At 42.0% G+C, this 72,089-nt stretch overlaps 1 protein-coding gene and 1 non-coding gene across 2 annotated transcripts; both read left to right on the top strand.

Annotated features, from left to right (window-relative positions):
• Positions 1-17,351: 17,351 nt before the first annotated feature.
• Positions 17,352-17,459, top strand: LOC130937668 (small nucleolar RNA R71). Its single transcript, XR_009068875.1, has one exon. It is a non-coding gene; the product is annotated as a small nucleolar RNA R71 (small nucleolar RNA).
• A 28,177-nt stretch (positions 17,460-45,636) lies between these two features.
• On the top strand, positions 45,637-46,035 carry LOC130934011 (uncharacterized). The gene has a single exon (XM_057863601.1). It carries the CDS (start codon positions 45,637-45,639, stop codon positions 46,033-46,035), a length of 399 nt encoding a protein of 132 aa, XP_057719584.1.
• Positions 46,036-72,089: the final 26,054 nt, after the last annotated feature.

Genomic DNA, 72,089 nt, shown 5'->3' with positions numbered 1-72,089 from the left:
TTCAGTTGAAGCAAGTTAGGAGTGACTCTTTGTGACGTTGACATAGGCGTTAGTTCAGTAACGTTCACACTTGCATGGGTGCCATTTTGAATTGAAGTTGGTGCAGGTGTTGGTGACCAACGTTTGTGCAATAATGGTGGTACAAATGTTGCATGCAAAAAGCCTCTTTGGGTATTGCGACTAACGTTGGGCTCAACGTTGGTGCACCAACGTTCGTCTGGTCACGCGTGCGCGTCACCCACGCGCACGCGTCAAAGCTATATTTTTGCCATTTTGCGTGTGTGCGTCGCCCATGCGTGCGCGAGACTTGATAATTTTCCACTATCACGCATATACGTCATTCTTGTGTACGCCTCACATCAAATTTTTCCAGCTCGAACTTCAGATTTTATCAAAGACATTGTGTGCAACATTTGTGGCAACATTTGCACACCAACGTTGGCATATACTTAGCTTGCAACGTTGCCAGCAACGTTGGTGAGCCACCCTTGGGCCACCAACATTACTTGTTAAGCCTTGGAACGTTGGAGGGCAACGTTGGTGAGCCAACCTTGGCCACCAACGTTGCACCTCACTTGCTAGCAACGTTGTTAGCAACGTTGGTGAGCTACTTTAGGCCACCAACATTGCTCTTCATGCTTGGAACGTTTGTGGCAATGTTGGTGGACTAACTTTGGCCACCAACGTTGCCTTATCTATCTAATGCCAACATTTGTGGCAACGTTGGTGAGCCAACTTGGCCACCAATGTTGCTCACCCTTCCTTGAGCCAGCGTTTGTGGCAACGTTGGTGAGCCAACTTGGCCACCAACGTTGCTTTCTTCTCCACAAGCAACGTTCATGGCAATGTTGGTGAGCCAACTTTGGCCACCAACGTTGCCTCCTCTGCTTCTTCCTTGCCCTTCTCTTACTTCTTCTTACCTATCATCAACCAAACAAAATGCATCAAAGTATTGCCATAATCATAAGATAATACATCATTCATTGCATCAAGTAAATCTTGCATAAATCTCATAAAAATGTACATATTTAACAATATTTGATTGAGTCAAGAAATACATACATTTCTCATCGAAATGCTTACGTATTGCCTAAGAAAGTGCATAAAACCAAATGAAAACTAATGAAACAGGCTTGTGAAACTAGCCTAAGATGCCTAGGCATCATAATACCAAACTTAAATATTTCTTGTCCCCAAGCAAGCAGTAAAACATAAGAAGAATGAATGAAAACAGAAAGGAGTACAAGTCCTTACTGGAGGATAATTGATCTTGGTTCATGGGGTTTCATGCAGGATATCTTTGAAGCTCAACATTTATTGATTTCCAGGCCACAACATCCCTTAAGCACTAACTCTGGTGCTTCTATGAAACCTCTTTATTCTTTGATCCCTGGTGCTTTTCTTTTTTCTTAGAAAGTTATTTGGTGCACGAAATTGGAAATCACAATTCTTCACAACTTCGCACAACTAACCAGCAAGTGCACTAGGTCGTCCAAGTAATACCTTATGTGAGTAAGGGTCGATCCCACGGAGATTGTTGGCTTGAAGCAAGTTATGGTTATCTTGTAACTCTTAGTCAGGATATCAATTATAATTATCAGTTGACTTGCAAATGAGCAAAAGAGCATGAAATAAATACTTGTTATGCAGTAATGGAGAATATGTTGGAGTTTTGGAGATGCTTTGTCTTCTGAATCTCTGCTTTCTTCCTGTCTTCGTCTTCACGCACGCAAGTCCCCTTCAATGGCAAGCTGTATGTTTGGTGGGTCACCATTGTGAATGGCTACCATCCATCCTCTCAGTGAAAATGGTCTAGTTACACTGTCACCGCATGGCTAATCATCTGTCGGTTCTTACACATGTTGGAATAGGATCCATCGATCCTTTTACGTCTGTCACACGCCCAATACTTATGAGTTTGAAGCTCGTCACAGTCATCCATTCCCGGATCCTACTCGGAATACCACAGACAAGGTTTAGACTTTCCGGATCTCAAGGATGCTACCCATGGGTTCTAGCTTATACCACGAAGACTCTGGTCTTACGGATCTGAATGCTCTGTTGTCAAGAGAGGCAATCAGACTTGTGAGCCAGGAACCTAATAGATACTTATTCAATCTAAGGTAGAATGGAAGTGGTTGTCAGGCACGCATTCATAGGTTGAGAATGGTGATAAGTGTCACGGATCATCACATTCATCATGGTTAAGTATGAATAAATATCTTAGATAGAAACAAGCGTGTTTGAATGCAAAAAAGAAGTAATTGCATTAATTCATCGAGACACAACAGAGCTCCGCACCCACAACAATGGGATTTAGAGACTCATGCTGTCAGAAATACAAAGTTCGGATGTAAAATGTCATCAGGTACAGAATAAATCTCTAAAAGTTGTTTAAATACTAAACTAGTAACCTAGGTTTACAGAAAATGAATAAACTAAGACAGATAGTGCAGAAATCCACTTTCGGGGCCCATTTGGTGTGTGCTGGGGCTGAAACTTGAGCTTTCCACATGCCTAGGCTATTTCTGGAGTTAAACGCCAGGTTGTAACCTATTTCTGGTGTTTTACTCCAACTCGTAACGTGTTTCTGGCGTTTTATGCCAGAATCGGACATGAAACTGGCGTTGAACGCCAGTTTATGTCATCTATCTTTGAGCAAAGTATGGACTATTATATATTGCTGGAAAGCCTGGATGTCTAATTTCCACCGCAATTAAGAGCGCGCCAATTGGACTCCTGTAGCTCCAGAAAATCCATTTCGAGTGCAGGGAGGTCAGAATCCAACAGCATCAGCAGCCCTTTTTCAGCCTGAATCATATTTTTGCTCAGATCCTTCAATTTCAGCCAGAAAATACCTGAAATCATAGAAAAAACACAAACTCATAGTAAAGTCCAGAAATATGAATTTTGCCTAAAAACTAATAGAAATATACTAAAAACTAACTAAAACATACTAAAAACTACATGAAATTACCCCCAAAAAGCGTATAAAATATCTGCTCATCACAACACCAAACTTAAAATGTTGTTTGTCCTCAAGCAACTAGATAAATAAAATAGGATAGAAAGAAAATCAAGAGGCAAAATCATCTCAGAGTTTTTGTATGAAGCATAAATTCTAATTAGATGAGCAGGACTGGTAGCTTTTTGCTCCTGAACAGTTTTGGCATCTCAATTTATTCTTTGAAGTTTAGAATGATTGGTATCTATGGGAACATAGAATTTGGATAGTGTACGAGGGTTACCTAAAACTGTAGGTCAATCTCGGATGAGATCTTTTGTGCTGGTCGGAGATGACGTGTCCGGCTTGTTGGACTTGGCGGTGCTGCTGATCCTTTGTCCCCGGAGGGTGGGGAGTACCTGCAAGGGACTCCGATGCTTAAGTTAGCAAGGGTATTAAGTAGGTATTGAGTAGAATCAGAGTATGAGTTATACCTGGGTGCTCCAGTATATTTATAGTGATGATGCACGACCTTTTTAGATAAGATAAATTAGTTATCTTATCTTATCTTACCTTCTAGGTAAGGTCAGCTTATCTTCGTGGGAACCGCCCTTCTCTCTATAGGCTTGGGCTGCCTTAGGAATTGGGGCGTGTTCCTCTATTTGGGCCCTTCATTGGGCTTTTCTGGTGACTTGGTCGAGCTCTTTGGAAAGAGGTCGGGTTGTCCTGACCTGAAGTGGTCGGTTGCTTTGTCTGTAGAACATCCCGAGTCGGATAGCTTGACCCAGGGTATGAACAGTGCCCCTACTCGAGCTCGGTCTTTATCTGGAGGTCGAGTCTTGGTCTTCGAGCCTGCTTGGGTAAAGCCGAACACGAGCATTTTGTCACTTTATCTTTGTAGAGCTCCTTTTTGGAAAGCTTGAATCTTTTCATATTGCCATGCTTGACTGCCGCTGTAATGTACGTGTTTTGGTCATCTTTTTGCCCTTCCGTTTAGTGTCTCTATGGTTTTGCATGTTGTCGTTGCTTGAAAAAAGGTTGCTCCTTTAGTGGGTTTATGTTCTGTTGGTAGTTTCTCTTTTGATGAAGACGATGTTTTCTTGATGATTTCTGCTTCGGTTGTTGTTTCTGGTTTGAAAGGGAAGGATTGTTGCTGGGGTGTGAATCTTATAAATCCTCTTGGGTTCTTGTTCTGTGGCTGCCTCCAAAGGATGCCCCAGGATAGCCCCAGGATGTAAGTCCTGGGGTCTCCTTTTTGTTGCTTGTATTGTGCTAGGTTGTGTAGCCGAGTTGTTTTGCTGTTATCCGAGATGTGTTTTAGTAATCCAATATTTTATTTCTTTATTGTAGTACTAGTTGGTCTTATGGCTTCTCGCAAGAATATTGTTGAGACGTCTTCCCAAGTCCCTAAGGGCATGGCCGATTGGGTGGATTCCATGGTTCTTCTGTGTCTTTTGGTGGTGGATTCCGAATTCTGTAGAGAGCTGCGAAAACATCATAGGGTTTGTGGTAGTGGTGCCCAGGAAGGGAATTATGAGCTGGTAGCGCCTGATTCCCATGAGAGAGTTTGTTTTCCTACTTCAATCGAGGGGGAGCGTCCTTATTTTTATGCTTATGAATACTTCTTTAGTCTGTTGGACATTACTTTTCCTTTTTCCACTTTTGAGACCGACTTCTTGTGGTCGTGTAACATTGCTCCATCCTAGCTTCATCCCAATTCGTGGGGTTTTATAAAAATCTTTCAGCTGCTGTGTCGAGAGTTAGGCATCAAGCCTTCTCTGACTATTTTCCTCTATCTCTTTGTCTCGGCCAAGCCTGGCACTTCTTCAAAAAAGAAAGCTTCTTGGGTTTCCTTTAGACCTGCTCAAGGGCACAAAGTCTTTGCTATGTATGACGAGTCCTTTAAGGACTTTAAAAACTATTTCTTTAAAGTTCGAGCTGTTGAAGGGGTCCGCCCCTTTTTTCTTGACGAAAATGATGAACCTACTTTTCTTCTTGAGTGGCAAAAGAATGTAATGGTGTCTCGATATACTTGGGAGCTGTTGGACGAGGTCGAATAGGCCTTTGTGAGTGTCTTGGAAGATATTTGGGGGGAGCCTCCGCATCTGGATACTAAGAAGTTCCTGGGGGACCCATCTTTGGTCCGAGATGTGTTAGGTACTGACTAACATGTTTTCACTTTTATTCTATTTTACCTTTGTGATCCATGACTTTTGTTGTTGATTCTATCTTTTCTGTTTTTCAGAAATGTCAAAAAACAACGAATCCATGAAGGCTTTCAAAAAAGACAGGAAGGCAGCTGTTGCACCAAACATATCAGTCAAGGCGGCTGGAGAGGGGTCTTCTCAAACCATCATGAAACTGCCCGTGCCGAGTTCCCCTGGGCCGAGGAGGGTAATCCCTACTCCTCGGGTTCGCCTGGCCGATCTTCCACAAACTTCTACTGCTACTTCTGGTGCTCCTCCCTCGAAAAAGCAGAAAACATCTGAGCCCTTTAACCTGGATGCCCCGGATTTTGATGCTGTCGAGTTTGTCAACCAGCAAATTGCCCCTTATGGTGCACTTTCCATGGATGATGTGTCCCTTCTTCAGCACCTAGAATTCATCACTAGAAATAGTGTGAAGATGGCACATATGGGTGTGGCTATTTTCCGAACTGCTCAGGATATCCCGATTCATGCTACGAAATCCTTTATGGAGGAGGCTAAATCGGAGTTTGATCAGATCAAGGGTCTGAAGGAGGAGTTGGAGGTGAAGTTGGCGAAGGTAGAAAAGGAATTGGAGGGTGAGAAGGCTAGCTCTGTCGCCTTGGTGGCTTCCTTGAAGTTGGCTGAGGACATGGCATTGAAGCACAATGATAGCTATGTCTCAGCTTTTAGGGAGTTGGTACGTCTCCGAGATGACTTGGAAACTGCTCAGGTTGATTATGCCGAGCTCCAGGGTCACCTTGTAGGCAGCGTGACTGCTGCTCATGAGAACCTGAGGGAGCAGGTCCGGATTCTTGCCCCTGATGCTGACTTAACTCTCTTTAGCCTTGACAATGTGGTAAAGGATGGCAAGATTGTCCCGGATGACCCTGATGATGATGACGTTGAGCCTCTTCCTGCGCCTTCTCTTAAAGCTTCTGCTATGCCGATCTCTTCAGCCCCCTTGATTGTAGTTGAGCCAAATCCTGATTGTCAGATCTTGAATCGGGGCGACGGGACGGTGGATGTAATGCCTCTCCAAACTCGTCCTCCTTCACCTCATGTTGATGCCACCACTGAGGGTCCTCCAAACTCTCTTTAATTATCCTTGGTATATTGTGGTATAGCCCAACCTATGGGCTTTTGAACTTTTTATGTTTGTAAAATATGCTTCTGACTCTGATACTTTTTAGTTGCTTTGCTTAGCAACTTTTATTTTCATTAAACAAAGTAGTCTCCGAGCACTTGGGGCTGACCCTGATAGCTTCTTGAGTTCGTTTATTACTGCAACTTGTGATTTTTACGACATATTTGTCTGCTACTTTCTTTGTCTGACCTTTTTGGACCTCTTTGCTTTATGCTGGTAGCCCGACTTCTTTTGAGGCTGAGTTCAACTTGTGCGTCAGTCTTTTTTCCTTGTTGAAGTTATCTTTAGTAATCCGTTTCAGTTGAGCCGACTTCGTCATGTCGGGCTCTTCTAAGTTATTTCTGTAATTTTCTTTCTTAGACCTTGTTCAGGTCTCTTTCCAGGATTACTTTATAACTCTTTGTCGATTAAGCCGACTTCGTCATGTCGGGCTTTTCTGAGTTATTTCTGTAATCCTCTTTCTTGGACCTTGTTCAGGTCTCTTTCAGGGATTACTTTATAACTCTTTGTCGATTGGGCTGACTTCGTCATGTCGGGCTCTTCTGAGTTATTTCTGTAATCCTCTTTTTTGGACCTTGTTCAGGTCTCTTTCAGGGATTACTTTATAACTCTTTGTTGATTGGGCCGACTTTGTCATGTCGGGCTCTTCTGAGTTATTTCTGTAATCCTCTTTCTTGGACCATGTTCAGGTCTCTTTCAGGAATTACTTTATAACTCTTTGTCAATTGGGCCGACTTTGTCATGTCGGGCTCTTCTGAGTTATTTCTGTAATCCTCTTTCTTGGACCTTGTTCAGGTCTCTTTCAGGGATTACTTTATAACTCTTTGTCGTGGGCCGACCTCGTCATGTTGGGCCCTTCTAAGTTATAGTAATCCTCTTTTATAGGGTTGGCCAGACCTCTTTCCAGGGATTTACTGATAAATTTTAGTCAACACGATTGGTCCGACTTTTATGTCGGTCCGTCTTTAAGTTATTTTGTAGCAATCCATTTTTTTAAGACCTCGTCAGGTCCTTTCTACGGATCACTTTCGATAACTTCTTGCATTATTCTGTTTTCATCTTTGCCGATTTTTGTAGAAATTGGGTTTTAATCCTCGCGTGTTTGACCTCCGATGAATTTGGTTTTCATCTCTGTGGGTCTTCTGTCGTGATCGTGCAGTGAATTCGATTTTCACTTTTGCCGATCTGTAGGTTTATAATCGGACGATGAATGTTTCAAATTAATGCGGCTTGAGGACATGTAGAAAATCTGAACAAAATTTATTCAACAGAAAATGCAAATATATACATATATGAGTTTTTCATTGAGTTAGGTGGCTAGCAGGCCTTGGCTTGGCGCCTCATTAAAAAACCTTTTCAGGAAAAAGAGTGCGCCTTGTCCTAAGAGACTTTATCACCCCTAACTATAATACCTTCTTAGGTTGCAGGCATGCCATGACCTGGGAAACTCTCGTCCGTCGAGTTCGGACAGTCTGTAGTAGCCTTTCCCGAGTACCTCGGTGACCCGGTTAGGTCCTTTCCAGTTTGCTGCCAGCTTTCCTTCTCCAGGTCGAGTTGTTCCAATGTCATTTCGGATTAGGATGAGGTCATTTTCAATAAAAGCCCGATGTATCACCTTTTAATTGTACCTCGAAGCCATTCGTCGTTTTAGTGCCTCTTCCCTGATCCGAGCTCTTTCTTGAACTTCTGGAAGTAGGTCGAGTTTTCCTGTTGAAGTTGGGGGTTGGCTTCCTCATTATAGTGGATTACTCGGTGCGACCTTTCTTCAATATCTACTGGGATAATCGCTTCCATTCCGTATGCTAATCGGAAGGGTGATTCCTTTGTGGTGGAGTGTGGTGTCGTTCGGTATGCCCATAGGACTTGTGGGAGCTCTTCAGCCCAGGCTCCCTTTGTGTCTTGTAATCTCCGTTTCAACCCGGCCAATATGACTTTGTTAGCTGCTTCGGCTTGTCCATTGGCTTAAGGATGTTCTACGAAAGTGAATTGTTGTTTTATATTGAAGTCGGCTACTAATTTTTTGAAGCCTGCGTCAGTGAATTGAGTGCCATTGTCTGTAGTTATGGAGTAGGGGATCCCAAATCTTGTGATGATGTTCCTATACAGGAATTTTCGACTTCTTTGAGCCGTGGCATTAGCTAGAGGTTCTACCTTGATCTATTTTGTAAAATAGTCCACCCCTACTATGAGGAACTTAACCTGTCCTGACCCCTGAGGGAAGGGTCCAAGAAGGTCGAGTCCCCATTTTGCGAACGGCCAGGGTGAGGTCACGCTGATGAGTTCCTCTGGTGGGGCGATGTGAAAGTTAGTGTGCTTTTGACATGGTGAACATGTTTTTACGAATTTGGTGGCTTCCTTTTGTAGAGTTGGCCAATAAAATCCTGTTCGAAGTACTTTTTTGGTAAGTGCTTGTGCTCCGAGATGATTGCCACAAGTGCCGCTGTGTACTTCTTCTAGGACTTCCTTTGTGTTGGAAGTTGGTACGCATTTTAGTAATGGTGTTGAAATCTCTTTTTTGTACAGATTGTTGTTTATGATGGTGTAGTGTTGTGCCTCCCGTTTGAGCCTCTTTGCCTCCTTTTTTGCTGCGGGGAGTGTTCCTGCTTTGAGGTAGTTGATTTTGGGAGATATCCATCCTTGATCCTGACTTGTTATAGCCAGGATATTTTCTTTTTCCGAGATTGATAGGTCCTGCAGGATTTCTTGGATGAGGCTTCTGTTGTTGCCCTCTGGTTTGGTGCTGGCTAATTTTGAGAGCGCGTCTGCTCGGGCATTTTGTTTCCGGGGTATGTGTCGAACTTCATATTCTCCGAATTATCCGAGTTGCTCCTTAGTTTTATCCAAGTACTTTTTCATGGTGGGGTCTTTAGCTTGGTAGCTCCCTGTTATTTGTGAAGTGACTACTTGTGAGTCACTGAAGTTGATAAGTTTTTGAGCTCCAACCTCCCCAGCCAGCTTTAAACTAGCTAGTAGTGCCTCGTATTCTGCTTGGTTGTTTGAGGCTGGGAACCTGAATTAGAAGGAGAGTTCAATTTGAGTTCCCTGGTTGCTTTCAATTATCACACCCGTACCGCTTCCAGTTTTGTTAGAGGAGCCGTCAACGTAGAGATTCTATTCTATGGGGCTTTCAGGTGTGTCTGTAAATTTTGCAATGAAGTCGGCCAGGTATTGTGACTTGATGGCTGTCCGAGGTTCGTATTAAAAGTTGAATTTAGACAACTCGACTGCCCATTGCAGGATTCTGCCTACTAGGTCTGTTTTCTGTAGGATCCCTTTTATGGGCTGGTTGGTCCGAACCCTAATGGTGTGAGCTTGAAAGTATGGTCGAAGTCATCGAGATTTCAGAATGAGAGCATAGGCAAACTTCTCTATTTTTTGATAGTTCAGCTCGGATCCCTGTAGTGCCTTATTGATGAAATATATGGGTTGTTGTCTGCTGTCATCTTCACAAACTATCGTTGAGGCTATTGCTCGATTTTCTACCTCGAGGTACAATATGGGTGATTCCCCTTTTCGAGGTCGAGTCAGGATAGGTGGTTGTCCCCGGAATTTCTTGAAAACCTGAAAGGCTTGTTCGCACTCCTTTGTCCATTCAAACTTCTGTCCCTTCCTCATGGTAGTGTAGAAAGGTAGAGACCTTATGGCCGATCCAGCTAGAAATCTGGACAAGGCTGCCAATCTCTTGTTTAGTTGTTGTACCTCTTTGACACAAGCCGGACTTTTCATGTTGAGTATGGCCCGGCATTTATCCGGATTTGCCTCGATTCCTCTTTGTGTGAGCATAAAACCCAGGAATTTACCGGCTTCTATGGCGAAGGTGCATTTCGCGGGATTGAGTCGCATGCCGTGCTTCCTTATAGTGTCGAATACTTTGGTTAGGTCGGACAGTAGTGTTTCTTCATTTTGTGTCTTTATGAACATGTCGTCTACGTAGACTTCCATAATTTTTCCAATGTGACCTGAAAAGACTTTATTCATCAGTCTTTGATATGTAGCTCCTGCGTTTTTGAGACCAAAAGGCATGACGATGTAGCAGTAGTTTGCTTCTGGGGTTAAGAAGGAAGTTTTCTCCTGGTCAGGCGGATACATTGGGATTTGATTGTATCCTGAATACGCGTCCATAAACGAGAGGTATTTATATCCGGAGGAGGCATCTACCAGAGCGTCAATACGTGGGAGTGGATAAGGATCCTTTGGGCAAGCTTTGTTAAGGTCGGTGTAGTCGGTGCACATTCGCCACTTCCCGTTTGACTTCTTCACCAAGACGATGTTGGCTAGCCATAGCGGGTATTTAACTTCTCTTATGAACCCTGCCTCCAGTAGAGCTTGTATCTGCTCTTCCACAGCTTGGGACCGTTCTGGTCCGAGCTTTCTTCGTCTCTGTTGTACTAGCCGAGCTCCCGGGTAGACTACTAGCTTGTGGCACATTAGCGTGGGATCTATGCCTGGCATGTCTGCGGCCTTCCATGCAAAGAGGTCGGTGTTGTCGCGTAGAAACTGTATGAGTGATTCTTTGATGTCTCCTTTTAGGAGTGTGCCGATATTAGTTGTTTGGTTTGGGGTATCCCCGATATGGATTTTCTCTATTTCTCCTTCAGGTTGTGGGCGAAGCTCTTCCCGCTTTTGAACTCCACCGAGCTCAATTGTGTGGAATTCTTCTTCTCTACCTCTGAGGTTTAGACTTTTGTTGTAACAGAGGCACGCCGTTCTCTGATCTGCTTTTATCGTAGCTATTCCTCCTGCAGTTGGGAACTTCATGCATAGATGCGGAGTTGAGACTATTGTGCTGAGCTGATTTAACGTTGTCCGACCTATTAGGGCATTGTAGGCTGAACTTATGTTGACCACAATGTAGTCTATCTTGAGTGTTCTTGACTGATTTCCTTTTCCGAAGGTTGTATGCAGCGAGATGTATCCAAGTGGTTGAACCGGGGTATCTCCCAGTCCGAATAGGCTGTTCGGGTATGCTTTGACCTCTTTTTCTTCCAAGCCGAGCTTGTCGAAGGCAGTTTTGAACAAGATGTCGGCGGAGCTCCCTTGGTCTATCAGTGTGCGGTGGAGATTTGCATTTGCTAGTATAATAGTGATGACCATGGGATCGTCGTGTCTCGGGATAATACCAGATGCATCTTCTCTGGTGAAGGTAATTGCTGGGATATCGGGTACTTCCTCTTTCCCCTCGACATGATATACCTCTTTGAGATATCTTTTATGGGATGATTTTGAGATTCCTCCTCCAGCGAATCCGCCGTGTATCATGTGGATGTGTCTTTCAGGTGCGTGGGGTGATTGCTCTGTTTGCCCGTCGTCTTCATCCCTTCTTCTTTTTCTTTCATCTCAAGTGACCAGATACCGATCTATCTTCCCCTCTCTTACTAGCTTTTCTATGAAATTTTTTAAGTCGAAACATTCGTTGGTGGAATGTCCGCGAACTCGATGGTATTGACAGTATTCGGTCCGATTTCCTCCTCCTCTTCTGCCTTTGAGCGGTCGAGCTGGGGGTATTTTTTCAGTGTGACAAACTTCTCTGTATATATCCACAAGGGACACCCGGAGAGGTGTGTAATTGTGGTATTTTTTGATCTTATCCCCGTGTCGGTCTTCCTTCTTCTTACACTCTTTATCTTTGTCTCGGGAGGAGAATCCGGATCTTGATGCTTCTCCTAGTCGGGCATTTTCTTCCATGTTGATATACTTCTCGGCTCGTTCTTGTATTTTATTTAGCGATGTGAGATACTTTTTTGATATGGATTGGCTAAAGGCCCTTCTTGGAGGCCATTAATGAGGCCCATAATGGCCGCTTCAGTGGGTAGATTTTGTATGTCTAGACACGCCTTGTTGAATCTTTCCACGTAGTTGCGAAGACTTTCTCGATCTCCTTGCTTAATCCCCAATAGACTCCGGGTGTGCTTGGTTTTATTTTTCTGGATAGAGAATATAGCTGAAAACTTCTTGGCTAAATCGTCAAAACTGGAGATGAATTTTGGAGGCAGATTGTCAAACTATCTGATTGCTATTTTTGTTAAAGTAGCTGGAAAGGCTTTGCGACGAATTGCATCTGAAGCGTCGGTGAGATACATTCTACTTCTGAAATTAATGAAGTGATGGCCGGGATCTGTGGTGCCATCGTACAAAGTCATGTCCGAGGGTTTAAAGTCTTTTGGGATCTTGGCTTTCATGATTTCTTGGGTGAATGAATCTTGATCCTTGCGGGGGTTATCTTCACCAGGAGATCGAATAGCTTTGGTTTTGAGATCGGCTTCAATTTGTAGGAGTTTGCTTTCCAGCTCTCGACGTCGCCTTATCTCCCTTTTCAGGTCCTTCTCTGCCGCTCGTTGATGTTGGGCATCTTTCTCGAGTTGCTTTAGTCAATCTTGAAGCGTGTCTAGAGCTTCCTGATTTGGCACGTTCTTGTCTCCGCTAGGCCGGGGGATATCTTTAGGCGTAGCGTCATTGTTTTTGTGCGGCGTTCTATCTTCTAGATCTGAATCGTGGTCATTGTCATGGTCGTCCGCCATGGTGATTGGATGACTTCCAGGTTCCCCGGAAACGGCGCCAATGTTCCGAGAGTTACCAGAAACTGTAGGTCAATCTCGGCTTGGCGCACCCGCGTGGATTGCGCAGCTAGAAGCCAAAGTCAGAAGCCAAGCTACGAGCCGGCACGTATAGCGGCTAAGCCATGATCCCTATGGGCTCGCACGCGTACGTTACGCTTCCACTCGCATTGCAAGGTTCCCCAGTGGCGCGCACGCGTGCTTTGCGCGTGCGCGCCGATGTTCGAATATGATTTTTTTAAGGAGTCACGTGACCTGGGCATGGAGACAGTTGGAGATCCCATCTTGGGGAAGTGCCTTGGCGGGAAGAGCTTAAGAAGACCATGGGTTGAAGGGTTAAGGGACTTTTAGTTCATTTTTAGATGGTTCTAGATATTTTTGCTAGTGGTAGTTACACTCTTGGGTAGAGGGAGAGAGATTCCAAGCTCTCATTAGGGTTCATCTTCTTCCATTTCTGAATTCTCAATCACTCTTTGGTGAGATCTATTGCAATTCTCAATTTACTTTGTTCATGTTATAGATCTTCTTTTCTAATCTCAATTAGTACTTGTAATTGCTCAATTCTCATAGATCCTAGATTCAACTTTGTAGTTTTGGATTCTATCAATTTCTTGAGAAGTTCATTTCCATTGTTGTTCTTTGTTGATTGTTGCTAATTTCTTGTGTTGAAGCACTTTTAATTCTAATTTATTCTCATTCCTACTATGTCTTTCATCCTTGCTCATCAATTGTTTGATAAAATGCCAACACTAGTTATGGAGTAAAAGTTTCTTAATTGGCATAGGGTTTGGACCATTAGAAAGAGTTGAATAGTTTATGTCAATTGTTGATTTGGAATTAGAAATTGCTAGTTGACTTGGAGTGCACTAAAGCTAGATTTCCCTAGGGTAAAACTAGGACTTGTGACTCAAGTTAGTTACTCTCATTTGACTTTCCTCTATACCTAGGGGTTAAATAAATGAAGCAAGGCCTAATTGTTATCATCATTGAAGAAGCTATAATGATAGAATTTCTAATGCCAACCCTAGGTCGAGTCTTCTAAAATTGATTGTTTGTCACCTATTTTGCTAAACCCTCAAAGAATCATAACAAGGCTTCCTAATCAATAAGATGCATTCTCTAGCAATTCCAAGGGAGGACGACTTGGGAGACTAGTACTCTCGGTTATAGACTATAGGATTGTTTGATGCGAAGTTTGAATGTCGATTAGACTATACTCACGATTATATCCATTATTGAATTCTATATCGGCATGATAAATTTCGTTTATCAGGGAACCACCCTTCTCTCTGTAGGCTTGGGCTGCCTTAGGATTTGGGGCGTGTTCCTCTATTTGGGCCCTTCTTTGGGCTTTTCTGGTGACTTGGCCGAGCTTTTTGGAAAGAGGTCGGATTGTCCTGACCTGAAGAGGTCGGTTGCTTTGTCTGTAGAACATCCCGGGTCGGACAGCTTGACCCAGGGTATGAACAGATAGTGTTATTGATTCTCCTAGTTTAGTATGTTGATTCTTGAACACAGCTACTTTTTGAGTCTTGGCCGTGACCCTAAGCACTTTGTTTTCCAATACTACCACCAGATACATAAATGCCACAGACATATAACCGGGTGAACCTTTCCAGATTGTGACTCATCTTAGCTAAAGTCCCTGATTAGAGGTGTCCAGAGTTCTTAAGCACACTCTTTTTGCTTTGGATCATGACTTTAAGCACTCAATCTCAAGCTTTTCACTTGGATCTGCATGCCACAAGCACATGGTTAGGGACAGCTTGATTTAGCCGCTTAGGCCAGGATTTTATTCCTTTGGCTCTCCTATCCACTGATGCTCAAAGCGTTGGATCCTTTTTACCCTTGCCTTTTGGTTTTAAGGGTTTATTAGCTTTTTCTGCTTGCTTTCTCTTCTTCTCTCTCCTTTTTTTTCGCAAGCTTTGTTATTCACTGCTTTTTCTTGCTTCAAGAATCAATTTTATGATTTTTTAGATCATCAATAACATTTTTCTTGTTCATCATTCCTTCAAGAGCCAACAGATTTAACATTCATAAACTCAACTATCAAAATTATGCACTGTTCAGGCATTCATTCAGAAGACAAAAAGTATTGCCACCACATATAAATAATTTTAATTTTTCTTATTAAAAACTCGAAAAAATATTACCTCCTTATTCTTAAAATCTGCTACTTTATTCATGTTTAATGATGATGAGAAAAATAAATTATAGCTTAATTGGAGATAGAATCAAAATAAAGATACTAATTACTACTACTCATATATAACTTCTAAGGTAAATTCCTAATAAGAACAATTATCACAGAGTTAAGGCTAAGATTAGGACTCAACAACCTTTATTCTGGGAGGTGGATGCTCCTTTAGTGTGCGGGGTGCTTGGCCCTTCAAGAGATAGCTTCTGGCGCTTCAGTTCCTTCAGTTCACGCCCTTGCTCTTCTTGTTCCCTTCATTCTCCTATTAAAGGAGTCTGGGTCATATTGCAGTTGAGGCAGCTTGAAGATCTCTCTTATTTTGTCAGGGTAGAGGTGAACAATCTTCCTTCTGACCAGAGTTCGAAAGTCATAGAAGGCGGTTCCAGCTATTCTTTGCTTGTCTGTTTCTGGCGTTTAAACACCAGACAGCTCTTCCTCCAGGGTGTGCTTTTTCTTCTGCTATTTTTGATTCTGTTTTTAATTTTTGCAATTGTTTTGTGACTCCACATGATCATAAACATAACAAAACATAAAAGAACAATAGAAATATAGATAAATAAAAATTGGGTTGCCGCCCAATAAGCACTTCTTTAATGTTAATAGCTTGACAGTGAGTTCTCATGGAGCTTCACAAATGTTCAGAGCATGATGAGGGCTTCCCAACACCAAACTTAGAGTTTGAATGTGGGGGCTTCTCAACACCAAACTTAGAGTTTGATTGTGGCCTCCCAACACCAAACTTAGAGTTTGATTTTGGGGGTTTTGTTTGACTCTGTATTGAGAAAAGCTTTTCATGCTTCCTCTCCATGGTTGCAGAGGAAGATCCTTGAGTTTTAAACATAAGGTAGTCCCCATTCAATTGAAGGACTAGCTCTCCTCTGTCAACATCAATCACAGCTCCTGCTGTAGCTAGGAAGGGTCTTCCAAGGATGATGTATTCATCCTTATCCTTCCCAATGTCTAGGATTATGAAATCAGCAGGGATGTAAAGGCCTTTAACCTTCACTAACACATCCTCTACCAATCCATAAGCTTGTTTTATTGACTTGTCTGCCATCTCTAACGAGATTCTTGCAGCTTGTACCTCAAAGATCCCCGGTTTCTCCATTACAGAGAGTGGCATAAGATTTATACCTGACCCCAGGTCACACAGAGCCTTCTCAAAAGTCATGGTGCCTATGGTATAGGATATTAAGAATTTACTAGGATCTTGTTTCTTTTAATGTAAAGTTTGCTGAACCCATGTATTTAGTTCACTAATGAGCAAGGGAGGTTCATATTCCCAAGTCTCATTACCAAACAACTTGGCATTCAGCTTCATGATGGCTCCTAGATATTGAGCAACTTGCTCTTCAGTTACATCTTCATCCTCTTCAGAGGAAGAATAGTTCTCAGAGCTCATGAATGGCAGAAGGAAGTTTAATGGAATCCCTATGGTCTCTATATGAGCCTCAGATTCCTTTAGGTCCTCAATAGGGAACTCCTTTCTGTCTGGAGGACGTCCCATGAGGTCTTCCTCATTGGGATTCACGTCCTCCCCTTCCTCTTTGGATTCGGCCATTTTGAATATATCAATGGCCTTGCACTCTCTTTTTGGATTCTCTTCTGTATTGCTTGGGAGAGTAATAGGAGGAGTTTCAGTGACTTTTTTACTCAGCTGGCCCACTTGTGCCTCCAAATTTCTAATGGAGGACCTTATTTCATTCATGAAACTTAAAGTGGCCTTAGATAGATCAGAGTCTATGTTAGCTAAGCTAGAGGGACTCTGCTCAGAATTCTCTATCTGTAGCTGAGAAGATGATGAAAAAGGCTTGCTATTGCTAAACCTGTTTCTTCCATCATTATTAAAGCCTTGTTGGGGCTTTTGTTGGTCCTTCCATGAGAAATTTGGATGATTTCTCCATGAAGGATTATATGTGTTTCCATAGGCTTCACCCATGTAATTCACCTCTACCATTGCAGGGTTCTCAGGATCATAAGCTTCTTCTTCAGAAGATGCTTCTTTAGTACTGTTTGACGCATTTTGCCATCCATTCAGACTCTGAGAAATCATGTTGACTTGCTGAGTCAACATTTTGTTCTGAGCCAATATGGCATTTAGAGCATCAATTTCAAGAACTCCCTTCCTCTGAGGCGTCCCATTATTCACAAGATTCCTTTCAGAAGTGTACATGAACTGGTTATTTGCAACCATGTCAATGAGTTCCTGAGCTTCTGTAGGCATTTTTTTTAGGTGAATAGATCCACCTACAGAATGGTCCAATGACATTTTAGACAATTCAGACAAACCATCATAGAATATATCCTGGATGGTGCATTCTGAAAGCATGTCAGAAGGACACTTTTTGGTCAGTTGCTTATATCTCTCCCAAGCTTCATAGAGGGATTCACCTTCTTTCTGTCTGAAGGTTTGAACATCCACTCTAAGCTTACTCAGCTTTTGAGGAGGAAAGAACTTGGCTAAGAAAGTCTTTAGGTTGAGAGTCCAACCATACTCTAGCTCTATCTCTCATAGCAAAAGGGAAAAGCATAAGCCTGTAGACCTCATGATCAACCCCATTGGTCTTAACAGTATCACAGATCTGCAAGAATTCAGTTAAGAACTGAAAAGGATCTTCTGATGGAAGTCCATAAAACTTACAATTCTGTTCAATCAGAGAAAGTAATTGAGGCTTTAGCTCAAAGTTGTTTGCTCCAATGGCAGGGATTGAGATGCTTCTTCCATAAAAATTGGAAGTAGGTGTAGTATAATCACCAAGCATCCTCCTTGCATTATTGTTGTTGTCATTATTTTCGGCTGGCATCTCCTCTTCTTTTTCGAAAAGTTCTATAAGGTTTTCTCTGGATTGTTGTATTTTAGCTTCTCTTAGTTTCTTCTTCAGAGTCCTTTCAGGTTCAGGATCTGCTTCAACAAGAATGTTCTTGTCCTTGCTCCTGCTCATATGAAAAAGAAGGGAACAAAAAATAATAATAGGGATCCTATTTACCACAGTAGAGAGATTCCTTTATGTAAGTAGAAGAAAATAAGAAGAAAATCTGAACACAGGTAGAGGGGAGAAGAGGGTTCGAATTTTGAGTAGAAGAGAAGTGTTAGTAGATAAATAAATAAATAGAAGAAGATGAGAGAGAGGAGTTTTCAAAAATTAGAGAGTGGAAAGTAGTTAGGTGGTTTTGAAAAAGATAAGAAATAGTAAAACAAACAAAAAGTCAATTAGTTAGTTGAAAAAGATTTGAAAATCAATTTTGAAAAGATAAGGAGTTAGAAAAGATTTTTGAAATTGATTTTGAAAAAAGATATGATTGAAATTTGTTTTGAAAAAGATTTGAAAAGGAAACTAAAAAGATTTGATTTTTTAAATTAAAATTGATTACTTGACTAACAAGAAACTAAAATATATGATTCTAGAATTTAAAGATTGAATCTTTCTTAACAAGAAAGTAACAAGAAACAACTTATTTTAAAAAATTTTGACTAAGTCAACCTAAAAATTTCGAAATTTATGAGTAAGATAAGGAAAATATATTTTTTTATTTTTTAATTTTTAATGAGGAGAGAGAAAAACACTAGTATGACCCAAAACATGAAAATTTTGGATCAAAACCGATGATGCATGCAAGAACACTATGAATGTCAAGATGAACACCAAGAACACTTTGAAGATCATGATGAACATCAATACTTATTTTTGAAAAATTTTCAAGAAAAGAAAACATGCAAGACACCAAACTTAGAAATTTTCAATGTTTAGACACTATGGATAAAAAAATGCATATGAAAAACAACAAAAGACACAAAACAAGAAAATATGAAGATCAAACAAGAAGACTTATCCAGAACTTGAAGATCATGAAGAACACATGCATGAATTTTCGAAAACTTTTTAGAAAATTAAAAAGATGCAATTGACACCAAATTTAAAAAATGACAATAGACTCATACAAGAAACATAAAATATTTTTTATTTTTATGACTTTATTATTTTTGTGGATTTTTCGAAAATAAATTTTGGAAAAACGAAAACAAATAAAAAAATTTTGAAAGATTTTTGAAAACTTTTTGACAAGAATATTACCTAATCTGAGCAACAAGATGAACCGTCAGTTGTCCAAACTCGAACAATCCCCAGCAACGGCGCCAAAAACTTGGTGCACGAAATTGGAAATCACAATTCTTCACAACTTCGCACAACCAACCAGCAAGTGCAGTGGGTCGTCCAAGTTATACCTTACGTGAGTAAGGGTCGATCCCACGGAGATTGTTGGCTTGAAGCAAGTTATGGTTATCTTGTAACTCTTAACTCTTAGTCAGGATATCAATTATAATTATTAGTTGACTTGCAAATGAACAAAAGAGCATGAAATAAATACTTGTTATGCAGTAATGGAGAATATATTGGAGTTTTGGAGATGCTTTGTCTTCTGAATCTCTGCTTTCTTCCTGTATGTTTGGTGGGTCACCGTTGTCAATGGCTACCATCCATCCTCTCAGTGAAAATGGTCCAGGTGCGCTGTCACCGCACGGCTAATCATCTGTCGGTTCTCACTCATGTTAGAATAGGATCCATCGATCCTTTTGCATCTGTCACACGCCCAATACTTATGAGTTTGAAGCTCGTCACAGTCATCCCTTCCCAGATCCTACTCGGAATACCACAGACAAGGTTTAGACTTTCCATATCTCAAGGATGCCGTCCATGGATTCTAGCTTATATCACGAAGACTCTGGTCTCACGGATCTGAATGCTCTGTTGTCAAGAGAGGCAATCAGACTTGTGAGCCAGGAACCCAAGAGATACTTATTCAATCTAAGGTAGAATGGAAGTGGTTGTCAGGCACGCATTCATAGGTTGAGAATGGTGATAAGTGTCACGGATCATCACATTCATCATGGTTAAGTACAAATAAATATCTTAGATAGAAACAAGCGTGTTTGAATGGAAAATAGAAGTAATTGCATTAATTTCATCGAGACACAGCAGAGCTCCTCACCCCCAACAATAGGGTTTAGAGACTCATGCCATCAGAAATACAAAGTTCAGATTTAAAATGTCATCAGGTACAGAATAAATCTCTAAAAGTTGTTTAAATACTAAATTGGTAACCTAGGTTTACAGAAAATGAGTAAACTAAGATAGATAGTGTAGAAATCTACTTCCAGGGCCCACTTGGTGTGTGCTAGGGCTGAGACTTGAGCTTTCCACGTGCCTAAGATGTTTCTGGCGTTTTACTCCAACTCGTAACGTGTTTCTGGCGTTTTACGCCAGAATGGGACATAGAACTGGCGTTCAACGCCAGTTTACGTCGTCTATCTTTGAGCAAAGTATGCACTATTATATATTGCTGGAAAGCCCTGGATGTCTAATTTCCAACGCAATTGAGAGCGCCCCAATTAGACTCATGTAGCTCCAGAAAAAGCATTTCGAGTGCAGAGATGTCAGAATCCAACAGCATCAGCAGTCCTTTTTCAGCCTTCATCAGATTTTTGCTCAGATCCTTCAATTTTAGCTAGAAAATACTTTAAATCATAGAAAAATACACAAAGTCATAGTAAAGTCCAGAAATATAAATTTTGCCTAAAATCTAATAGAAATATACTAAAAATTAACTAAAACATACTAAAAACTACATGAAATTACCCCCAAAAAGCGTATAAAATATTCGCTCATCATTATTCTTTATTGAAGCTTAGTGTTCTGTGTTGAGGAAATGATAAACCACTATTTTATGGTTTATATTGTGCTCAATTGGGTGGTTTTTATCAAATCCTTGCCCACTTATTCATATGATTTGAATGGTTTTACAATTCCTTCCTAGTTTTGTTATGTGATTGAAAACTTGCTTCCTAAAGTCTTTAATTTGTGTATTTTAAGTCTCCTTTATACCATTCAATGCCGTGATCCGTGTGTTAAGTGTTTCAGGCTTTATAGGGCAAGAATGGCTTAGAGGATGGAGAGGAAGCTTACAAAAAAATGGAAGGAACACAAGAAACTAAGGAGATAACCAGCGAGCAGCGACGCGCACGCATGACTCACACGTGCGCACGACATGGAGAAAATTGCAGTGACGCGTGGATTGGAGTTCTGCAATATGACGCGAGCACGTGCTTGACGCAAACGCGTGACACGCCAAAACAACCAGTGACGCGAACGCATGACTGACGCATACGCGTGATATGCGTGATCTGCAGAATCAACAGAAAATGCCGGGGGCGATTTCGGGCCGTGTTTTGACCCAGTTTTTGGCCCAGAAACACAGACTAAAGCAAGGGAACATGCAGAGACTCAACACACATTCTCATTAGCATAGTTTTACTTTTGTTTTGGGAATCTAGAGAAAATTCTGCTTCTTCATTTAAGTTTTCCTCACATTCATAGTTGTAGAGTTTTAGTGCTTTGCTTTCGATATTGAGAAGATTTATTACCTTTGTTGGAGCTTCCTCATTCTAGTTTGTCTCTCTACTATTTACTCTTTTATTGCCCATTGACTCTGTTTAGATAAGTATGTTCATGATTTTGGGATTTATTAATGCAAAGAACCATTTTTCTTTTAATTAAATTTTAGTTATTAGTTATCATGTCTTTCTTTTATTCCTCTCTTAGTTCTGTGAAAGTTATATTCATGATAATGGAGCAGTTTCCTAACTTGATTGGGAGTTGATTAAAAGGAAAATCTTGAGTTGGAATACTCAATTGTTAATATTAATTGGAAGTTGTTGGCTAATTTTTCTGTCTTTGACTCTAATCCCTTCTTAGGAAAGGATTAGGACGCAAGCGATAGGATTAGTTTGAGAGTACTTGACTTTCCTTTATTATATAAGGGATAACTAAGTAGGGTAACAACCCTTTTATTATTACACTTGAGAGAGTTCAACTGGGATAGAACTTCCATTTAACCTTCTCCCGGTCAAGGCTCCTATTTAAATTACATAAATTCTCAATCATTTATTTCTCTATTTCTCAAACTCAAAAATCTCTTGGAAAATCTCTTATTAATAAAATAGCACTCTTTCCGCAACTTGTTGGGAGACGACCTGGGATTCATACTCCCAGTATTTTATTTCTAAATTTTGTGACAACCCCTTCTAAATTGATACGCCGAATCAACATTGGTTAAGAGCTATACTTGCAACGTTGTTTTCTCTATAAACTCTTGATTGGTGATTTTTCCGTACGTCAATTTTTTGCACGGTTGCCGGGGAATTACAACAGTGTGCTAATTTATTGGTTGAAATTTATTTTATTTTGCTACTATGAGCTGTATGTTTCTTTCATTGAATGACGCGTTCGCTACCTGATCTGAGCTTACCCACATTTGATCCTGAGTATGAAAGAACTATTCCACGTACAAGGCAAACTCGGCATCGGTTAGTCCTTCTCTGAGGGCGAATCTAAAACATCATTTAAGGAAGAAATAAGCTCTATTTCTACTGATTTGGTTGATTTACGCACAGAGAACATGGTAGCTCCCAGGAGGATTACTCTCCAAGAAGCAGGAGCTCCGGACTTTACACTACCACCTTTCCAAGTGCGTCATCCAAATCTGGGTGCAGATGTTGAACTGAAGACTGTGCTAATCAATCTACTGCTAAAGTTTCATGGCTTACCTGCTCAAGAGCCTCTCAAGCACCTCAGGGATTTTCAGAAAGCCTGTTCTACTGTCAGGCGTAATGGTGCAACTGAGACTTCTATTTTGCTGGATGCCTTCCCGTTCTCGCTTGAGGAAAAGGCGAGGGAGTGGTACTACACTCATCCTGAAGCAGTTGTTACTAACTGGGACACACTTCGAAGAGAATTCCTAGAAAAATACTTTCCAGCTGAAGTTACTGATAGACTGAGGAAAGAAATTTTAATGATTATTCAAGGCGAATCAAAGACTCTTTACGAGTATTGGGAGCGCTTCAATAATCTCCTAGATGCGCGCCCCCACTACATTATTGACAAGTTGGTGTTGATCAGCTACTTAAAACTAGGCATGAAACCTCAGGACAAGACTACATTAGATGGTGCGAGTAATGGTTCTCTGAAAAAGTACAAGACCACAGAAGAAGCATGGCAACTAATCACCGACTTAGCTGAGTCTGCTCAGAATCACAACACAACAGGAACAACCACCCCAAGGTTGTGGCAGAGGTTTCCTCTGGCAATGAGAATAATGCTCTCACACAATCAATATGTGAGATGACCAACTTACTGAAGCAGATACATCTAGGCCAACAACAACTGGTTCCTCAGAGAGTATGTGGAATATGCGCTGATTATAATCATTACACTGATGAATGTCCACAACTCCAACATGAAGACAACACCGTGGCAGCTACCCACAATTTCTATGACTGCCCGAATCAAGGATACTATCAACAAGGCGGCTACTATAACCAAGGTGGGAACTTTAACCAAGGTTGGAGGGACAACTATAACAAAGGAGGTAGAGACGGCCAATGAAATCAGAGGTGGAATAATATTAACAATCAGCAGAACCGGTATCAGTAGAGTCCTATCTATCAACAGCAGAACCAGAACCAAGCGTACAGAGCACCTTATCTAAGGCAGTCCCAAGCGTCTCAGCAGACCCCTCAGATCACTTATCCCTCTTCATCTTACAATGATAAGTTGCTACACTCTATTGATCAGAGACAGAAGACCATGGAGAACAACCTTACTTATACTTTAAATGGTCTTAACTCTACCTTGCAAGCTCTTGTCTCACAAATTGGATCACTGAATAACTCTAACAACCAGCCTTCAAGCTCCAGTGGAATTCCTTCTCAACCCTTACCCAAACCCAAGGGTAGCATCAATGCCATCACTTTGAGGTTAAGAACCACACTGCCAGAGAGGAATCCTAAGGAGCCAAGACAACTAGAACACACCCCAGCTGAGGACATGCTTGAAGTGGAGGATGTTGAAAAGGAAGATGAAGTACAAGACACGGTTGAAGAAGAAGTAACTCAACCAGAGAATGGAACACCAGAAGGAGCTAAAGCTACCAAAGACGTTACCCCTATCCCATTTTCACACCTTTCAAGAAAGCCCAGAAAGCTGATGGAACTTGACCCAAAAATGGTAAAAATCTTCAAAAAGGTTGAGGTAACTATTCCCCTTTTTGATGTCATTCAACAAGTACCTAAATATGCGAAGTTTCTAAAAGATTTGTGCATACATAAGGATAGGATTAATGAATTAGAAACTATTCCTTTAGGTAGTTCTATATCTACATTAATGGGAGATATACCTGAAAAATGTAGTGATCCAAGTCCATGCATGGTTAATTGTACCATTGGGGATGTAATATTTTCTGACTGCATGTGTGATTTAGGAGCGTGCGTGAGTATTATGTCTTTGTCTATATATAATGCCTTGAGGCTCCCTCCCTTAAAAAGGTTGGCAGCTCATTTTGTGTTAGCAGATAAAAGCATTATTACAGTGGTTGAAATTGTTGAGGATGTGCTAGTGAGCATTAAGGGTCACACATTTCCCATTGACTTCTATATCTTGGAGATGCCCTGATGAGCGGATAATTTATACGCTTTTTGGCATTGTTTTTAGGTAGTTTTTAGTAAGTTCAAGCTACTTTTAGGGATGTTTTCATTAGTTTTTATGTTAAATTCACATTTCTGGACTTTACTATGAGTTTGTGTGTTTTTCTGTGATTTTAGGTAATTTCTGGCTGAAATTGAGGGATTTGAGCAAAACTCTGAAAAAGGCTGACAAAAGGACTGCTGATGCTGCTGGAATCTGACCTCCCTGCACTCGAAATGGATTTTCTGGAGCTACAGAACTTCAATTGGCGCGCACTCAATGGCGTTGGAAAGTAGACATCTAGAGCTTTCCAGCAATATATAATAGTCCATACTTTATTCGGAAATTGACGACGTAACTTGGCGTTGAACGCCAAGTACATGCTGCTATCTGGAGTTAAACGCCAGAAAAACGTCATGATCCGGAGTTGAACGCCCAAAACACGTTATAACTTGGAGTTCAACTCCAAGAAAAGCCTCAGCTCGTGGATAGATCAAGCTCAGCCCAAGCATACACCAAGTGGGCCCCAGAAGTGGATTTATGCATCAATTACTTACTCATGTAAACCCTAGGAGCTAGTTTATTATAAATAGAACATTTAACTATTGTATTAGATGTCTTTTGACCACGTTTCATCTTTGGTCTCAGTTTTGTTTTATTCTTCATCTTAGGAGGCCATTGAGCACATTTTGGGGGGCTGGCCATTCGGCCATGCCTGAACTTTCACTTATGTATTTTCAACGGTGGAGTTTCTGCACACCATTGATTAAGGGTGTGGAGCTCTGCTGTACCTCAAGTTTCAATACAATTACTATTACTTTCTATTCAATTCTCCTTTATTCTTATTCCAAGATATACGTTGCACAACACTTTGATGAATGTGATGATCCGTGACACTCATCATCATTCTCACCTATGAACGCGTGTGACTGACAACCACTTCCGTTCTACCTTAGGCCGGGCGCATATCTCTTAGATTCCCCAACAGAATCTTCGTGGTATAAGTTAGATAGATGGCGGCATTCATGAGGATCTGGAAAGTCTAAACCTTGTCTATGGTATTCCGAGTAGGATTTTGGGATTGAATGACTGTGACGAGCTTCAAACTCCTGAAGGCTGGGCGTGATGACAAACGCAAAAGAATCAATGGATTCTATTCCAACCTGATTGAGAATCGACAGATGATTAGCCGTGCCGTGACAGAGCATTTGGACCATTTTCACTGAGAGGATGGGATGTAGCCATCAACCAAGGGTGATACCTCCAGACGATTAGCCGTGCAGTGACAGCGCATAGGACCATTTTCCCGAGAGGATTAAAAGTAGCCATTGATGATGGTGATGCCCTACATACAGCTTGCCATGGAAAGGAGTAAGAAGGATTGAAGAAAGAGTGAGTAGTGAAGTAGAGTTTCAAGAGGAGCACAGCACCTCCATACGCCTATCTGAAATTTCCACTATTGATTTACATAAGTATTTCTATCCCTTTTTATTTTCTATTTATTATTAATTATTCAAAAATCCATAAACCAATTTTAATCTGCCTAACTGAGATTTACAAGGTGACCATAGCTTGCTTCATACCAACAATCTCTGTGGGATCGACCCTTACTCGCGTAAGGTTTATTACTTGGACGACCCAGTACACTTGCTGGTTAGTTGAACGGAGTTGTGAAAAGAAAGTGCTGAGTTAATGTTTTTGTGCACATACCAAAGAGCTAAAATTGTTGATCACAATTCCGTGCACCATGTTTTTGGCGCCGTTGCCGGGGATTGTTCGAGTATGGACAACTGACGGTTCATCTTGTTGCTCAGATTAGGTAATTTTCTTTTCAAAAATATTTTTCAAAATTTTTCTTTTCTTTTTCGTTTTCTCCAAAAATATTTTCGAAAAAATCAATAAAAATCCAAAAAAACTAGAAAATCATAAAAACCAAAAATATTTTGTGTTTCTTGTTTGAGTCTTGAGTCAATTTTTAAGTTTGGTGTCAATTGCATGCTTTTAAAAATTTTTCTTGCATTTTTCGAAAATCCCATGCATTCATAGTGTTCTTCATGATCTTCAAGTTGTTCTTGATAAGTCATCTTGTTTGATCTTGATGTTTTCTTGTTTTGTGTTGTTTGTTGTTTTTCATATGCATTTTTTGTTTGTTAGAGTCCATGCATTAAAGATTTCTAAGTTTGGTGTCTTGCATGTTTTTTTTGCATCAAAAATTTTTCAAAATTATGTTCTTGATGTTCATCATGATCTTCAAAGTGTTCTTGGTGTTCATCTTGACATTCATAGCATCCTTGCATGCATTCATTGTTTTGATCTAAAAATTTCATGCATTGAGTATTTTTGTTGTTTTTCTCTCTCATAATTAAAAATTCAAAAATCAAAAAATATCTTTTCTTTATTTCCCTCCAAATTTTCGAAATTTTGGGTTGACTTGGTCAAAAATTTTTAAAATTAGTTGTTTCTTACAAGTCAAGTCAAAATTTCAATTTTAAAAATCTTATCTTTTCAACATCTTTTTCAAAAATCATATCTTTTCCATTTTTTTTTCTTATTTTCGAAATTTTTAAAAATTATTTTTTTCAAAAATATTTTTCTTATCTTTTATATCTAATTTTCGAAAATTAGCTAACAATTAATGTGATTGGTTCAAAAATTTGAAGTTTGTTACTTTCTTGTTAAGAAAGGTTCAATCTTTAAGTTCTAGAATCTTATCTTGTAGTTTCTTGTTAGTTAAGTCATTTTAAAAAAATTAAATCTTTTTCAAAATATCTTTTTCTTAAAAATCTTATCTTTTTATCTTATCTTTTTTAAAATTTTATCTTTTTCAAAATTTGATTTCAAAATATCTTATCTAACTTCTTTTCTTCTTATCTTTTTAAAATTTGATTTCAAATCTTTTTCAATCAACTAACTAAATTTTTGTTTGTTTCTTATCTTTTTCAAAACCACCTAACTACTTTTCCCTCTCTAATTTTCGAAAATACCTCTCTCTTTTTCAAAAATTCTTTTTAATTAATTAAGTGTTTCATGTTTTAATTTTAATACCTTTTAATTTTCAAAAATACTAACCCCTTTTTCAAAATTATTTTCGAAATTCCCTTCTCTTTTCTTATTCTATTTAATTATTTAATTACTAACACTTCTCTTCACCTCTCTCCATCTAGATATCCGAATTCCCCCTTCTATTTCTTCTACCCCTTTCTTCTTCTACTAACATAAAGGAATCTCTATACTGTGACATAGAGGATTCCTCTTTCTTTTCTTGTTTTCTTCTCTTTCATATGAGCAGGAACAAGGATAAAGGCACTCTTGTTGAAATTGATCCAGAACCTGAAAGGACCCTGAAGAGAAAATTAAGAGAAGCTAAATTACAACAATCCAGAAACAACCTTTCAGAAATTTTCGAACAAGAGAAGGAGATGGCAGCCGAAAATAATAATAATGCAAGGAGAATGCTTGGTGACTTCACAAAGCCAACGTCCAAGTTTGATGGAAGAAGCATCTCCATTCCTGCCATTGGAGCCAACAACTTTGAGCTGAAACCTCAGCTAGTTGCCTTGATGCAATAAAACTGCAAGTTTTATGGACTTCCATCAGAAGATCCCTATCAGTTTTTAACTGAGTTCTTGCAGATCTGTGAGACTGTAAAGACGAATGGAGTTGATCCTGAAGTCTACAGACTCATGCTTTTCCCTTTTACTGTAAGAGACAGAGCTAGAATATGGTTAGACTCACAATCTAAGGATAGCCTGGACTCCTGGGATAAGCTGGTCACAGCCTTCTTGGATAAATTCTTTCCTCCTCAAAAGCTAAGCAAGCTGAGAGTGGATGTTCAAACCTTCAAATAAAAAGATGGTGAATCCCTCTATGAAGCTTGGGAAAGATACAAGCAGCTGACCAAAAGATGTCCATTTGACATGTTTTCAGAATGGACCATATTGGATATATTCTATTATGGTCTCTCTGAATTTTTTAAAATGTCATTAGATCATTCTGCAGGTGGATCTATTCGCCTAAAGAAAATGCCTGAAGAGGCTCAAGAACTCATTGACATGGTTGCAAATAACCAATTCATGTACACTTCTGAGAGGAATTCCGTGAATAATGGGATACCTCAGAAGAAAGGAGTTCTTGAAATTGATGCTCTGAATGCCATGTTGGCTCAGAACAAAGTGTTGACTCAACAGGTCAACATGATCTCTCAAAATCTGAATGGATGGCAACATGCATCCAACAGTACTAGAAAGGCAGCTTCTGAAGAAGCTTATGATCCTGAGAACCCTGCCATGGCAGAGGTTAATTACATGGGTGAACCTTATGGAAACACCTATAACTCATCATGGAGAAATCATCCAAATTTCTCATGGAAGGATCAACAAAAGCCTCAACAAGGCTTTAACAATGGTGGACGTAATAGGCTGAGCAATAGCAAGCCATATCCATCATCTTCTCAGCAACAGACTGAGAATTCTGAACAAAACACCTCTAATTTAGCCAATCTAGTCTCTGATCTGTCAAAGGCCACTTTCAGTTTCATGAGTGAAACAAGATCCTCCATTAGAAATCTGGAGGCACAAGTGGGCCAGCTGAGTAAGAAAGTTATTGAAACTCCTCCCAGTATTCTCCCAAGCAATACAGAAGAGAATCCTAAAGGAGAATGCAAGGCCATTGATATAATCAATGTGGCCGAATGCACAAGGGAGGAGGAGGACGAAAATCCTAGTGAGGAAGACCTCCTGGGACGTCCCTCAAGCAAGAAGGAGTTTCCTATTAAGGATCCAAAGGAATCTGAGGCTCATATAGAGACCATAAAGATTCCATTAAATCTCCTTCTGCCATTCATGAGCTCTGAAGACTATTCTTCCTCTGAAGAGGATGAAGATGTAACTGGAGAGCAAGTTGCTCAATATTTAGGAGCTATCATGAAGCTAAATGCCAAGTTGTTTGGTAATGAGACTTGAGAAAGTGAACCTCCCTTGCTCATTAGTGAACTGGATACCTGGATTCAGCAAATTCTACCTCAAAAGAAACAAGATCCTGGCAAGTTCTTAATACCTTGTACCATAGGCACCATGACCTTTGAAAAAGCTCTGTGTGATCTGGGGTCAGGGATAAATCTTATGCCACTCTCTGTAATGGAGAAGCTGGGGATCATTGAGGTACAACCTGCCTTGTTCTCATTACAATTGGCTGACAAGTCATTGAGACAAGCTTATGGAATAGTAGAAGACGTGTTAGTAAAGGTTGAAGGCCTTTACATCCCTGCTGATTTCATAATCTTAGACACTAGGAAGGAAGAGGATGACTGCATCATCCTTGGAAGACCTTTCCTAGCCACAGCAGGAGCTGTGATAGATGTCAACAGAGGTGAATTAGTCCTTCAATTGAATGGGGACTACCTTGTGTTTAAGGCACATGGCCATCCCTCTGTGACAAAAGAGAGTAAGCATGAAGAGCTTCTCTCAGTTCAGAGTCAAGAAGAGCCCACACAGTCAAACTCTAAGTTTGGTGTTGTGAGGCCACAACCAAACTCTAAGTTTGGTGTCAAGACCCCATATCCAAACTCTAATTTTGGTGTTGGGACTATACAACATTGACCTGATCACCTTGTGGCTCCATAAGAGCCACTGTCAAGCTATTGATATTAAAGAAGCGCTTGTTGGGAGGCAACCCAATTTTATTTATCTAATTTTTATTTTATTTTATTTTATTGTTATTTTGTGTTTTATTAGGTACATGATCATGTGGAGTCACGAAAAAATCATAAAAATTAAAAACAGAATCAAAAACAGCAGAAGAAAAAATTCGCACCCTGGAGGAAGCACAGGCTGGCGTTCAACGCCAGTAAGATGCATCTGGCCGGCGTTCAACGCCAGAACAGAGCATCATTCTGGCGCTGAATGCCAGAAACAAGCAACATTCTGGCGCTGAACGCCAGAAATGTGCCCAGAAAAGAAAAGCTGGCGCTGAACGCCAATAACAAGCATGAAACTGGCGTTCAACGCCAGAAACATGCTTTACATGGGCGTTGAACGCCCAGAATGTGCACCACACGGCGTTTAAACGCCAGAATAGTGTGCAAAGGCAATTTACATGCCTATTTGGTGCAGGGATGGAATTCCTTGACACCTCAGGACCTGTGGACCCTACAGGATCACCTCAGGATCTGTGGACCCCACAGGATCCCCACCTACCATATTCCCACCTTACCTCCTAATCCTAGTTTTTGTGATTACTCTTCCCCATGTCACACTTTCCCAACACCCTTCACCAATCACCTCAATTCCTCTTCCCAATCACCCCCTTCACCACTCACATCCATCCACTCTTCCCCATAAACCCCACCTACCTTCAAAAATTCAAAACCATTTTCCCACCCATTCCCACCCTAAATGGCCGAATACACACTCCCCCTATCCCTATAAATACCCTTCCATTCTCCTTCATTTTCACACAACACAAACCCCTCTTCTCCCACTTAGCCGAACATACATCTCTCCCTCTCTACCATATTTTCTTCTTCTTCTTCTTCTCTTCTTTCTTCTCTTGCTCGAGGGCGAGCAATATTTTAAGTTTGGTGTGGTAAAAGCATAAGCTTTTTATTTTTCCATTACCATCAATGGCACCTAAGGCCGGAGTATCCTCTAGAAAAGGAAAAGGGAAGACAAAAGCTTCCACCTCCGAGTCATGGGAGATGGAAAGATTCATCTCCAAGAGCCATCAAGACCACTTCTATGATGTTGTGGCAAAGAAGAAGGTGATCCCTGAGGTCCCTTTCAAGCTCAAGAAAAATGAGTATCCGGAGATCCAACATGAAATCCAAAGAAGAGGTTGGGAAGTCCTAACCAACCCCATGCAACAAGTCAGAATCTTAATGGTTCAAAAGTTCTATGCCAATGCATGGATCACTAGGAACCATGATCAAAGTATGAACCCGAGTCCAAAGAATTATCTCACAATGGTTCGGGGGAAATACTTAGATTTTAGTCCGGAAAATGTGAGGTTGGCATTCCACTTGCCCATGATACAAGGAGATGAACGCCCCTACACTAGAAGGGTCAACTTTAATCAAAGGCTGGACCAAGTCCTTATGGACATATGTGTGGAAGGAGCTCAATGGAAGAGAGACTCCAAAGGCAAACCAGTCCAACTAAGAAGACTGGATCTCAAGCCTATAGCTAGAGGATGGTTGGAGTTCATTCAACGCTCCATCATTCCCACTAGCAACCGATCTGAAGTTACTTTGGATTGGGCCATCATGATTCATGGCATCATGATTGGAGAGGAAGTAGAAATTCATGAGGTCATCTCCAATGAAATCTACAAATAGCCGACAAGCCCTCACCCATGGCACGGCTAGCTTTTCCTCACCTTATTTGCCATCTATGTTACTCAGCTGGAGTTATCATAGAAGGAGACATCCTCATTGAAGAGGATAAGCCCATCACCAAGAAGAGGATGGAGCAAGCAAGAGAGACCCTTCACGGTTCTCAAGAGATGCATGAGGAAGCTCATCATCAAGAAATCCCTGAGATGCCTCAAGGGATGCACTTTCCTCCCAACAACTATTGGGAACAACTCAACACCTCCTTAGAAGATTTGAGCCATAATGTTGAACAATTAAGGGTGGAACATCATGAGCACTCCATCATTCTCCATGAAATAAGAGAAGATCAAAGAGCAATGAGGGAGGAGCAACAAAGGCAAGGAAGGGACATAGAAGAGCTTAAGAACATCATTGGTCCTTCAAGAAGAAGACGCCACTAAAGGTGGATTCATTCCTTGTTCTTATTTCTTTCTGCTTTTCGGTTTTTATGTTATGTTTATCTATGTTTTGTGTCTTTATTTCATGATCATTAGTATGTAACTATGTCTTAAAGCTATGAATAAATTCCATTAATCCTTCACCTCTCTTAAACGAAAAATGTGTTAATTCAAAAGAACAAGAAGTACATAAATTTCGAATTTATCATTGAATTTAGTTTAATTATATTGATGTGGTGACAATACTTTTTGTTTTCTGAATGAATGCTTGAACAGTGCATATGTCTTTTGATCTTGTTGTTTATGAATGTTAAAATTTTTGGCTCTTGAAAGAATGATGAACAAAGAGAAATGTTATTGATGATCTGAAAAACCATGAAATTGATTCTTGAAGCAAGAAAAAGCAGTGAAAAGTAAAAAGCTTGCGGAAAAAAAAATGGCAAAAAAAATTAGAAAGAAAAAGAAAAAGCAAGCAGAAAAAGTCAATAGCCCTTAAAACCAAAAGGCAAGGGTAAAAAGGATCCAAGGCTTTGAGCATCAATGGATAGGAGGGCCCAAGGAAATAAAATCCAGGCCTAAGCGGCTAAATCAAGCTGTCCCTAACCATGTGCTTGTGTCATGAAGGTCCGAGTGAAAAGCTTGAGACTGAGTGGTTAAAGTCGTGATCCAAAGCAAAAGAGTGTGCTTAAGAGCTCTGGACACCACTAACTGGGGACTCTAGCAAAGCTGAGTCACAATCTGAAAAGGTTCACCCAGTTATGTGTCTGTGGCATTTATGTATCCGGTCGTAATACTGGAAAACAAAGTGCTTAGGGCCACGGCCAAGACTCATAAGTAGCTGTGTTCAAGAATCAACATGCTTAACTAGGAAAGTCAATAAGACTATCCGAAATTCTAAGTTCCTAGAGAAGCCAATCATTCTAAACTTCAAAGGAAAAAGTGAGATGCCAAAACTGTTCATAAGCAAAAAGCTGCAAGTCCCGCTCATCTAATTAGAATTAATATTCATTGATATTCTGGAATTTATAGTATATTCTCTTCTTTTTATCCTATTTGATTTTCAGTTGCTTGGGGACAAGCAACAATTTAAGTTTGGTGTTGTGATGAGCGGATAATTTATACGCTTTTTGGCATTGTTTTTAGGTAGTTTTTAGTAAGTTCAAGCTACTTTTAGGGATGTTTTCATTAGTTTTTATGTTAAATTCACATTTCTGGACTTTACTATGAGTTTGTGTGTTTTTCTATGATTTCAGGTAATTTCTGGCTGAAATTGAGGGATTTGAGCAAAACTCTGAAAAAGGCTGACAAAAGGACTGCTGATGCTGTTGGAATCTGACCTCCCTGCACTCGAAATAGATTTTCTGGAGCTACAGAACCTCAATTGGCGCGCACTCAACGGCGTTGGAAAGTAGACATCTAGAGCTTTCCAGCAATATATAATAGTCCATACTTTATTCGGAAATTGACGACGTAACTTGGCGTTGAACGCCAAGTACATGCTGCTATCTGGAGTTAAACGCCAGAAAAACGTCATGATCCGGAGTTGAACGCCCAAAACATGTTATAACTTGGAGTTCAACTCCAAGAAAAGCCTCAGCTCGTGGATAGATCAAGCTCAGCCCAAGCATACACCAAGTGGGCGCCGGAAGTGGATTTATGCATCAATTACTTACTCATGTAAACCCTAGGAGCTAGTTTATTATAAATAGAACATTTAACTATTGTATTAGATGTCTTTTGACCACGTTTCATCTTTGGTCTCAGTTTTGTTTTATTCTTCATCTTAGGAGGCCATTGAGCACGTTTTGGGGGGCTGGCCATTCGGCCATGCCTGAACCTTTCACTTATGTATTTTCAACGGTGGAGTTTCTGCACACCATAGATTAAGGGTGTGGAGCTCTGCTGTACCTCAAGTTTCAATACAATTACTATTACTTTCTATTCAATTCTCTTTTATTCTTATTCCAAGATATACGTTGCACAACACTTTGATGAATGTGATGATCCGTGACACTCATCATCATTCTCACCTATGAACGCGTGTGACTGACAACCACTTCCGTTCTACCTTAGGCCGGGCGCATATCTCTTAGATTCCCCAACAGAATCTTCGTGGTATAAGTTAGATAGATGGCGGCATTCATGAGGATTCGGAAAGTCTAAACCTTGTCTATGGTATTCCGAGTAGGATTCTGGGATTGAATGACTGTGACGAGCTTCAAACTCCTGAAGGCTGGGCGTGATGACAAACGCAAAAGAATCAATGGATTCTATTCCAACCTGATTGAGAATCGACAGATGATTAGCCGTGCCGTGACAGAGCATTTGGACCATTTTCACTGAGAGGATGGGATGAAGCCATCAACCAAGGGTGATGCCTCCAGACGATTAGCCGTGCAGTGACAGCGCATAGGACCATTTTCCCGAGAGGATTAAAAGTAGCCATTGATGATGGTGATGCCCTACATGCAGCTTGCCATGGAAAGGAGTAAGAAGGATTGAAGAAAGAGTGAGTAGTGAAGTAGAGTTTCAAGAGGAGCACAGCACCTCCATACGCCTATCTGAAATTTCCACTATTGATTTACATAAGTATTTCTATCCCTTTTTATTTTCTATTTATTATTAATTATTCGAAAATCCATAAACCAATTTTAATCTGCCTAACTGAGATTTACAAGGTGACCATAGCTTGCTTCATACCAACAATCTCTGTGGGATCGACCCTTACTCGCGTAAGGTTTATTACTTGGATGACCCAGTACACTTGCTGGTTAGTTGAACAGAGTTGTGAAAAGAAAGTGCTGAGTTAATGTTTTTGTGCACATACCAAAGAGCTAAAATTGTTGATCACAATTCCGTGCACCATGCCCCAAAATGACTCAGGAAAGCCGTCATCCATCTTGCTCGGAAGACCATTCCTGAAGACCTCAAAGTTCAAGTTGGATGCATTCTCAGGAACCTATTCTTTTGAAATAGATGGCCAAGCAGTAAGCTTCAATCTGAATGAGGCTATGAAGCATCCTCCGGAAGACCATTCCATCTTCCAATGCGACATAATTGATGAGACAGTGGTTGCAGTTCACCAGAAAGCAGTAGAAGAGATTCACATGGAGCAAGGTCCAGGTGTAGGGAACCCCTCTGAACATAATGAGGACATTATGCCATCATCACTGGCTCCAGACGATCTAGTGCCCAGTCAGGAGCAGAAATTGGAGTTAAAACCCCTTCCACCCCACCTCAAGTATGCTTACCTTGAGGACAATCAGAAGCTCCCAGTTATCATTGCAAAGGAACTCACAGCCCAGCAGGAGGAGCAGTTGCTTAGTGTGCTGTGAAGACACAAGAAAGTAATTGGGTGGAGCTTGGCAGATATAGTAGGCATCAGCACTCAAGTTTGTGAGCACAGAATATTCTTAGAAGAGGGAGCAAGGCCTGTTTGCCAACCCTAAAGAAGACTGAATCCCACCATCTTGGAGGTTTTCAAGAAGGAAGTAACCAGACTACTGGAAGCAGATATCGTCTACCCCATCTCAGATAGCGAATGGGTCAGTCCAGTGCAAGTGGTGCCCAAGAAGTCTGGAGTCACAACAGTAAAGAATGAGCAAGGAGAGCTCATAGCAACTAGAGTGTAGAATTCCTGGAGGGTGTGCATTGACTATAGGTTCCTCAACCAAGCCACTCACAAGGATCATTACCCTTTGCCATTTATTGATCAAATACTTGATCGCCTGTCAGGTAAATCCCATTACTACTTTTTAGATGGTTACACAGGCTATTTTCAAATTCATATAGCACATGAGGATCAGGAAAAGACTATTTTTACATGTCCATTTGGGACTTATGCTTACAAGAGAATGCCCTTTGGCTTATGCAATGCACTAGCCACTTTCCAAAGGTGCATGATGAGTCTTTTCTCTGATCTCATTGAGAGCTGTATGGAGGTTTTTATGGATAATTTTAGCGTATACAGTGATTCTTTTAGCCTTTGCTTTGATAGTTTATCTAGAGAATTAGACAGGTATGTTAGATCAAACCTTGTTTTGAATTTTGAAAAGTACCATTTTATGGTAAAACAAGGTATTGTTCTAGGACATGTTATCTCTAATACTGGTATTTTTGTAGATCCAGCAAAGGTAAATGTCATTTCTAGTCTGCCTTACCCCTCCTCCGTGAGGGAAGTCCGTTCGTTCCTTGGTCATATAGGTTTCTACCGGAGATTTATCAAGGACATCAGTTAGGTAGCTTTACCTTTATCTAGACTGCTACAGAAGGATGTTAAGTTTGAACTGAGTAAGGACTGTATGGAAGCGTTTGATAAGCTGAAGATCGCCTTGACTCAAGCTCCAATTGTGCGAGGACCAGATTGGAGTAAGCCCTTTGAGATTATGTGTGACGCCTCCAACCATGCTGTAGGAGCGGCGCTGGCCCAGCACGCAGGTAAGGGCCTTTTCGTAATTGCATATGCTTCGAAGATCTTAGACGCTGCTCAGTCTAATTACACTACCACTGAAAAAGAGCTTTTAGCTATTGTTTTTGCTCTGGATAAATTATGAGCCTATTTACTTGGCACTAAAGTGGTAGTGTACTCAGACCATGCATCCCTCAAATATTTGTTAGCTAAAAAAGAGTCTAAACCAAGGCTGATACGTTGGATACTGTTACTGCAAGAATTTGATTTAGAAATTAAGGATAGGAGTGGTAACCAGAATTTAGTGGCGGACCACTTGAGTCGCCTTGAGCACATTAAGTTGTAAGTATAGTCTCTAAACCAATCACTAATCCTTTCATACAAAAAGTTGTTTGTCACTAAAACAAACCCCTAAATTTATAAACCGAAGTATTCAAACCTTGGGTCGTTCTCCCTAGGAATTACAATAAAGTGTCTTGTTATTGGTTTGAGTTGTTTTGGGGTTTTGATAAGAGGCATGAAAGTAAATGGCGATAAAAATAAACTAACAACTATAAAAGGCTCTTGGCAAGGTATGAAAATTAGAAGTCCTATCCTAGTTATCCTTCTCAATTGTGATGAGAATTGTTCATTGCTACCACTTAGTTAACCCTTACTAGATAAAGGAAATTCAAGTGGATGAATTGACTTGAGCCACAAGTTCTAGCCAACTCCCAAGGAAAGACTAGCTTTAGTGCACTCCAAACCAATTAGCAATCTCTCCAATTGTCAATCAACAAAGGAATTAGATAACTCAAGTGTCACTAATTACTCTACCTAAGCCAAGAGGAACAAAATCTACACTAAAACTAAAAGAGACATTTTAACAAACACATAAAGTGCAATAAAAGTAAACAACATAAATTGCAAGAATTAAAGAGAGATCTAACTACAAAGGCAAGAGATTAACAATGGAAAAGCAAAGAAGAACAATTATTATGAATTACCTCTTATTGAATTGAAAGAATGTAGAGGGAACAATACTAGATCTACAACAAAATATAAGAACAACATAAAGGAAATTACAACAAAAGAGTAGAAGAAGATGAATCTAACAACAAAGAATTGAAAGGTAGAAGTAGAAGAAAGCAAAGATTAAAACCTAGATCTAAGAACTAATCCTAATCCTAATCCTAATTCTAGAGAGAAGTGAGAGCTTCTCTCTCTAGAAACTAACTTCTAGAACTAAACTAAAACTAACTGGTAACTAACATGTGTTTCCCTCTTCACTCCTTGGGTTAAATAGCATCAGAAATGAGTTGGATTGGGCCCACAAGGCTTCTAAAATCGCTGGCCACGTTTTGCTTCAAGTGGACTAGGTGGCAGCAACGGCGCGTGCGCGTACTATGCGCGTGCGCGCCACCATACTTGTAGTAACTATGGCAAATCTTATATCATTTTGAAGCCCCGGATGTTAGCTTTCTAACCCAACTGGAACCGCATCATTTGGACCTCTGTAGCTCAAGTTATGGTTGTTTAAGTGCGAAGAGGTCGGCTTGACAGCTTTCCGGTTCTTTCATTTCTTCATGAGTTCTCCAACTTTTCATGCTTCTTTCTTCATTCCCTTGGTCCAATATTTGCCTCCTAAACCTTAAATCACTTAACAAACATATCAAGGCATCTAATTGAATCAAGGAGAATTAGATTTAGCTATTTTAAGACCTAAAAAGCATGTTTTCACTCTTAAGCACAATTAAAGGAGAAGTTATAAAACCATGCTATTTCAATGGATAAATGTGGGTAAAAGGTTATAAAATTCCCTAAAATCAATACAAGACAAACCGTCAAAACGGGGTTTGTCAACCTCCCCACACTTAAACCAAGCATGTCCTCATGCTTAAGCCAAGAGAGAAGCAAAGGGTATCAACATTTATTCAATGTAAATAAACTATATGCAATTATCTAAATGGATGCAACTAAATGCAAAATGGTTTTACCTACTTGATTAAAAATAAATCATTCCTCCATGTCATACTTGCACAAGTAGGGCCAAGATCATATAACGATTCATGAGTCCTACCAATTCGAATATCAAAATGAAGTTCAAGTAGACTTGCAAGAAGAATGCTCATGAAAGCCGGGAATCAAGGAATTGAGCATCGAACCCTCACCGGAAGTGTTTGCACTCTAGTCGCTCGGTGTTTGGGGTTGATTCACTCAATTCTCCCCTAATCATGCTTTCTGAGATTTGTTTTTCATCTAACAATCAACAATTATTCAATGCACGCATACAATTATCATGAGGTCTTTTCTTTAGGTTGTAATGGGGCTAGGGTTAAGGTAGGATGCATATTTGGTCAAGTGAGCTTGAAGTTTGAATCTTTGATAGGCTTAGACTTCCCACCTAACCTATGACATCCTATATTCTAACCTAACTACCCATTCTTCATTTTTCCACATACTCATGCATTCTCTTTTCATTTCACAACACATATGCATTGACTTTTATTTGAGCTTTACTTTGGGGCATTTTGTCCCCTTTTTATTGTTTTTTTTCTTTTTCTTTCTTTTCTATTTTTTTTTTATATTTTTTTTCCATATTATTTTTCTTTTCTTTTTCTTTTGTTTTTTTTTTCTCATCATTTTTTTATATACAAGAGGATCAATGCATAAGGTCTATACATTTGATCAATACACGAGCATGTACCTCAATTCCCAATATTTTCAATAATAATACAAAACTACCCTTTTATTCACCCAATGTCCCAAGGTTCCCACACTTGAATGATACTCACACACACTAGCCTAAGCCAATCAAAGATCCAAATTAAGGACATTTATTGTTTTCCGCTTTAAGCTTGTAATGTGCTAAAATTAAGAACAAGTGGGTTAAGCGTAGGCTCAAATTGGCTAACAATGGGTGATAAAAGGTAAGGCTTTTTGGGTAAGTGAGCTAAATGAAATGATGGCCTCAATCATATAAATGCATGAATACACAAAATAATGGACATAAAGAATCAAACAAATCGAAGATTACAATCATAGGAAGAGAATAATGCACACAAGAAGGAAAAATAAGTGGTTATAAGATGTAACCACACCATTAGGCTCAAATCTCACTTGCTTGTGTTCTTAGCTCAAAACCATGTTCCAAAATACATTCTTTCAAGCAAGTTTAACAAAAATATTTTTCAAATTGGTAGGTTGCCCTAAAATGGTTTCTTGGGAAAGAAATCATCACTCTAACCAAGTAGTCCTAATAAGAAGAAGGTAGTAAAATATGTACAAATTCTAACTAACATGCAACCTATCATGCAATGCAATAACTAATCTAACAAAGAAAACTAAGAATTGGTGTTGAAAAGGAAATTGTTACCCATGGAGATTGGTCGAACGACCTCCCCACACTTGAAGATTGCACCGTCCTCGGTGCATGCAAAGAAGAGCAAGGTGGACGGGTTGCTACAATTGATGAGCTCCTTCAAAAGGTTGTGCGGATGACTTGTTTGTTGCCCCCTTTGAAAGCTTTTCCTTTCTCCCTCCTTGGTGGCCAACCTAAAAGGATAGAAAAGGAAAGGAATATTAGGCCTATAACAAAGATATCGAAGCAAATAGAACATAGGCGGGGGCGAATGCCAAATAAAGGTATGGTTCTCTACTACATGGTAGCTACAACATGTAAAAGAGAAAACAATATAAGCCAATGGCATATTAACTAATACTTGATGCAAGAGTAAGGTTAAAGCATGAAGAGCATGATGAGCAACAAGCGCGAACAAGAGAAAGTGGGCCATGAAAGACAATATAAGGTCATATCAATGCACAAAGAATGCATAAAAGATTGAGCATTGATTTGAAGAGAAACATCACCCAACAATATGAAACAAGCCAAGAAGCACCAAAGTAATGCAATGAATCCTCAACAATTGAGTAGGAAGATGCAACACCATTATTAAAATGACTAAAAAAATGAAAACATGCTACAAAAACTAAATGAAAATGGGAAGAATAGCAGTATGCGAATGTGATAAGCAAAAGAAAATGGAAGGGGAGAAAAAAAACTCTTTTTTTTTTTTTTTACCGACGCGTGCGCGTCATGTGTGCTTACGCGTCGATGTGCATATTGGTTGAAGGACGCGTACGCGCCAGGTGCGCGCACACGTGCATCGAGTTAGGCCGGAGGCATAATGTCGGCGCAAGTCTGGCACAACTCTCGGGTAAAAGTACCAGGAGTGTGGATCGTGCAATCGACGCGCGCGCGCACAGTGTGCGTGCGCGTGCATTGCCAATTTAAGATCATGTGCGCGTACGCGCCAGGTGCGCGCACGCGTGCATAGACTTGTGCCTTAGGCCCAATGTTCGCACAGTGCAGGCCTAACTCTCGGGTTTTTGGCTGGGGTAGAATTTTTGCATCCACGTGTACGCGTACAGTGCTCGTCCGCGTGGATGGTCGGAAAATGCTCATGTGCGCGTACGTGTCATGTGCGCACACGCGTGGATGGTGTTCTATTTTTCTCTCTTTTTTTTTTCAAAAATTTTTGCTATGTTTTTGCACCAATCCAAGCATTCCAAACCTTCAAGCTACTACCAAAACACCCTAAAACCTTTTTTAACATGTTAAAATGCTAATTAAACTCAACCAACTAATCTAAACATGAAATTAAACTAGTTCTACCAATATGTACAAAAGAGAAAATGAAAGGATTTTACCATGGTGGGGTGTCTCCCACCTAGCACTTTTGTTTATTGTCCTTAAGTTGGACTTATGGGGAGCTCCTCATCAAGGTGGCTTGTGCTTGTACTCATCTTGGAACTCCCACCAATGCTTGGTTCTCCATTGTGCCCCTAGATTTCTTATGGATTGAGCCAAGTCTTGATGGAGTTCTTCACAAGCTTGGGGCTCCCAAAGTTGGTCCTCTTTTTGTAATCTGGATCCCACACTTTGTTTTCACACCCGTCTTGAGGTTGATCATCATTATTAGTCCAACCGGGTGGTGAGTAGGGTGAATTCTCTATATAGTGGCCAACAATCCTCCTAGACCCATCTATTTGAGCACTACTCCAACCTTTATATCTCATGTTTGATGCATCAACCATAATGAGCCTTGATTTGCAACGCCCACCAAACAACCTTTTCCGCTTACGCTTCATCCCACAAAGCATCCTAAGTTGACCATCCGTTTCAAGCAAGCCATACTCAAGTGGGACAATAAAGCTAATAAAAATGAATTTTACCCACTCAAGTGAAGGATTAGATGACAACCTAGGCAAAGATGCTTCCAACGATCTTGACAAAGCATAACCAACCCTCGTTCTTCTATTTCTAGGGACTTCCACCTCTTCACAAGATTTCTCTAATTCAATCCTTTGTTCAACAACTTTATCTAAACCTTTTCCCTTACTCAAATCATAATAGGGAGTGTGAGAAAAATTTACCTCCTCAACGTTTTTAGATCCAACTGGAGAAGGTTCTTCATGCTCAAAGGATTGTTCACCACTAAGACTTGATGCTTGATCTTCATCTCCAAGGGAACTCAATTCTTTCTCTATCCCATCCAAGTCTTCATATGGAATATGCCTTGGAAGGTGTGAACTTTCCTCCCTAGCATCAATTTCAATCACTTTGGAGGGGTTTTCTTCAACTCTATGTTCCCATGGAGGCTCCGCATCTCCTAAGTCTTCTACCACTTCTTCCTTGTCTTCAACAATTAAAGCTTCCTCTAATTGTTCTAATACAAAGCAACTTCCTTCATTTCCCACCGGAGTTTTCAATCTCTCCTTTATGCTATGTTCTTCATTTGATTCTCCGCATGTAGCCATGGGAGTTCCTTGAGTGTTCAAGCATTAGGAGGCTAATTGATTTGTTACCGCATCTAAGGCGGCCATGAAATTTTGCACATCCCTTTTCATCTCTTCTTGCCCTTGAATAAGAACACCAAGGGTTTCATCCATTAGAGATTGGGGTGGGTGGAAGGGTTCATCATTTTGGGGGAAGGGTTCATAGTAGGAAGGTGGTTCTTCTTGGTAGAGTTGTGGTGGTTCAATGTTTTCCATTCTTTCCACTTGTTGCACAACACACTCCATGGTTGCTTAAAATTGATCCAATGCTTCCTTGAGATGATCCCTTGACTCTTGTTCCTCTTGGATAGTATGATTAGGATCATAGGGCTCTTGGATTGAAGGACATAAGTATTCTTCCATGGGAGGTTGTGGTGGAAAGTAGTATTCATCTTGTAGTTGAAAATTTTCATATATTGGAGGTGGTTCATCTTGGTAATAATATGGAAGGGGTGGCTCTTGAAAGTGGTGATGTTGGGATGGTGGTGGCTCTATGTGTGGTTCATATGGCTCATATGGTTGTTGGAATGGTGGATATGGATTAGGATCATATGAAGGTGGTTGGTGAAAAGAGGCTTGTGAGTGTGGTTGGGGGCCATGTTGAGGAGGGGATTCATAAGCATATGGTGGTGGCTCTTGAAAGTCACAAGGAGATTCACCATAGCCATTGGATTGATATGCATCAAAAAATGGCTCTTCTTCATAATGCATTGGTGGAGGTTGTTGCCATGAAGATTGATCATATGCATATGGTTCCTCCCACCTTTGATTGTCCCATTCTTGATGCACATCTTCATTATAGTCCTCATTTCCTACAACATGTTGATAACCAAACTCATAGCCAATGTGAGAATTCATGATAGCAAGAGGAAAATGAAAACAAAATCAAATAAGAAGCAAGAAAATTAAATCCTAAAACTAGTAAGAGCTAACAAAAGCAAACATATTCACACTATTCACATATATACAATAACCAATAACATAACACCATTGCAATTCCCCGGCAACGGCGCCATTTTGATGATTGGATTTTTGACGGTTTAGAATTCACAAATGAACTCTCGTTGCAAGTATAGTCTCTAAACCAATCACTAATCCTTTCATACAAAAAGTTGTTTGTCACTAAAACAAACCCCTAAATTTATAAACCGAAGTATTCAAACCTCGGGTCGTTCTCCCTAGGAATTACAATAAAGTGTCTTGTTATTGGTTTGAGTTGTTTTGGGGTTTTGATAAGAGGCATGAAAGTAAATGGCGATAAAAATAAACTAACAACTATAAAAGGCTCTTGGCAAGGTATGAAAATTAGAAGTCCTATCCTAGTTATCCTTCTCAATTGTGATGAGAATTGTTCATTGCTACTACTTAGTTAACCCTTACTAGATAAAGGAAAGTCAAGTGGATGAATTGACTTGAGCCACAAGTTCTAGCCAACTCCCAAGGAAAGACTAGCTTTAGTGCACTCTAAACCAATTAGCAATCTCTCCAATTGTCAATCAACAAAGGAATTAGATAACTCAAGTGTCACTAATTACTCTACCTAAGCCAAGAGGAACAAAATCTACACTAAAACTAAAAGAGACATTTTAACAAACACATAAAGTGCAATAAAAGTAAACAACGTAAATTGCAAGAATTAAAGAGAGATCTAACTACAAAGGCAAGAGATTAACAATGGAAAAGCAAAGAAGAACAATTATTATGAATTACCTCTTATTGAATTGAAAGAATGTAGAGGGAACAATACTAGATCTACAACAAAATGTAAGAACAACATAAAGGAAATTACAACAAAAGAGTAGAAGAAGATGAATCTAACAACAAAGAATTGAAAGGTAGAAGTAGAAGAAAGCAAAGATTAAAACCTAGATCTAAGAACTAATCCTAATCCTAATCCTAATTTTAGAGAGAAGTGAGAGCTTCTCTCTCTAGAAACTAACTTCTAGAACTAAACTAAAACTAACTGGTAACTAACATGTGTTTCCCTCTTCACTCCCTGGGTTAAATAGCATCAGAAATGAGTTGGATTGGGCCCACAAGGCTTTTAAAATCGCTGGCCACGTTTTGCTTCAAGTGGACTAGGTGGCAGCAACGGCGCGTGCGCGTACTATGCGCGTGCGCGCCACCATACTTGTAGTAACTATGGCAAATCTTATATCGTTTTGAAGCCCCGGATGTTAGCTTTCTAACCCAACTGGAACCACATCATTTGGACCTCTGTAGCTCAAGTTATGGTCGTTTAAGTGCGAAGAGGTCGGCTTGACAGCTTTCCGGTTCTTTCATTTCTTCATGAGTTCTCCAACTTTTCATGCTTCTTTCTTCATTCCCTTGGTCCAATCTTTGCCTCCTAAACCTTAAATCACTTAACAAACATATCAAGGAATCTAATTGAATCAAGGAGAATTAGATTTAGCTATTTTAAGACCTAAAAAGCATATTTTCACTCTTAAGCACAATTAAAGGAGAAGTTATAAAACCATGCTATTTCAATGGATAAATGTGGGTAAAAGGTTATAAAATCCCCTAAAATCAATACAAGACAAACCGTCAAAATGGGGTTTGTCAATGCCCCAACAAATTATGCTGTTCTGTGAGATTTTTTATGTTTGGGGTATTGACTTCATTGGTCCATTTTCCAACTCTAGCTGTTTTTTATATATATTGTTAGTTGTGAATTATGTTTTTAAATGGGTGGAAGCAATTCCCACACGTACTGATGATGCTAACACTGTTGTCTCCTTTGTTAGAAACCATATTATCTGTCGCTTTGGATCACCACGAGCAATCGTGAGTGATCAAGGCACCCATTTTTGTAACAGGAGACTGACCGCTCTACTGAAGAAACATGAAATTATTCACAAGGTAGCAACTGCTTACCACCCACAGAGGTGTCTAACAGAGAGATAAACCGTATCCTGGAGAAGATAGTCAAGCCTCATAGGAAGGACCGGAGCACCAGGCTACAAGATGCACTTTGGGCATACTGGACAGCATACAAGACACCTATAGGGATGAGCCCCATCCGCTTAGTTTATGGAAAAGCCTGTCACCTCCCAGTCGAGATAGAGCACAAGGCATGCTGGGCGGTAAGAGAAATCAACATGGGATTTGAGAGGGCCAGAGCAGAAAGGAAGATGAAACTACAAGAATTAGAAAACCTTCTCCTTGAAGCGTATGATAACTCCAGGCTATACAAAGGAAAGATGAAGGCTGTGCATGACAAGCACATTAAATGGAGAGAGTTCAAACCAGGGGAATCAGTTCTCCTCTACAACTCTAGACTAAGGCTCATGCCAGGTAAGCTGAGATCAAGATGGGAAGGTCCCTATAGAGTAGAGAAGGCAGAGCCATACGGAGTCTTTCATCTAAGTCATCCTTCAAGCTCCAAATTTATAAAAGTAAATGGACATCGCCTTAAGCCGTATCATGGTGAGCAGATGAAGAAAAGCAAGGAGCTGGAGATCTTCCTCTTAGAGGATCCACCCACAACGGAAGACTAAGCTAGTGGACCGTCCAACTTAAGGACGTTAAAGAAATTTGTTTTTTTGAAAGCAAACATAATATATCAATGCACATGGAATATTATTTTTTCTGGTCTTACACGAGTAGGCACCCAAATTTCCAATATTTTATCAAAGTAAAAATATAACACATTCCTTTACTAACCCATGTTCCCACTTTTTCCCACACTTAGTTGATACACAATCTCTATCTTAAGCTAACCAAAGATTCAATTGGGGTATTTAATTATTTTTCCGCTTAAGGCTAGTGATGTGGTAAAATATAGAACAAATGGGGATTAATAGGCTCAAAATGGCTACAAAGGTAAATGTAAGGGTAGGCTATTTGGGATAAGTGAGCTAATAATCAAATAATGGTCTCAATCATATGCATGCATATAAATACACTAAACATTGGACATCTAGGATAGAACAAAATATAGATTACAATCATAGAGAAGTAAACACACAAGAATAAATTTTTATGGTTAAATAATGTAACCATGTAATTAAGCTCAAATCTCACAGATTGTGTGTTCTTAGCTTAAAACCATGTTCCAATTTACAATCTTCAAACAAGCTTTTAACACAAAAACTTTTTTATTTAAATTAGTGAAATTTTTCAAAAATAGAGTCTTTAAAAGAAACTTATTATTTTTCAACCAATTAGAACATGCATGCAAATAACTATTACTATGCAATCTATCCTATCCTAAAAAAAGAGAAATAACCTATTGGTGTTAAGAGAGAAAAGTTACCTCCAGAAGTCAGGTACTGACCGACCTCTCCATACTTAAAGCTTTGCACCGTCCTTGGTGCCATCAGTCAGGAACAAAGGGGGGCTGATAGCAGTGTCTCCACAATCGGGACCGTCATGGCTCCCTATGCTGGTAGTTGCAGTGGAGTCCAGAGTGTCTGGGTCTTCTTCAGGTGTGTGGTTCCCAACAATCAGCCTCTTGAGGTATGTGAATCGGCGCTTGTTACGGCACTCCATGCGTTCCATCTTTCGGTCTTGTCGGTCCTACCTCTGAAGTATTTGAAGGAGCAACTGATTTGTTGAAGGTGCTTGTGATGTAGAAGAAGAAGGGATATCTCTGGACGGGTCCTCAATCCGGCTTGTAGTGGCTGCTGTGGGTTTGATGTACTTCCCACTCGGAACATATTCATCATCCCGAGGAATTATGGCCTTGGTGTCCCCAGCTCTGTAGAAGACTCTAGCTGCGGAGACTTGATCTGAAACCAAGCCGGGAAAAGGTAAGTTGCCCGCAATTTATACGTGTCCCATGGCATGCCGGATGTGTCTTGGTAAGTTGAAAAAAAAATATATGCAAATCAATTAAATAAATAAGGGGACAAAATTACCCCAATATTAAGTTAATAAAAGATCGGTGTACATGTGATACAATTTAAAAAGAAGGTTGATGCATGAGTATGAGATGAAAAAGTGGGAAATTTTGGGTAGCTAGGCATGAATTTAGAAGTTATATAGAGTGTGTGTGTGTATAGGTGAGAGCTTAGGTTAGTCAAGGATTCAATTTATAGCTCACTTAGCCATATATATATACCCTCACCTTTACCTTAGCCCCATTACAACCTTGAAAAAACCTCATGATGTTTGCATTGATACATTAAATACTTGTTGATTGGTTAGGTGAAGAACAAAGTTTAGAAAGCATGACTAGAGAAGAGTAGAGTGATTACCCTATACACTTGAGTGACTAGAGTGCATATACACTATCAGTGAGGGTTCAATGCTTGATTCTATGTTCCCTGCTTTCATGAGCCACCTTCTTACAAGTTTACTTGTCTTTATTGTAGGATTTGAATTAGTGGAATTTAATTTATGTTTGTCTTGAAGAACTTATTTACTTTTAACCAAGTAGACAAAATCATATAGTTGCATTCATACATAGGTTGCATTGCATTGCATGAGTCTTACTTTTCCCTACTAATTTATTTTATCTCCTTGAGCTAAGCATGAGGACATGCTAATGTTTAAGTGTAGGGAGGTTGATAAACCACTATTTTATGGTTTATCTTGTGCTCAATTGAGTGGTTTTTATCAAATCCTTGCCCACTTATTCATATGATTTGCATGGTTTTACAATTCCTTCTTAATTTTGTTCTGTGATTAAAAACTTGCTTCCTAAAGTCTTTAATTTGTGTATTTTAAGTCTCCTTTATACCATTCGATACCGTGATCCGTGTGTTAAGTGTTTCAGGCTTTATAGGGCAGGAATGGCTTAGAGGATGGAGAGAAAACTTGCAAAAAAATGGAAGAAACACAAGAAACTAAGGAGATAACCAGCGAGCAGCGATGCACAAGCATGGCTCACGCGTGCGCGCGACATAGAGAAAATTGCAGTAACGCATGCGTGTGCCTGACGCGTACGCGTGGATTGGAGTTCTACAATACGGCGCGAGCGTGTGCTTGACGCGAACGCGTGATACGCCAAAATGACTAGCGACGCCAACGCATGACTGACGCGTACGTGTGACATGCGCGATCAACAGAATTAACAGAAAATGCTGGGGGCGATTTCGGGCCGTGTTTTGACCCAGTTTTCGGCCCAGAAACCCAGACTAAAGTAAGTGAACATGAAGAGACTCAACACACATTCTCATTAGTATAGTTTTAGTTTAGTTTTGGGAATCTAGAGAGAATTCTACTTTTTCTTCTAGGTTTTCTTCACATTCATAGTTGTAGAGTTTTAGCGCTTTTCTTTGGATATTGAGAAGATTTATGACCTCCGTTGGAGCTTTCTCATTCTAGTTTGTCTCTCTACTCTTTACTCTTTTATTGCCCATTGACTCTGTTTAGTTAAGTTTGTTCATGATTTTGGGATTTATTAATGCAAAGAACCATTTTTACTTTTAATTGAATTTTAGTTATTAGTTATCATGTCTTTCTTTTATTCCTCTCTTAATTCTGTGAAAGTTATATTCATGATAATGGAGTAGTTCTCTAACTTGATTAGGAGTTGATTAAAAGGAAAACCTTGAGTTGGAATACTCAAGTGTTAATATTAATTGGAAATTGTTGGCTAATTCTCCTGTCTTCGACTCTAATCCCTTCTTAGGAAAGGATTAGGACGTAAGCGATAGGATTAGTTTGAGAGTACTTGACTTTCCCTTATTATATAAGGGATAACTAAGTAGGATAACAACCCTTTTATTATTACACCTGAGAGAGTTCAACAGGGATAGAACTTTCATTTAGTCTTCTCCCGGTCAAGGCTCTTATTTAAATTACATAAATTCTCAATCATTTGTTTCTATATTTCTCAAACTCAAAAATCTCTTAGAAAATCTCTAATTAGTAAAATAGCACTCTTTCCGCAACTCGTTGGGAGACAATCTGGGATTCATACTCCCCGTATTTTATTTCTAAATTTTGTGACAACCCCTTCTAAATTGATACGTGGAGTTAACATTGGTTAGGAGCTATACTTGCAGCGTTGTTTTCTCTATAAACTCTTGATTGGTGATTTTTTCGTACATCAGGCAGATTTTTAAGATAAGTTTTCAGTCAACACTCCCGACCCAGTTGGCTCCAGGTGTTGGGTGATGAAGCACCCCTCAGACTTACTAACTCAAGCCTCTCCTCAACACATACACACCACAGGCACTTGGCTTGCATTTCAACCTAGAGACATTGATGCCCATCACCTCTTTAGGTCACTAAATGCTTTGTAGTTTAGTTGCTCTTCATAGTGGACTTTTGGTTGATAATCCCAGGTTAGTTAACCCAAGTTACCAAGTGTTAAAACACTCCTTAGAACTTAATCATCCAAGCAGATCCTAGTACAAAAGCACCATAGGCATGTATCTTAAGGGTCAAGCTATTTGTGCTGGCTTAATCCTTGTTTCTTTCTATTTGTTGCCAACGTTGGTGATGGCCGTTGGTGGACCAACTTTGCCACCAACATTGGCTTTTCTTCCATTCTTTCATGTTCTTTCTTTCTTCTAAGGATCTTTATTTACAAAGGTTTCATATTATGCACACTAGGTTCATACTTAAAGAAGCACTGTACTCTTCAAGTTTATTAGTTAACTTGCTAAGAATTCAAGCATGCACCACCACATAACCTTATTTTATCTTCTACCAAGGATGGATTTTTACCCTTTCTTTGTTTCACAACATTTTTTTATTCAAGCAAAGGGGAACAAAGCATACAACTCAAGCAAGATGACATGCCATAAGCACTTAGACTAGCAAGCTAAATCAGCATAAAAATCAACCTGGTGCAAATGAATAATAATTAAAATGACATTGATCAACAAGGGTGCAATTGCACTTTCAATTAACACATTTAAACTAGAGACAGTTAAGTAACAATACAACCTCTTGGTGTCTTCTTGCTTCCTTCTTGCCATCATCATCCGTAAACTTTGTATTCTTTTTTTATCTCCTTGGATGATGGTGCATGATCTTTCCAAGAGATTAATTGACTTCCTGCAAAGGTATTGAAAGTTGCTTGCTCCCCAAGCACTTGAGAGATGGTTAGCATGCATGTATGCTTGTGATTTTTTTAACTTAAACTGGTGTGTGAACACCAAACTTAGTTCCTTGCCTTATGCAGCAAATTGAATACATGTAGAAAACCTCATGTGCTTTTATTAAGAAAACAGACTATGAACTCAAAACTAAACACATGTTAAGTAGTTTCCATGATTGTTTGGAGTCAGTGACTAGGCATGCTATTTAGTGGGTTGTAATGTGTTTTTAATGAAATCTGTGGAAGAACACCAAACTTAGCATCACACATTCACCCTTGAATTACTTTGGTGTGCAACACCAAACATAGCTCCTTGCAATACAGAGAAATCTACTTAACTCATTTATTGAAACAGTTAGGAAAAGAAAATTACCTCTAGCTGGGTTACCTCCCAAAAAGCGCTCTTTTAATGTCATTAGCTTGACATGTTGTTCATAAATTTCATCTTCTTCTTCTAGTTTGTTAAGAGGAATAACCTCAGGGGAAAAGAATAGCAAGTTAGTATCCCCTGTCCTGGCCTCTTTGCAGCAAGCTTCCTTTTGTTATTTGCTTGATTGGACTTGCTTGTTGGATCAGGGGTTGGATTTCTTGTGGTTGACCTTTTCTTCTTCATGGATATGGTCAATTGTAGCTTAGTCACAATCCTCTTTTCGGTGTTCTTGTTGGTTGCCTTCACTTCTTAGATATCAAGACTTGAGTGTTGTGTGATGGTTGGAGTGTCCTCTTCATCAAAAGCTTTTTGAATTGGTGGTTCAATGAACCCATCCTCTATACAACTCTCTGCTTCTATTGAGTGTGGACTCCTTTGATTAACTTCCTCCCTTTTTTCTACATGATGTTCCATTGAGTCTTTTGGGAGTGAGTTTTTATGTTCCTTTGTCACCCTTAGTAGCCTTTGTGGATATGGAATCTGTTCATACCCTGACCGAGCTCCTCCAACTCGGCAAAATCCATGAAAGGTCCGACCTCGTCCCAAGGCCCACGCCTGAGGTCGGACCTCGGACAATAAAGCTAAGAAGGCCCATCAAAAGGAACGCAGCCCAAAACCTAAAGGCCGAAAAAGGCCTAGGAAAGGCGGTTCCACAAAGATAGAGGTAAAACTCCCAAAAGATAAGATAAGATAAGAATATCTTATCCAGGGAAGATCACGACCAACTACTATAAATACACTGGAGCACCCAGGTATGGCATTCATTCCACATTCTACACATATCTGCTTGGACCCATGCTAACTTAAGCATCGGAGTGTCATTGCAGGTACAACCACCAACCGCCAACACATCAAGCTCGGGTCCCTGACCCCCACCTCGGGCATCTCCAGACGACCGAGCTACACGTTTCAGGTAACCCCCGGAACATTGGCGCCGTTGCCGGGGACCTGGAAGTCATCCCTTTACCATGGCGGACGACCCTCTCAACAATGACCACGCTGCAAGAGGAGGAAGTGGACACCGGAGAACGACCGGACAGCCCTCTGTCACCACGCACTCCAGGAGGAAACAAACAGAATCGCCCAAAGACATCACTCCCAAACAAGGATCCACAAAATCCCGAAAAAGAAAAGAGCTCGGAAATTCTAGAAGCAGTCCGGGCACAACAAAACCGACTGATACAACTCGAAGAGGACATAAAGAAGCAAAAAGAAACTGAACAAGATCTGAGAAGGGAGGCTCGCAAGCACAGAGAATTAGAAGAAAAACTGCGAAAAATAGAGGCCAACCTGAAAGATCGGACAGAACGCGACACCACCCCCGAAGACAGCCATGATCCCTTCACGCAAGAGATCATGAAGGAGAAGGTACCGCGAAACTTCAAACCACCCGATATGGATCTCTACGACGGCACCACCGATCCAAGTCACCACCTCAGCAACTTCAGAAGCAGAATGTACCTAGTTGACGCCTCCGACGCGATTCGGTGCAAAGCCTTCCCCACCACTCTCACCAAGTCAGCCATGAAGTGGTTCGACAACCTGCCACCAAGATCAATCACCAGCTTCGAGGACCTAACCAGAAAATTCCTAACAAGGTTCTCCATTCAAAAGGACAAGGCAAAACATGCCCCCAGTCTACTCGGGATCAAACAAGGTAACCAAGAAACTCTCCGAGAATACATGGAGCGATTCAACAAAGCCTGCCTGGACATACAACACTTGCCCACTGAAGCGGCCATCATGGGACTAGCAAACGGCCTAAAAGAGGGACCGTTTAGCCAATCCCTATCCAAACGATACCCGACCTCCCTATACGAGGTACAGGAGCGGGCAGAAAAATATATCAACATGGAGGAAACCTCCCAGCTAAGAGACTCTTCTAGGAAGGAATCAACCTACCCACTCCGAGATCGAGATCGGGAACAGAAGAAGAAAGAAGAACCCAACTCGGACAAGCCACGGAAGTACCACAACTACACCCCCGTCCGGGTCTCCCTGGTAGACGTCTACAGAGAAGTATGCCACACCGAAAAAATTCCACCGCCCCGACCTTTAAAACACAAGAGAGCGGGGAGAGATCGGTCCGAATACTGTGAATATCACAAGCTCTACGGTCATTCTACTAACGACTGCTACGACCTAAAAAACGTTATAGAAAAGCTAGCCAGAGAAGGAAAACTTGACAGATACATAGCAGAGAAAGGAGAAGAGACCAGGAAGAGGAGGCGGGGAGATAACGAAGATCGGGCCGAACAAACCCCACGAACCCCCGAAAGGCACGTTCACATGATAAATGGAGGGTTTGCAGGCGGAGGAACATCCCGATCCTCGCGAAAAAGACACCTCAAAGAAGTCTACCACGTCCGAGAAGACAGTCCCCTGCCCGAACTACCTACTATCTCGTTTACCCGAGAAGATGCTCAAGGGATAATACCCGGGCACGATGATCCAATGGTAATCACCATTATCCTAGCAAACGCCAACTTACATCGAACCCTGATTGACCAGGGAAGCTCAGCAGATATCCTGTTCAAAATGGCCTTCGACAAGCTCGGACTTGAAGAAAAAGAACTAAATGCCTATCCCACCGACCTATTTGGGCTAGGGGATACCCCAATCCATCCCTTAGGATACGTCTCGCTACACACTACCTTTGGAAGAGGCGAGCAATCTAAAACATTAAACATCGACTACATTATAGTCGACGTCACTTCAGCATACAATGCCCTCATTGGGCGACCAACCCTAAATAGACTGGCAGCTATAGTCTCGACCCCACACCTCTGTATGAAGTTCCCTACTGCAAAAGGAATCGCTACCCTAAAAGGCGACCAAAAACTAGCACGGCGATGTTACAACGAAAGCCTGAGCCTAAAAGGAAATGAGATCAACACAATAGAACTCGGGCGAGTTCAAGCCCGAGAAGATCTTCGGCCGCAACCAGAGGGAGAAACCGAAAGAGTCCAGATCGGGAACACATCTGAAAAGGTAACAAACATAGGAGCAAACCTCGAAGCAGGCCTAAAAGAGGAACTCATAACCCTCTTAAAAGAAAATTCCGACCTCTTCGCCTGGAAAGCCTCCGACATGCCAGGCATAAGCCCCGACCTGATGTGCCATAAGCTATCAGTGTACCCGGGATCCCGACCTGTCCAACAAAGACGCAGGAAGCTCGGACCCGAACGCATGCAAGCAATAGAAGAACAAGTACAAGCACTACTAGATGCAGGGTTCATTAGGGAAGTAAAATACCCCCTATGGCTCGCAAACGTGGTCCTGGTCAAAAAGCCCAATGGAAAATGGAGGATGTCCGTCGATTACACGGATCTCAACAAAGCCTGCCCCAAAGACCCATATCCACTACCAAACATCGACGCCTTAGTAGACGCAGCCTCAGGCTATAGATATCTCTCCTTCATGGATGCATACTCGGGATACAATCAAATCCCGATGTACGGACCCGACCAAGAAAAAACCTCGTTCATAACCCCGAGGGCAAACTACTGCTACGTAGTAATGCCCTTCGGGCTGAAAAACGCAGGGGCAACCTACCAGAGGCTAATGAACAAAGTGTTCTCAGAGCACATCGGACTACAACTGGAGGTGTACGTCGATGACATGCTGGTAAAAACACAAGAAGACAGAAACCTGCTGACCGACCTCACCAGTGTCTTCGGCACCCTCAGAAAACACAACATGAGACTTAACCCGACGAAGTGCACCTTCGCCGCAGAAGCCGGAAAATTCTTAGGCTTCATGCTGACTCAAAGGGGCATCGAAGCAAACCCGGACAAATGCCAAGCGATACTCAATATGAAGAGCCCGACGTGTGTCAAAGAAGTACAACAACTGAATGGAAGGCTGGCCGCCCTATCAAGATTCTTGGCAGGATCAGCGATAAAATCACTACCTCTCTACTCACTCCTAAAGAAAGGGAAACCCTTCTCATGGACCCCGGAGTGCGAAAAAGCCTTTCAAGAATTCAAAGAATTCCTCGGGCAGCCACCAATCCTAACCCGACCTTTAAAAGGGGAAGAGCTCGTACTATACCTCTCGGTCGGACATCGAGCAGTCGCTTCAGCATTAACACGAGAAAATGACCAAGGACTACACCCCATATACTTTGTAAGCAAGGCACTACAAGGGGCCGAATTAAACTATCAGAAAATAGAAAAATTCGCCTACGCCCTAGTGTTCACAGCTCGGAGGCTCCGTCCCTACTTTCAAGCCCACACCATCAAAGTCCGGACAAACCAACCCATGAGACACATCCTACAAAAAACAGACCTGGCGGGACGAATCCTACAATGGGCGGTGGAACTGTCCGAGTTCGACCTCCACTATGAAGCCCGGACTGCCATAAAATCTCAGTATCTAGCCGACTTCGTCGCAGAATACACTGAGACCCCTGGAACCCCACTCTCATGGAACCTGTATGTCGACGGATCCTCAAACAAAACAGGAAGTGGAGCAGGGGTTATACTCGAAAGCGACCAAGGAACGAGGATAGAACTATCCCTAAAATTCGAGTTCCAGGCTTCGAACAACCAAGCCGAATACGAGGCCCTACTAGCAGGCCTAAAACTAGCCGAAGAAGTCGGAGCCCAGAGAATCACGATCTTCAGCGACTCCCAGGTCGTCACGTCACAAGTAAATGGAAGCTACCAGGCCAAAGACCCAACTATGAAAAAATACCTGGACCAAACACAAGCACAACTACGCCACTTTTCAGAAATACAGATCCAGCACATACCTCGGGAACAAAACGCCCGGGCAGACGCCCTCTCAAAGCTCGCCAGCACCAAGCCCGGAGGCAACAACAGAAGTCTCCTCCAGGAGACCTTACAATCTCCCTCCGTGATAAGAGAGGAAGAAACGCTAAATATATCCAACCAACAGCAAGGATGGATGACCCCCATACTCAACTACCTGAAGTCGGGAACCCTCCCCACCGAAAGAAAGGAAGCTAAAAGACTCACGAAAGACGCCCAGAATTATACACTAATTCACGACGTATTATACAGAAGAGGATTCTCAATCCCCCTCCTTAGGTGCGTCCCGACCTCAGAAACAAAGAGCGTCCTCGAAGAAGTCCACGGAGGCATGTGTGGGAACCATCTCGGAGCTCGGGCATTATCCAAGAAAGTAGTCTGAGCCGGGTTCTACTGGCCGACCTTGCAAAGAGACGCAACGGAATTTGTGAAAATATGCCCCCCCTGCCAAAAACACGCCAATTTTCACAAAGCACCACCCGAAGACCTTATCAGCATCACCGCACCATGGCCCTTCGCAAAATGGGGACTTGACCTACTCGGCCCGTTCCCCCAAGGACTGGGGCAAGTCAAATACCTCATAGTAGGGGTCGACTACTTCACAAAGTGGATCGAAGCTGAACCCTTAGCCACCATTACGGCTTAGAAAAGTCGCAAATTCCTATACAAAAACATTGTCACAAGGTTCGGAGTCCCCTACTCCATCACAACAGACAACGGAACACAGTTCACAGACACAAGTTTTCAGAACTTGGTGGCCGAACTAAAAATCAAACAACAATTCACCTCAGTCGAGCACCCGCAAGCCAATGGACAAGCAGAAGCTGCAAATAAAGTCATCTTGGCCGGGTTAAACGGAGACTCCAAGAAGCCAAAGGGGCATGGGCCGAAGAGCTCCCCCAGGTGCTATGGGCATATCGGACAACTCCACACTCTACAACGGGAGAATCGCCATTCCGACTATCTTACGGGATGGAGGCAATGATTCCTATCGAAATAGAGGAAAGGTCACCCAGAGTCATCTTCTACAGCGAAGAAGATAACCCGCAGGCACAAAAGGAAGAACTCGACCTCCTCCCCGAGGTCCGAGAAAAAGCCCGGATCCGAGAAGAAGCCTTAAAACGGCGAACGGCCCTCAGATACAATCAGAGAGTAATAAAGCGAAGCTTCTCCATTCACGACCTGATTCTAATCCGAAATGACATCGGAACACAAAAGTCGGGAGAAGGAAAGCTAGCTGCAAATTGGAAAGGACCCTACAAGGTAACGGAAGTCTTAGGGACAGGCTATTACAAAGTATCCGACCTAGAAGGCAATGAGCTGCCCAGGGCCTGGCACGCCTGTAATCTAAGACGGTACTACAGCTAGAAAAACTTAACCCGAGGTGTACTATTTTTCCCTACAAGGGTTTTTTAATGAGACACCCGGTTAAGTAAGACACCCGACCTAGTCAAGGGTAAAACACTCTGTAAATATTCTTTCTTTTTTAATACTAATCAAATTTCTCTATTTTCTTTTCTTCTTCCTCATGATGAAGCAAATCAAAGTACCCCGCCAAGGCGCATTAATTTATGCTCGGCAAAACGCAAAAAATCATTTGCCAAAAAGACCGCACAAGGTCGGCAAAGATAAAGCGACGAGGTTCAAATTAATGTGAGAAGTTATAAAGTAACTCTGAAAAGGTTCAAAAAGCCAAATAAAAAGAGATTACAAAAATAACTTAAAAGGCCGACCAACGACAAGGTCGGACCCAACAAAGGGAAGTACTCGAACACCCGAGGTCCGAGGAAAAACCCGGATCCAAGAAAGAAGCCTTAAAACGGCAAAAGCCAAGATTTCGAAAACGCTTACTAAAAGTTGCTATACAAGAACAACTAAAAAGTACAAGCGAAAAAACGAAATCAAAGGAAGAGGCAAAGCCAAGATTTCGAAAACGCTTACTAAAAGTTGCTATACAAGAACAACTAAAAAGTACAAGCGAAAAAACGAAATCAAAGGAAGCGGCAAAGCCAAGATTTCGAAAACGCTTGCTAAAAAGTTGCTATACAAAAACAACTAAAAAGTACAAGCGAAAAAACGAAATCAAAGGAAGAGGCAAAGCAAAGTTTCAAAGCGCTAGCTAAAAAAGTTGTTATCCAAAAACAACTAAAAAAGCATAAAAGCGGAACAAAAAGTCAAAACGCGAATAAAACACCATAAAGCTAAAAAGTTACTACAAGTAGCTAAAAGCAAAAAGGTGTCCAAAGCGTTCACAGAAACCATCCAAAAGCAAAAGAGCCCACAGGCCGGGCAAAAAACCAAAAATAAAAGATTACAGAGGATCAAGGTCCTTACCGGACTCCACATCAACAGAAGGCTGCGGAGGAAACATAGAAATCGGGACTGCATCAACGGCACCGTCATCCTGGCTTGAAACCTCCACACCAGATCCATCCCCGGCCAAAGGTGAAGTCGGGTCCGCAACCGGAACCTTAAGGTCGGACACCGGAACCTTGGGATCGGACACCGGAACCTCATCCTCATTGGGAGCAGGAACAATCTTTCCCTCCACAACAACGTTATCCGTACTAAATAAGCTCAGATCCAGGTCAGGAGCAAGAACCCGGACCTGAGCCTTCAAATTCTCGAACATAGCATCCATACCCTTAGCCACATGGCCTTCCAGCTCGTAAAAATCATCCTGAGCAGATTGCAACTTCTCCCTTGTCTCCACAAGCTCGGCATATATCCGAGTATAATTCTCCGTCGCCGCCTTCGCCATCTCCTCGGACGCTTTCGCTGCCGCCACAGCCGCGGTAGCTTTAGCTTTCTCCTTCTCCAAAGAGGCCTCCAGCTCCGTAATCCTAGCAGCCTTCAGCTCACTAATCTTCTCGAACTCGGACTGAGCCTTCTCAAGTCGGGAGCTGGTCGCGCCAATGGGGGATTTCTTGAACTCCCGGGCAATAGCAGCATGAAGACTGGCCATCCGAACACAACTCCGCGCCATATACTGAAAATGATGCTCCATAGACACGTCATCAGTAGAGATAAAAGTCTGAGGGAGAATATGCTGTTCAATCCAACCGAGAGCATCGAAATCCTTATCATTAAAACCCGCAAGCTCTTGAGAGGTCTTCTGCTTCTTGGGGGAGGACCCGAGAACGGGGGAGGAGAAGAGGTAGCAGGCCCGGAGGTCGGAGGATCTTGACTTATAGCTCGGAACTGGGGAGTCGGAATAGTCTTCGACCGAGTCTGAACACCCACAGTAGTCTTCTGCGGAGAAGATCGGGCAGAAGCCGCCCCAGCCTCGATATTTCGAGCAGCCACAGATTTCTTCGTCCGACGAAGAAACTTCATGGAATCCGCCTGAGAAGACATCTCTGCAGAAATAAAAAGAAAAGGATTACCACAACAGAAATTCCACCAAAACAAGCAAAACCAAAATACTAAGAAAAGATGAATCTCGAAGAGGTCGGGAACTACCTAAATCGGAACGGAGAAGGCTTGGATCTACCAACATTTTCTTCGTGTCCAAGTGAGGTGCCCGACCCCATAAACTGCTCACCACACCCACAAAAGCCTGCTCCACCTCATCTAGACTCTCAAAAGTATACTTAGCAGACACTACATTCTCCTGCCAACAAAGAGGAAAAGAAGGCTCCCCACTCTCATCTAGAAAGAAAGGTCGGACGTCTCCAGTAGCCCGGACCTTGAAATAAAAATTCTTAAAATCATGAAAGGACTCATCATACAGGGTACAAAACTTCCTTCCCTGGTTAGCCCTAAAAGAAACCCAAGATACCTTCCCTCCACCCGACCCCGGCTTCGTCAACACAAACAAATAGGAAAATAAAGCAAGTGAGGGAGAGACGCCCAAAAACTGACACAAAAGTTGAAACAGCTTTAAAAACGCCCAAGAATTCGGATGGAGCTGCGTAGGGGCAAGGTTACAAGACCACAACACCTCGGACTCCAGATCGGTAAAGGGAAGTCGGACATTCAGCTTAGAGAAAAAACAATCATAAGCATAAAAGAAGAGCTTCTCGGAACTATCTAAAGGCGGGAAGCACACTCTCTCCTCGGATTCCGGGGCTACTAGTTCATAATCCCTCTCAGACTCTCTATTCTCACATATGCTACAGTGCCTACGGAACCTAGCCAAATATTCAGAATCTACCACAGAAGGGACTTTTAGGGGAAGAGGGTCTACCCAACCAAGACCACTTGGAATCTTGGTCGACATCGCTTGAAGAACCTTTCGAGACATGAAACTCTTACCTACAAAGAAGAAGTACAACAGCAAGCAAAAATCACATAAAGCAGACAGCGAAAACCCGTTCAGCCAAGCAAGAAACAAAAACCCAACAAAAGAAAATACGGCAACCCGGAACAAAGTACCAGAAAAACAAAAAGAGCCCCCCCATATACAAACAAAGCAATGGCGGCGCCTCTTTTTGGGGCAACCCAGGCATAAAGAAAGAAGAAACAGACAAAGAGCCACACAAAAGAACAGAAAGCATATGTACACAAAGAAAAGAGACGGGAACAAACCTGGAAGAAAGAAAGAAGACGACGAGCTCCGAAGCAAGGAGAACGAAACGGCGGCACAGAGGAAACCCCGGAAAGACGCACGGAAAGATTCGGGGAAGAAGAACAAAGAGAAAGAAGAAGCGGTGCTCGAAAAAGAGATGGCGAAAACTTAGAAAAACAGGAAGGAACAGAATAAACGAAGAAAAAGGAAGGGAGCAAATAAATAATGCCTTCACAGAGCCCGAACGGAAATCGAGGAGAAACGGTAAAATGCAATAAATGCAGGAACGGCCATTTTTTGAAATTTGAAAAACAACTATGCCCGAGCTCGACCTCCCAAAAAGGACGAACTCGGGCAGGGGCACTGTTCATACCCTGACCGAGCTCCTCCAACTCGGCAAAATCCATGAAAGGTCCGACCTCGTCCCAAGGCCCACGCCTGAGGTCGGACCTCGGACAATAAAGCTAAGAAGGCCCATCAAAAGGAACGCAGCCCAAAACCTAAAGGCCGAAAAAGGCCTAGGAAAGGCGGTTCCACAAAGATAGAGGTAAAACTCCCAAAAGATAAGATAAGATAAGAATATCTTATCCAGGGAAGATCACGACCAACTACTATAAATACACTGGAGCACCCAGGTATGGCATTCATTCCACATTCTACACATATCTGCTTGGACCCATGCTAACTTAAGCATCGGAGTGTCATTGCAGGTACAACCACCAACCGCCAACACATCAAGCTCGGGTCCCTGACCCCCACCTCGGGCATCTCCAGACGACCGAGCTACACGTTTCAGGTAACCCTCGGAACAGAATCCTAGGCTCATATACCTCCACCACCTCCTTCTTCATTGGGGTTTCACTTGGTACAAGAGCCTCTTCATCTTGCTCTTCCACTTCCTCTTTTACACCCACAAATTGATCTTCATCCTCCTTTCTTAGCAATCCTGAGTTTTTCCTTATTTGCTCTAATTCCCTTTCCATTTTCTTGAAGAGAATTTCTTTTACTTTCGAGGATTGTTCTTGTCTTTGACAAAATTGTTCGACTGTTAGCTCAAGGGATGAAGGTTAGGAATGATTTTGTGGATAGGTGGGTGTTGTGGTGAAGTTATTTTGAGGTGGTATGGAATGAATTTTGTTGGTCCTGAAGTGAGATTTCTGCATAATGGAGTGAATTTTGTGGTTGGTGGAATAAATCGTATGGATTTTGGAAGGAATCTTGTGTTGAGGCATACTCAAGTGATGAAGAGTTTTGATATAAAAAATCATGAGGTGGAGTTGGACAATCTTGCATGAATGTATTTGAGGCATAATCAAGTGATGATGGCTCTTGATGATTAGAATATGGAGCATTAAAATTCCCTCCCCAGCCACAATTTGTGTAGTTGTCATAACAATATGAGTCATTTTGTGGCTTTGGGAGGTGTTCCGGGGGTTACCTGAAACGTGCAGCTCGGTCGTCTGGAGAGGCCCGAGGTGGGGGTCAGGGACCCGAGCTTGATATGTAGAGTGGTTGGTGGTTGTACCTGCAATGACACTCCGATGCTTAAGTTAGCATGGGTCCAAGCAGATATGTGTAGAATGTGGAATGTATGCCATACCTGGGTGCTCCAGTGTATTTATAGTAGTTGGCCGTGATCTTCCCTGGATAAGATATTCTTATCTTATCTTATCTTTCGGGAGTTTTATCCCTATCTTTGTGGAACCGCCTTTGCTAGGCCTTTTCGGCCTTTAGGTTTTGGGCTGCGTTCCTTTTGATGGGCCTTCCTTGCTTTGTTGTCCGAGGTCCGACCTCTAGGCGTGGGCCTTTAGGACGAGGTCGGACTTTTCATAGAATTGCCGAGTTGGAGGAGCCCGGTCAGGGTATGAACAGTGCCCCTGCCCGAGTTCGTCCTTTTTTTTTTTTTGGAGGTCGAGCTCGGGCATAGTAGTTTTTCAAAATTCAAAAATGGCCGTTTCTGCATTTATTGCATTTTACCTTTTCTCCTCGATTTCCGTTCGGGCTCTGTGAAGGCATTATTTATTTGCTCCCTTCCTTTTTCTTCGTTTATTCTGCTCCTTTCCTGTTTTTCTAAGTTTCGCCATCTCCTTTTTCGAGCACTGCTTCTCTTTCTTTGTTTCTTCTTTCCCCGAATCTTTCCGTGTGTCTTTCCAGGGTTTCCTCTGCGCCGCCGCTTCGTTCTCCTTGCTTCGGAGCTCTTCGCCTTCGTTTTCTTTTCTTCCAGGTTTGTTCTTCTGTTTCTATTTTCTTGTGATCATATGCTTCTGTTCTTCGTGTGGCTCTTTGTTTGTTTCTTTTTCTTTATGCCTGGGTTGCCCCGAAAAGAGGCGCCGCCATTGCTTTGTTTGTATATGGGGGGGGCTCTTTTTGTTTTTCTGGTACTTTGTTCCGGGTTGCCGCATTTTCTTTTGGGTTTTTGTTTCTTGCTTGGCTGAACGGGTTTTCGCTGTCTGCTTTATGTGATTTTTGCTTGCTGTTGTATTTCTTCTTTGTAGGTAAGAGTTTTATGTCTCGAAAGGTTCTTCAAGCGATGTCGACCAAGATTCCAAGTGGTCTTGGTTGGGTAGACCCTCTTCCTCTAAAAGTCCCTTCTGTGGTAGATTCTGAATATTTGGCTAGGTTCCGTAGGCACTGTAGCATATGTGAGAATAGAGAGTCTGAGAGGGATTATGAACTAGTAGCCCCGGATTCCGAGGAGAGAGTTTGCTTCCCGCCCTTAGATAGTTCCGAGAAGCTCTTCTTTTATGCTTATGATTGTTTTTTCTCTAAGCTGAGTGTCCGACTTCCTTTTACCGACCTTGAGTCCGAGGTGTTGTGGTCTTGTAACCTTGCCCCTACGCAGCTCCATCCAAATTCTTGGGCGTTTTTAAAGCTGTTTCAACTTTTGTGTCAGTTTTTGGGCGTCGCTCCCTCTATTTCTCTTTTTCCTACTTGTTTGTGTTGACGAAGCCGGGGTCGGGTGGAGGTAAGGTGTCTTGGGTCTCTTTTAGGGCTAACCAGGGGAGGAAGTTTTGTACCCTTTATGATGAGTCCTTTCATGATTTCAAGAACTTTTATTTCAAGGTCCGGGCTACTGGAGACGTCCGACCTTTCTTTCTGGATGAGAGTGGGGAGCCTTCTTTTCCTCTTTGTTGGCAGGAGAATGTAGTGTCTGCTAAGTATACTTTTGAGAGTCTAGATGAGGTTGAGCAGGCTTTTGTTGGTGTGGTGAGCAGTTTATGGGGTCGGGCACCTCACTTGGATACGAAGAAAATGTTGGGAGATCCAAGCCTTCTCCGTTCCGAGTTAGGTAGTTTCCCGACCTCTCCGAGATTCTTCTTTTTTAGTATTTTGGTTTTGCTTGTTTTTGGTGGAATTTCTGTTGTGGTAATCCTTTTCTTTTTATTTCTGCAGAGATGTCTTCTCAGGCGGATTCCATGAAGTTCCTTCGTCGGACGAAGAAATCTGTGGCTGCTCGAAATATCGAGGCTGGGGAGGCTTCTGCCCGATCTTCTCCGCAGAAGACTACCGTGGGTGTTCAGACTCGGTCGAAGACTATTCCGACTCCCCAGTTCCGAGCTATAAGTCAAGACCCTCCGACCTCCGGGCCTGCTACCTCTTCTCCTCCCCCGTTCTCGGGTCCTCCTCCCAAGAAGTAGAAGACCTCTCAAGAGCTTGCGGGTTTTAACGATAAGGATTTCGATGCTCTTGGTTGGATTGAACAGCATATTCTCCCTCAGACTTTTATTTCTACTGATGACGTGTCTATGGAGCACCATTTTCAGTATATGGCGCGGAGTTGTGTTCGGATGGCCAGTCTTCATGCTGCTATTGCCCGGGAGTTCAAGAAATCCCCCATTGGTGCGACCAGCTCCCGACTTGAGAAGGCTCAGTCTGAGTTTGAGAGGATTAGTGAGCTGAAGGCTGCTAGGATTACTGAGCTGGAGGCCTCTTTGGAGAAAGAGAAAGCTAAAGCTACCGCGGCTGTGGCGGCAGCAAAAGCATCTGAGGAGATGGCGAAGGCGGCGACGGAGAATTATACTCGGGTATACGCCGAGCTTGTGGAGACAAAGGAGAAGTTGCAGTCTGCTCAGGATGATTTTTACGAGCTAGAAGGGCATGTGGCTAAGGGTATGGATGCTATGTATGAAAATTTGAAAGCTCAGGTCCGGGTTCTTGCTCCTGACCTGGATCTGAGTTTATTCAGTACGGATAACGTTGTTGTGGAGGGAAATATTGTTCCTGCTCCCAACGAGGATGAGGCTCTGGTGTCCGACCCCAAAGTTCCGGTGTCCGACCCCAAAGTTCCGGTTGTGAACCCGACTTTGTCTTTGGCCGAGGAGGAATTTGGTGTGGAGGTTTTGAACCGAGATGACGGTGCCGTCAATGCTGTCCCGATTTCAATGTTTCCTCCGCAGCCTTCTACCGATGTGGAGTCCGGGAAGGGTCTTGGTTCCCTGTAATCTTTTTATCTTTTGGTTGTTTGCCCGGCCTGTGGGCTTTTTTTTAGATGCTTTGAACACCTTTTTGCTATTTAGCTACTTGTAGTAACTTTCTTTAGCTTTATTTTGCGGTGTTTGGTTTGCGTTTTGACTTTTAGCTCCGCATTATGCTTTTTAGTTGTTTTTGGGTAACAACCTTTTAGCTAGCGCTTTTTTCCTTTTGATTTCGTTTTTTTCGCTTGTACTTTTTAGTTGCCTTTGTATAGCAACTTTTTAGTAAGCATTTTCGAAATCTTTGTTTTCTCTTTTTGATTTCGTTTTTTCGCTTGTACTTTTTAGTTGTTTTTGCATAGCAACTTTTTAGTAAGCGTTTTCGAAATCTTTGTTTTCTCTTTTTGATTTCGTTTTTTCGCTTGTACTTTTTAGTTGTTTTTGCATAGCAACTTTTTAGTAAGCATTTTCGAAATCTTTGTTTTCGCCGTTTTAAGGCTTCTTTTTCGGATCTGGGCTTTTCTCGGTCCTCGGTTGGGTCGGTCGAGTACTTCCCTTTGTTGGGTCCGACCTTGTCGTTGGTCGGCCCTTTAAGTTATTTTTGTAATCTCTTTTGTTTGGCTTTTTGAGCCTTTTCAGAGTTGCTTTATAACTTCTCACATTAATTTGAACCTCGTCGCTTTATCTTGCCGACCTTGTATGGTCTCTTGGCAATGATTTTTTGCGTTTTGTCGAGCATAAATTAATGCGCCTTGGCGGGGTACTTTTTCAGGATTTGTTTCATCACGAGGAAGAACAAAAGAAAATAGAAAAATTTGATTAGTTATTAAAAAGAAAGAATATTTACAGAGTGTTTACCCTTGACTAGGTCAGGTGCCTTACTTGACCGGGTGTCTCATTAAAAAACCCTTGTAGGGAAAAAGAGTACACCTCGGGTCGAATTTTTCTAGCTGTAGTACCGTCTTAGATTACAGGCGTGCCAGGCCCTGGGCAGCTCATTGCCTTCTAGGTTGGATATCTTGTAATAGCCTGTTCCTAAAACTTCCGTTACTTTGTAGGGTCCTTTCCAATTTGCAGCTAGCTTTCCTTCTCCCGACTTTTGTGTTCCGATGTCATTTCGGATTAGAATTAGGTCGTGAGTGGAGAAGCTTCGTTTTATTACCTTCTGATTATATCTGAGGGCCGTTCGCCGTTTTAAGGCTTCTTCTCGGATCCGGGCCCTTTCTTGGACCTCGGGGAGGAGGTCGAGTTCTTCCTTTTGTGCCTGCGGGTTACCTTCTTCGTTGTAGAAGATGACTCTGGGTGACCCTTCATCTATTTCGGTAGGAATCATTGCCTCCATCCCGTAAGCTAGTCGGAATGGCGATTCTCCCGTTGTAGAGTGTGGAGTTGTCCGATACGCCCATAATACCTGGGGGAGCTCCTCGGCCCATGCTCCTTTGGCCTCTTGGAGTCTTCGTTTTAACCCGGCCAAGATGACTTTATTTGCGGCCTCTGCTTGTCCGTTGGCTTGTGGGTGCTCCACTGAGGTGAATTGCTGTTTGATTTTTAGTTCGGCTACCAAGTTCTGAAAACTTGTGTCCGTGAACTGTGTTTCATTGTCTGTTGTAATGGAGTAGGGGACTCCGAACCTTGTGACAATGTTTTTGTATAGGAATTTGCGGCTTTTCTGAGCCGTAATGGTGGCTAAGGGTTCGGCTTCGATCAACTTTGTGAAGTAGTCGACCCCTACTATGAGGTATTTGACTTGCCCCGGTCCTTGGGGGAACGGGCCGAGTAGGTCAAGTCCCCATTTTGCGAAGGGCCATGGTGCGGCGACGCTGATAAGGTCTTCGGGTGGTGCTTTGTGAAAATTGGCGTGTTTTTGGCAGGGGGGCATATTTTCACAAACTCCGTTGCGTCTCTTTGCAAAGTTGGCCAGTAGAACCCGGCTCGGACTACTTTCTTGGATAATGCCCGAGCTCCGAGGTGGTTCCCACACATTCCTCCGTGGACTTCTTCGAGGACGCTCTTCGTTTCTGAGGTCGGGACGCACCTAAGGAGGGGATTTGCGAATCCTCTTCTGTATAATACGTCGTGAATTAGTGTATAATTCTGGGCGTCTTTCGCGAGTCTTTTAGCTTCTTTTCTTTCGGCGGGGAGAGTTCCCGACTTCAGGTAGTTGAGTATGGGGGTCATCCATCCTTGCTGTTGGTTGGATATATTTAGCGTTTCTTCCTCTCTTATCACGGAGGGAGATTGTAAGGTTTCCTGGAGGAGACTTCTGTTGTTACCTCCGGGCTTGGTGCTGGCGAGTTTTGAGAGGGCGTCTGCCCGGGCGTTTTGTTCCCGAGGTATGTGCTGGATCTGTATTTCTGAAAAGTGGCGTAATTGTGCCTGTGTTTGGTCCAGGTATTTTTTCAAAGTTAGATCTTTGGCCTGGTAGCTTCCATTTACTTGTGACGTGACGACCTGGGAGTCGCTGAAGATCGTGATTCTCTGGGCTCCGACCTCTTCGGCTAGCTTTAGACCTGCTAGTAGGGCCTCGTATTCGGCTTGGTTGTTCGAAGCCTGGAACTCGAATTTTAGGGATAGTTCTATCCGCGTTCCTTGGTCGCTTTCGAGTATAACCCCGGCTCCGCTTCCTGTTTTGTTTGAGGACCCGTCGACATACAGGTTCCATGAGAGTGGGGTTCCAGGGGTCTCAGTGTATTCTGCGATGAAGTCGGCTAGATACTGAGATTTTATGGCAGTCCAGGCTTCATAGTGGAGGTCGAACTCGGACAGTTCTACCGCCCATTGTAGTATTCGTCCTGCTAGGTCCGTTTTTTGCAGGATGTGTCTCATGGGTTGGTTTGTCCGGACTTTGATGGTGTGGGCTTGAAAGTAGGGACGGAGCCTCCGAGCTGTGAACACTAGGGCGTAGGCGAATTTTTCTATCTTCTGATAGTTTAATTCGGCCCCTTGTAGTGCCTTGCTTACAAAGTATATAGGGTGTTGTCCTTGATCATTTTCGCGTATTAACGCCGAGGCGACTGCTCGATTTCCAACCGAGAGGTATAGTACGAGTTCTTCTCCTTTTAAAGGTCGGGTTAGGATTGGTGGCTGCCCGAGGAATTCCTTGAATTCTTGGAAGGCCTTTTCGCACTCCGGGGTCCATGAGAAGGGTTTCCCTTTCTTTAGGAGCGAGTAGAGAGGTAGTGATTTTATCGCTGATCCTGCCAAGAATCTTGATAGGGCGGCTAGCCTTCCATTCAGTTGTTGTACTTCTTTGACACACGTCGGGCTCTTCATATTGAGTATTGCTTGGCATTTGTCCGGGTTCGCTTCGATGCCCCTTTGAGTCAGCATGAAGCCTAAGAACTTTCCGGCTTCTGCGGCGAAGGTGCACTTTGTCGGGTTAAGTCTCATGTTGTGTTTTCTAAGGGTGCCGAAGACGCTGGCGAGGTCGGTCAGCAAGTTTCTGTCTTCTTGTGTCTTTTACCAGCATGTCGTCGACGTACACCTCTAGCTGTAGTCCGATGTGCTCTGAGAACACTTTGTTCATTAGCCTCTGGTAGGTTGCCCCTGCGTTCTTCAGCCCGAAGGGCATTACTACGTAGCAGTAGTTTGCCCTTGGGGTTATGAACGAGGTCTTTTCTTGGTCGGGTCTGTACATCGGGATTTGATTGTATCCCGAGTATGCGTCCATGAAGGAGAGATATCTGTAGCCTGAGGCTGCGTCTACTAAGGCGTCGATGTTAGGTAGTGGATATGGGTCTTTGGGGCAGGCTTTGTTGAGGTCTGTGTAATCGACACACATCCTCCATTTTCCGTTGGGCTTTTTTACCAAGACCACGTTTGCAAGCCATAGGGGGTATTTTACTTCCCTAATAAACCCTGCATCTAGTAGTGCTTGTACTTGTTCTTCTATCGCTTGCATGCGCTCGGGTCCGAGCTTCCGGCGTCTTTGTTGGACAGGTCGGGATCCCGGGTAAACTGATAGTTTATGGCACATCAGGTCGGGGCTTATGCCTGGCATGTCGGAGGCTTTCCAGGCGAAGAGGTCGGAATTCTCCTTTAAGAGGGTTATGAGTTCCTTTTTTAGGTCCGCTTTGAGGTTTGCTCCTACGTTTGTTATTTTTTCGGGTGTGTTACCAATCTGGACTTTTTCGGTTTCTCCCTCTGGTTGTGGCCGAAGATCTTCTCGGGCTTGAACTCGTCCGAGTTCTATTGTGTTGATCTCTTTCCCTTTTAGGCTCAGGCTTTCGTTGTAGCATCGCCGCGCTAGTTTTTGGTCGCCTTTTAGGGTAGCGATTCCTTTTGCGGTAGGGAACTTCATACAGAGGTGTGGGGTTGAGACTATAGCTGCCAGCCTGTTTAGGGTTGGTCGCCCAATGAGGGCGTTGTACGCCGAAGTGACGTCGACTATAATGTAGTCGATGCTTAATGTTTTAGATTGCTCGCCTCTTCCAAAGGTAGTGTGTAGCGGGATGTATCCTAAGGGATGGATCGGGGTATCCCCTAGCCCGAATAGGTCGGTGGGATAGGCCTTTAGTTCTTTTTCTTCAAGTCCGAGCTTGTCGAATGCCGTTTTGAACAGGATATCTGCTGAGCTTCCCTGGTCAATCAGGGTTCGATGTAAGTTGGCGTTTGCTAGGATAATGGTGACTACCATTGGATCGTCGTGTCCGGGGATTATCCCTTGAGCATCTTCTCGGGTAAATGAGATAGTAGGTAACTCGGGCAGGGGGCTGTCTTCTCGGACATGATAGACTTCTTTGAGGTGTCTTTTTCGCGAGGATCTGGATGTTCCTCCGCCTGCAAAACCTCCATTTATCATGTGAATGTGTCTTTCAGGGGTTCGCGGGGTTTGTTCGGCCCGACCTTCGTTATCTCCCCGCCTTCTCTTCCTGGTCTCTTCTCCTTTCTCTGCTATGTATCTGTCGAGTTTTCCTTCTCTGGCCAGCTTTTCTATAACATTTTTTAGGTCGTAGCAGTCGTTGGTAGAATGACCGTAGAGCTTGTGATATTCACAGTATTCGGACCGATCTCTTCCCGCTCTCTTGTGTTTTAGCGGTCGGGGTGGTGGGATCTTTTCGGTGTGGCATACTTCTCTGTAGACGTCTACCAGGGAGACTCGGAGGGGGGTGTAGTTGTGGTACTTCCGTTGCTTGTCCGAGTTGGGGTCTTCTTTTTTCTTCTGTTCCCGATCCCGATCTCGGGGTGGGTAGGTTGATTCCTTCCTAGAAGAGTCTCTTAGTTGGGAGGTTTCCTCCATGTTGATATATTTCTCTGCTCGCTCCTGCACCTCGTATAGGGAGGTCGGGTAGCGTTTGGATAGGGATTGGCTAAACGGTCCCTCTTTTAGGCCGTTTGCTAGTCCCATGATGGCTGCTTCAGTGGGCAAGTGTTGTATGTCTAGGCAAGCTTTGTTGAATCGCTCCATGTATTCTCGGAGAGTTTCTTGGTTACCTTGCTTGATCCCGAGTAGACTGGGGGCATGTTTTGCCTTGTCCTTTTGAATAGAGAACCTTGTTAGGAATTTTTTGGTTAGGTCTTCGAAGCTGGTGATTGATCTTGGTGGCAGGTTGTCGAACCACTTCATGGCCGACTTGGTGAGAGTGGTGGGGAAGGCTTTGCACCGAATCGCGTCGGAGGCGTCGACTAGGTACATTCTGCTTCTGAAGTTGCTGAGGTGGTGACTTGGATCGGTGGTGCCGTCGTAGAGGTCCATGTCGGGTGGTTGGAAGTTTCGCGGCACCTTCTCCTTCATGATCTCTCGTGTGAAGGGATCATGGTTGCCTTCGGAGGTGGTGCCGCGCTCTGTCCGGTCTTTCAGGTTGGCCTCTATTTTCCGTAATTTTTCTTCTAATTCTCTGCGCTTGCGAGCCTCCCTTTTCAGGTCTTGTTCAGTTTCTTTCTGCTTCTTTATGTCCTCTTCGAGTTGTTTCAGTCGGTCTTGTTGTGCCCGGACTGTTTCTAGAATCTCCGAGTTCTTCTCTTTTTCGGAATTTTGTGGATCTTTGTTTGGGAGTGACGTCTTTGGGCGATTCTGTTTGTTTCCCCCTGGAGTGCGTGGTGATAGAGGGCTGTCCGGTCGTTCTCCGGTGTCAATTTCGTCCTCTTGTTCAGATGCGGTGTGGTCATTGTTGAGAGGGTCGTCCGCCATGATAGAGGAATGACTTCCAGGTTCCCCGGCAACGGCGCCAATGTTCCGGGGGTTACCTGAAACGTGCAGCTCGGTCGTCTGGAGAGGCCCGAGGTGGGGGTCAGGGACCCGAGCTTGATATGTAGAGTGGTTGGTGGTTGTACCTACAATGACACTCCGATGCTTAAGTTAGCATGGGTCCAAGCAGATATGTGTAGAATGTGGAATGTATGCCATACCTGGGTGCTCCAGTGTATTTATAGTAGTTGGCCGTGATCTTCCCTGGATAAGATATTCTTATCTTATCTTATCTTTCGGGAGTTCTATCCCTATCTTTGTGGAACCGCCTTTGCTAGGCCTTTTCGGCCTTTAGGTTTTGGGCTGCGTTCCTTTTGATGGGCCTTCCTTGCTTTGTTGTCCGAGGTCCGACCTCTAGGCGTGGGCCTTTAGGACGAGGTCGGACTTTTCATAGAATTGCCGAGTTGGAGGAGCCCGGTCAGGGTATGAATAGGAGGTATCCCATGTCACTTGATTATTCGCACTCCCTCATTCCTTGTTGATATTCCTAGACACCATGAGGATAATGACATGAATCATTTTGTGGTGGTGGGCAATATCCCATGTAATTTGCTTGATCATTTTGTGTCCCTGGAGTATATCCCCACTGGGTGGATTGCTCATAATCTATCATTCCTTGGTGATATTCCTAGCCACCATTAGAATAATGACTTAAATCATTTTGTGGTGGTGAGCAATATCCCATGAAATTTGCTTGATCAAAAGATGAGGTAAACTCCATTAAAATTTTGTAAAACACAATCACCAAGGAAGATTGAAATTCCTTATGTCACAGATAAGAATTTCTTAGTGAGGCAATAACATAAACACCTTAGCATCAAGAGAAAATAGAAAATTAAAAGAACTTAAATGATAAAAACAAAGAAAATGCTTAATCGAGACTATCACCTACTTAATCATTATCAATCTTAATCAATACCTGGCAACGGTTCTAAAAACTTGATGGCGGAAAATCACATCCACACAACTATCAGCAAGTATACCGGGTTGCGTCAAGTAGTAAGACTCATAAGAGTGAGGTCGACCCCACAGGGATTGATGGATAAAGCAATTTTAGTTGGGTGATGAGTCTAGTCAAGCGAATATTGAATATAGTTTGGTGAAATTTAATGGACGAAAAATAAATTGTAAGAAAGTAAATGCTGGAAAGTAAAGGACAGAAACTTAAATGGCATAAAATGTAAAGTGCTGTAGAAATAAATGCTGAAAAGTAAATGACAAAAACTTAAATGACAAGAAAT

The sequence above is a fragment of the Arachis stenosperma genome, chromosome 6 (assembly GCF_014773155.1).
Source record: "Arachis stenosperma cultivar V10309 chromosome 6, arast.V10309.gnm1.PFL2, whole genome shotgun sequence".
Classification (NCBI taxonomy): domain Eukaryota; kingdom Viridiplantae; phylum Streptophyta; class Magnoliopsida; order Fabales; family Fabaceae; genus Arachis; species Arachis stenosperma.
Note: the sequence above shows the minus strand (reverse complement) of the source record. Positions and strands in the feature narration are given on the sequence as shown.

Coding starts and splice junctions, on each gene's coding strand:
- LOC130934011 (XM_057863601.1), top strand. CDS start 45,637: ATGGGATTTGAGAGGGCCAGAGCAGAAAGGAAGATGAAACTACAAGAA.